Raw genomic sequence first — 72,089 nt, forward strand, 5'->3', positions numbered from 1 at the left:
GCTCCTCCGCCGACTCCACCGTTGACCAGCGCGCGTATTACCCGGTGGGCGGGGCTTCCTGACCCGCCGGAGCGACGCGGCTTGCTGTCCGCGGCCATGGCTGCTGCCTGTCGTCTGAAAGAATCTAACCAATAGCCATCTCTGAGCAGGCATACGCAGTAGCATATGCATGCTATGAGTGAGCATGGAAAAGTCGCCGGAAAGGGCTTGCTAACTTTCAGCGCGATGGTGGGTTCTCTGATTCGTGTGGAAGTGTAGTAAAATCTTATTTAGATCAGCGAAATTAACTTGTTGAAGTTAATGGCATCTGCTCCCAGTTTAAGCAAGTGAAAGTTGGAGTTCCGCAGGGAAGCATACTGGGACCCCTTCTTTTTAACGTCTAAGTAAACGACCTTGTTCTTGTGGATTGTGAACCAAAATATACATGGGCGTCCGGAGGGGGGGGGGGGGGGGGGGCAAGGGGGGGCGGCTGCACCCCCCTGGAAAATCACTCCCTCGAACCGTGAGTGATGGCCGCACGCCAGGGGCCGTGGTGGGCTCAGCCAAAAGGGTAAAAGCAGCTCCGCTTCGACGCTTTGGGTCACATCTGCGAAATGCCGCGTCCGGGCACGCGTCTTTATGCCGTTTTCAAACCACGCCATCGTTAGCTCTGTTGAAGGCCGACCTGTTGCAGACATACAGCGGCACCGGCGAGCATGTGTTTCAAGCCGTCTTGAAATGGGTGCCTGTTTCTTTGATCTCTAGACAGATAGCGACACGGAGGCAGACAGTGCACAGTGCATCTTGTTTTCGCCTTCGTTATGCCGGCCACCGATGAATTCTTCAGGAGGGAAAGACAAATCAGCCGTGTCCACCCCCGCTTTGTCGGGCTGCTCATGGGCAAGCGGGCGATCAGTTGGCGCCGCCGCCGCTCGCTGTGCCTCCGATCCACGGGAGAGCGCAGTGCGGTAGAAGCGCCGCTATCAGAATCTTCGGCAAAGGAGATTAGCATCTTTTGTTCACGGCGACGCAGTCTCCAGAGGCGCCCCCACACCAGCGTCCCTTGCGTCTTCTCCGAAAACCAGCGCCTTTGGTCAACGCAGCCCGATGGCGCCTGCCTGGCTCGCCTGTCACCTCTGGCTGGGCCTCAAATGACAACAGCGCCCGTGTACTGTGCGAGGTCAGTGCCCGGTAAAGAGACCCAGGTGGTCGACATTATCCGGAGCTCTGTACTACTCCGTTCCTCATAACCTGAGTCGTTTTGGGGCTCTGAACCCCATAAAAACACACAAAATAAATTTTCCTACCGGAGTGGCGAGTGTCCCTTCCCCTTGGAAGTCGCACGGAAGTAAGCCCTTGCACGTGTGCGCGCCTCTGTATTTGTGCTTCGGTGTTTTTAGTGGCCGTTTGTCAACGAAGCTGAGAACAACCAAGACAGTGGACGAGAAAACTACGAGCGGCGAGCAGTGTGCGTGCGGTTGCTCGACTGTGCGGATGCGCGAGCAAGATGGAGCGAGGTGTATGAAGCTGCGAGCGTGCATTTATCTTGTAAATAAGTTTTCGTTGTATGTATAGACATCTTTTGTTTTCAACGTGCGCGTTCAACCGTTTTTCCAATCAATGTGTGTGACGAGTGTGCACCGAGAGCGTGTAATGAAGCACAGAAATGAATTTATCACCCGTGTAATCACGCAATTCGCCCAGAAAAATCCGTGGAGTCTACAGTTGCTGTTCAAGGAAGACTGACTGAGTGACTGTAGTTGCGTGTTTGTGACCATATTGTGCTGTGTGCTGGTCATCAATCCGGGTGAGTCGAGAACCCGTATGCAGCAATACTGAGCACTCTTCTCCACGAAGTGACAGTATATTTTTGGATTTTTTATTAATTTTAATTGTTTCTTCGTTGATAAACTGCAATGTATCTCTCCTAGCCACACTTTAATTGCTGTTTGTAATTTTTATTTCATGTGTGTATTTCACTTATTTTTTATTTATATATAAATAAATAAATTCATACCGCAAATAGTGCCTTTTTGCTACGAACATGCCCCCCCCCCCTCCGGCGCCAACAACCAATGGGGCCCCCCCCTGCAAAAAATTCTGCGGACGCCCTTGAAAATATATAATCTACGCCGATGACACCACAGTGCTTTTTTCGCGAAACAATGCTGCAAGCTTAGTGTCAACCTCAAATTCTGTTATTGCTAAAATACACATATGGCCACTAGATAATGGCTTAGAAATTAACACCGCCAAAACCAAAGCTATTTTATTCCAAGCAAAAAACAAAGCCACGAGAGCGACATTTCAACAGGTCTTCAAATATTGAGCTTGTCCGTTCCGCGAAAACGTTGGGTGTGTTTTTCTACAGCCATGTCATGGGCCGATCACACAGACTTTCTTGCAGGAAAACCTGCGCAAGTCGCTGGAATGCTGTTCAGTTTAAGACCGCTTCCACTTAAGGTCAAACTTCTTTTATGCAATGCCCTCTTCCTGAGTCATGTACACTACTGTTGTCTCGTGTGGAGTACCCCTGCTACCAACATAAATCGATTATTCCCACTTCAAAAAAAGGTGATTCGGTCTATTTGTAATACACCACCAGATGCACCGCACTTCTTTTCAAACGCCTCAGTTTACCAACGCTGTACCGTCAGTTCGGCATCCGGCTCTGCTAGTCTACCGTAAAGACCAAAAACAAGACCTGTCATACATTACAACTTTGGCCCAGCTGATAAAAAAAAAAAAACAGACCTGAATACAATACACGATCGCCTGAACACTGGCACGTGCCACATCCTCGCACTAACTACGCTTTTCAAATGTTACACTGCCGCCTACCACACCTGCTAAACAACCTCACGCGCAATAACATAGATGTGTCGTCTTGTTCCGTTTCACGAATGTGCCAATATTTCTGTGATATTTCAATATGACCTAAGTTGTTGTTTCATTTTTTTTGTATCATTGTGACCGCTTTCGAGGCAGACTCCTATAGATAAATGATATTTCTATTGGATATTCGCCTCTGTAAATTGTGTAATCATTTATCCTTTATTCCTCAGGGTGTACCTCGTAAATGTTTCTATTGCTGTTCTTGTTGCCCATGTGTAAACTGTATTTTCTAGTTTTTGTGCTTTTTCTTCCACTGAATTTCTGTTTGAAGGTTTAAGTTTGAGCCAACTTGATGTTTTCTTTATGTATTAATGCTGTGCCTGCCGCTGCTGCCCCCAGACAGGGTTTAAGGCCCGTCAAGTTGCTCTGAGCAACTTTTTCCATAAATCTCCCATAAATTGTATATTTATAGAAATAAAGGCAATTCAATTCAAATTCAATTATTATTTGGTTCAGGTGCTCATGATAACACAATGCAGTAACTGAGCAAGTTGATATGCTCTCCTCAGGACTGTTTCAGAGCCCCTTTAAGTTACCCCGTCGTCGCACGCCGTTAGATGCCCCCGCCAACCTCGCGCTACGAGCCGCCTGCACCAGCCACTCGTGTTTCACCTTCCCGACCGAAGGTCGTGCAGCGACCTGGTCCTTGGCGGACTGACGTCTAGCGAACCGCCGACCACCGGCCATTGTGCTACCAATGCGGCGAAGCTGGGCGCATCTGTCGGCGCTGCCCATACAAGGAATTGGGATTACGAGGGTACCCTTTCGATGCCCGCCGCAGGCTGCCTGGTCAGCGGCCACGGGAGAACGCGGATTACATTGCACATGCAGACCCAGGCCTACGCCGCTTCTACCGATCCCCCTTGCCTCTCCGGTACAGCTCTCCTGGACCGCGAGACCAATCCCCAAGTCCCCGTATGGGAAACTAGACGCAGCAGCCTCTGGAGGCGCGGCTGCTCTACGACGAAAAGCACAAGATCCTCCAACACCGCAGGGCACTTATACGCCACTACCGTACAACACGAATATCAGCAACTAGTTGACCAGTTGCCAAGACAGCGACTCGAAGATCCCCGCCGTCACACCGACGCCAATCGCCGCCGCACCCCTTCTTCGATGCACCAAAGCTGAGACCGAACACACACGACATTAAAGAGATTTAGCATACAAGAGGCGTATTCTGGCTTACAGGACGCCGGCTGCGCACGCGCAGTGGCCCCGCCTGGCCGCTCCCATGCCACTGCGCGTGCATAGCTGGCGTCCGGTAGACCGGTATACGTCTCCGGTATGCTAAATCTCTGAGCACGACACCACCCACTGCCGACCTACACATCTCAGCCGACAGCACCACCGTAACCGCACCAGTGGATATTGGCGCCGATTATTCCGTGCTGAGTGGGCAGTTTGCCGCAGCGCTCAAAAAGGTTACAACTTCGGACGGCCCACAGATATGTACCGTGGGAGGTCATTTGATTTAGCCCCAGGAGTGTGCACATTGAGAGTCTCGGTGCAAGGGGAAACATTTCTGGAAACGTTCGTCGTGTAAGCCAAGTGCTCCCGTGATGAATGAATGAATGAATGAATGAATGAATGAATGAATGAATGAATGAATGAATGAATTAATGAATGAATGATGTCATCCTCGATATGGACTTCCAAACGCAACACGGCGCAGTCATCGATCTGCAGACGAAGTTGGTAAAGTTTTCTACTGAGAATGCCAGCCGAATGAACAGCATTATACCAGCTGCAGTCCACATTCTTGACGAAGACGTGAGCATGCCGCCGCGTTCAACTCTTGTGGTGACCGTCAAGGGCGTCCGCAGAATTTTTTGCAGGGGGGGCCCCATTGGTTGTTGGGGCCGGAGGGGGGGGGGGGTATATTCGTAGCAGAAAGGCACTATTTGCGGAGTAAATTTATTTATGTGTATATAAATAAAAAATAAGTAAAATACACACATGAAAGAAAAATTACAAACAGCAAATCAAAGCGCGGCTAGGAGAGATAAATTGGAGTTTATCAACGAAGAAACCATTAAAACTAATAAAAAATGCAAAAAGATACTATCACTTCGTGGAGAAGAGTGCTCAGTCTTGCTGCATACGGGTTCTCGACTCACCCGGATTGATGACCAGCACACAGCACAATATGTTCACAAACACGCAACTACAGTCACTCACTCACTCAGTTAGTCTTCCTTGAACAGCAACTGTAGGCGCCTCGGATTTTTCTGGGCGAATTGCGTAATTACACGGGTGATAAATTCATTTCAGTGCTTCATTACACGCTCTCGGTGCACACTCATCATACATATTGATTGTAAAAACGGTTGAACGCGTACGTCGAAAACAAAAGATGACCATATATACAACGAAAACTTATTTACAAGATAAATGCACGCTCGCAGCTTCATACACCTCGCTCCATCTTGCTCGCGCATCCGCACAGTCGAGCAACCGCACACACACTGCTCGCCGCTCGTCGTTTTCTCGTCCGCTGTCTTGGTTGTTCTCAGCTTCGTTGACAACCGGCCGCTAAAAACACCGAAGCACAAACACAGAGGCGCGCACACGTGCAAGGGCTTACTTGCCGCAGTATCCCCGAATGCGCACTTTGGGGGTGAAAGGAACGCCGCGAGACTTCCGAGGGGAAGGGACACTCGCCACTCCGGTCGGAAAATTTGTTTTCGTGTTTTTATGGGGTTCAGAGCCCCAAAACGACTCAGGTTATGAGGGACGGAGTAGTACAGAGTTCCGGATAATGTCGACCACCTGGGTCTGTTTACCATGCACTGACATCGCACAGTACATGGGCGCTGTTGTGATTTGAGGCCCAGCCAGAGGGGAAAGGCGAGCCAGGCCAACACCCTCTAGACTAGCTAAGGCCTCTCCATATCCTCCTCTCTTGTGTGGCTACGTCATCACACTACGACGGACCAGCTCTCGGTGCTTTCGAGGGGAGGCCGTCGTGCCCCCACTTTCTCCAACCGGTCTCGGTGATCTTGGTGCAACAACACGTGCGCGGAGCAGTACCAGCCGAAGTATCGAATTGAAGAAAACATTTTGATGCTTTTATTACTGCTGTGCTCCAGAAATAAAAATATTATTTTGTAAAAAATTTATACTTTTTGTTGAACCGCTTATTTTGGAAGGTAATATTGCTTTTTTTTTACGTGGTTTTGTTATACTTTTTCGTATTCGTGCGGAGTGCTCGACTGGAAAATGCGTTCACACTGCGGTAAACATCAGTGGTTCCTTCATTTCGTGAACGTTGTTGCACGTGTTCGAGTTTCTGCGTTTCTTTTTTTTTCCGTGCAGCTTGTGTCACGAAACTCAACGCTGTTTCAGAGTTACCACATGTACGGTAACGACGAGGAAGTACATCGGTGCCAGGAGGTGTGTGTCTAGTGTGCAGGCTGTGATAATGCCTGGGCATTGTTGCGTACCGCGGTGCCGCGGGAACTATGATGGTGGTGAGCGTGTGCGAGTTTTCACCTTCCCTTCGGACCAAGCAAGAAGAGCTCAATGGATTAAAGCTATCCACCGTGTGGACTTCACTCCAGGAAAGCGGTCGGTGGTAAGGAAACATTCCTTTGACTGTCGTGGTTACGTCTCCCTCCGTTGCATTGAAAGCGCTGCGGGCAGCGTGTTGCGAGATAATTCCGTAGTGCTGCCTCTTTTGGACCCGGTAAATCTGTAAAGTCATAGCGAAATAGTATTGCTGACATTCAGTTCACACGACATTTATAGAAATTTCTCTCGCACTGTCATGCACCTGTCTTCAACTTCAGGTTGTAGAGCTTTTACTGTCTTTGCTTTTTTCTTATCCCAGGTCTGCGAGCGCCACTTTAAACCGTCCGACATAGTAAATAGAACAAGCTACACGGATGCAAAGACCGGAAAAGTAATTGAAGTGGCGCTGAAGCTCGTACGGTTACGACCTGATGCTGTTCCAAGCATACTTCCCGACTGCCCGGCATATCTTTCTGCCCCAAATGCAAGCACGTCTCGAGAGGCCCCAGATGAAAAGAGGACGCGCCGAGAGGCAACTGCGTTACAAGATGCCATCAACTTGTCTATTGAAGCACACCAGGCGGAAGAGGACAGAAACAAAATTGACAACTTTCAGGCGCTGTTGAAATGCATACCGTGTATCAAGGTCTCTAAATTCTGGACGGTTGTTTACCAGCATGACTTTATACTCTTCCTCAATCTGACTGTCGATGGTGCCCCAGCAATCAAAAAGTCAGTTAAAGTCACTGAGGACCTCTCTCTAAAGCTGTATTTTCATGATGTCGAGGTCACCAAACTTGATGGCGTGGAGATAATTCCAAAAACTGTGAATGATATTCGGTGCTTAACAGGTCTGCTGGATGCTGTTGAGAGCTCTGATAAGAATCCTGCCTTCCGCAAACCTGAAGACAGGACTGGTTGCATATTGAAGCTCGTGCTATCTCTTCTTGAAGATGCAACAAATCAAGAAATGCAAGACGAAGATCGGCAAGATGCTTTGTCATTTTTAAAGGAACAAGTCTTTCTCCTTTTAAGCAAGTCACCCCGCTACTCTTCAGAGCTGTTGGTATTTTCCAGCCTTCTATTTACTATCTCTCCTCATGCTTATAGGTACTTGCGTAACTACGGAGGTCTCACATTGCCGCATGAGTCCACGATTAGGCGTGTATGCAATGCATATGTTATAAATCCAGCAGCTGAGCAGCAGGATGTTTCTTTCCTGCTTTATGCAAGAAAGCTCGCGAGTGCAATGAAGGATCATGAGAAGTCAGTGGTTCTCATGATGGATGAGATCCATCTACAGGCATATTTTGATTATAAGGGTGGCACGATTGTCGGCACTGCCAGCAACACTACAAATGCAGCAAAGACAGCTCATGTCTTTATGATTCAAAGCCTCCTGTCATCGCAAAAAAGTGTTGTTCACATTTTGCCAGTTGAACAAATCAATGCTCAACAGCTGAACACTGTTCTTCGCAGAATCATAAATGAGCTTGAAAAGGTTGGGCTTCGCATCATTGCAGTCATCACAGATAACAACTCTATCAATCGCAAAACAATGTCTCTCTTTGGATTGTCATCAAAAGTCAGCAGCTCCTATCCTCACCCATCAGATCCCACTCGTCCTCTTTTTTTTGTTATTGACCCTGTTCACTTGTTGAAATGTATTCGGAACAACTGGATCAACCAAAAGAACCATGGAACCTGCATGTTTTTTCCTTCACTTATGAATTTGAACTCCAACCCAAAAATTATCACTGCTTCGTTCAAGACCCTCCGTGATCTCCACCTAAAAGAACGAGACCACCTTATCAAGGCTGCTCCAACACTGTCGGTAAAGGCCCTCAATCCATCTAATATGGAAAGGCAAAATGTGAAGCTTGCACTGAAAGTGTTCAACGTATCAACCATAGCTGCTCTAGAAACATGCGGGCAACGCTATGCACTGCAGCATGCAGCTGGAACAGCGGAATATTTGAAGGTTGTCGAAACCTGGTGGCGGATTGTTAATGTGAAGTCGCCCAGCAAAGGACGCCGGCTTCGTGATGACCTGCAGACTCCTATTGCAGAAAAGCTGTGTCCACAAGTTGAATTCCTTCAAACCATCATGCAATGGCTTGACCTCTGGGAGAGTTTGAAGTTTGACAATGGAATTCTCACTCGGGAGACCCACAGTGCCTTGCGTCTCACTACGGAAGCCCTGGTCAAGATAATAAACTATTGCCTTGAAGACCTGGGATTTGACTACGTGCTTCTGGGGAAGTTCCAGACAGATTGCTTGGAGGAAAGATTTGGCAAGTATAGGCAGCTTTCCGGGTCGCAATACCACGTGTCCATCAGACAAGTGTTCGAATCCGAACGCAAGCTCCGCCTACAAGGAGCCCTGGCGCTTCCAGACATGGATTCAGGGGCACCTGCTGTCAGCTTTGATGAGGCGATTCTACAGAGGTTCAGCATTGAAGTAAATGACAAGGACTTCGAAATGAAGGCAGAAAATCTTCCAGCCATAACATACGTGGCCGGATACTGCGCCCATGCAGCACTCAAAAAACTTGCATGCACTGCTTGCCGAGCAAATTTGGTCGAAGATGAGGACATTATAATTGAAAATGCAGAAATTATAGCGAACATGAATCGCGGGGGGCTCAAGTTCCCCCAACCTGGAGTTGTGAATGCCGTAATGACTGCTGAAATTGTCCTGGACAAGCTGCGAAGTGAAAAGTATGCTGTGCACTTCCATTCTCTAGCGAACCAAAGGCAAGTCCTTTTCACACTGGCTACCAACCTGATAAAAGACTGTGACAGTTTCGACGAATGTGAAAAAGGTCATAGTCCTCAGTTGGTCATGCATCACATTCTCACCGCTGCAACAAACATTCTGCTGAAAAACTATTGTAAAAATAGGAACGACAGTCTTGTGCAAGCAAAAGTTGCTCAAAAACGGAAGCTTAACACTTTGAAATCTTGACTGTTCTAACTTCTTGTGTTACACACCTCTGAAAACTTTTTGAATACTTGTACTCTGTAATAAAGATATCTGGGAAACGCATTCAAGGAAGAGCGTTTATATAGCCTCTACCCTTATCCAACTGCGATTAAGAGCATGGATAAGGGAAGAGGCTATATATAAACGCTCTTCCTTGCATAAATACAGTTGAAAGTGCAGCCCTCGTCCTGTTCCGTTACTCGTCCGTGCTGCCATTTGGCGCTCTCATCTCTTTCTTTCACTAATACGCACCAACAAGCCCAGCTGCAAGTAATTCTTAATAAATATATCCTTCGTATGTAACACAGCTTGCTTCAATATTATAAAATAGAAAGGCATCTGCTCAGTCGATCAGTTCAGATGCCATGCATGGAGCTGTAAGCTGTTCTGAGAGCCATAACTTATGGCAAAGTTTTTTTGTGCGTGTTTGTGGAGGGAGGGTGAGTGTTGGTTTGAAAGAAAAGGTTACAAACAGGAGTCAGATTCCTGGCAAACAGTCGGCTCTAGGTGATATACCACACGGTTCAATTTTTGCCCGAAAATAATTTCTAAGTCCGCGTCATGCAACGAGCTATTAACAAAAATAAAGATATATGTGAACGCTCAGCGGAATATCAATCCCCCCAGAAAAAAAAGTGTGCAGACTTTCAGGCAATATTAGGCGTTAGTAAACGATAATGAATAGCCAATTCATAATACGGAAACCGCTAACTTTCAATTTTTAAACCTATTCACCGCGGACTGTGAACCGGAAATGACATCATACATATACGCCAGCATTAAATCATGGGACCAAAATCTTCATAGGAAGATTTCACGTAGCGCTGCAGTTACACAAGAACGAACGAGCGCGCCGCAGCGTCCCTTCATGAACACGAACTCCGGCGGCCGTCGTAGTGTGATGACGTCACGGAGGAGCAGAGAGGCCTTAGCTAGTCTAGAGGGTGTTGGCCAGGCAGGCGCCATCGGGCTGCGTTGACCAAAGGCGCTGGTTTTCGAAGACGTAAGGAACGCTGGTGTGGGGCGCCTCTGGACACTGCGTCGCCGTGAACAAAAGCAGCTAATCCCCTTTGCCGAAGATTCTGAAAGCGGCGCTTCTACCAAACTGCGCTCTCCCGAGGATCGGAGGAGACAGCGAGCGGCGGCGTCGCCGTCTGATCGCCCGCTTGCCCCTGAGCACCCCGACAAAGTGGGGGTGGACACGGCTGATTTGCCCTTCCCTCCTGAAGAATTCATCGGTGGCCGGCGTACGAACGTATCCTGATTATAGCGAGCGACGAAGGCGAAAACAAGATGCCCTGTGCACTGTCTGCCTCCGTGTCGCTTTCTCTCTAGAGGTCGAAGAAACAGACACCCATCTCAAGGCGGCTCGAAACACATGCTCGCCGGTGCCGCTGTATGTGTGCAACAGGTCGCCGTTTAGTAGAGCTAACGATGGCGTGGTTTGAAAACGGCGGGACGACGCGCGCCCGGACGCGGCATTTCGCAGATGTGACCCAAAGCGTGGAAGCGGGGCTGCTTTCACCCTTTTGGCTGAGCACACCACCGACCCTGGTGTGCGGCCATCACTCACGGTTCGAGTGAGTGATTTTCCAGGGGGGTGCAGCCGCCCCCCCTTGCCCCCCCCCTCCGGACGCCCATGGTGACCGTCGGTGCAATGGTGCAATACATTCCTAAAGCACATTTCCCGCCGCGGTGTCAGCAACAAAAAATGTGCCTACTTGCACTCTGCTCCAATTTACATGCCCGCCTTTTCACCACGTGTCAAGCGCGATTCTGTTGGCCGGAAGAGTACGAATTCACAGACAACTTTCTACTCGGCCACTGACATTGCTGGCGCCATCTTCCAGCGACTCCGACAATGCGGCGCCATGCGCGTCGGAGACCACGCGACGACTCCTGCACGGAGTATGCAGTGCACTGCAATAGGCGGCGCCTCAACTCCAGATAGGTTCTGCTACGCTACCCAGAAGGCACGGAAAGCGATTGATTGATTGATTGTAAAACATTTTATTTGCCGGAAAGAGCTTGGTAAGAGGTCGCGTTTAGTGGTCGAGAGTACATAGCCCTCGACGACTTTGTCAGCCCACTCCACCGCCAAAACTTGCGTTCTGGGGTCAGAGCTAGCCAGCACGGTCTCCCACCGCTCGAGAGAAGGAGCTGTAACTAGATCACCCGGAGGCGGCTCTATTTTGCAATCCCACAGGATGTGATCGTAGGTGGCACGTTGGCCACAGTGTTTACAATTTGGGTTGTAAAGATCTGGATACATGTGCGCGAGGAGGGGGGGGGGGGGGGGGGGGGGGGGTGCGTATCGATACATTAATGGCGGAGCTTTTTAAAAGCTCCCACTGAAAACAATGCAACGTTGTCAACGTTAATTAGTGCGCTAACACACAACACGTATTGTCCTAATACATAAATATAGAAGTGGCCATAATTTGCACTGGTAGGAATGTAACTCCAGACTGACTGGTACCAGTGTGGATAGCATAGCCGAAGAGACCTGCAACTTCAGTCTGCAGTGAAGCTCCGCCCACAATCAAGACCTCCGCGTGGAATACCGCCACGACAAAACAGCAGATCGCTATTAAAACTTGTTACCCAAAACAAGAATCTAACCACCGGATAAAATTAAAAGCTCAAGAATTTTGATGCCTCTGGCATTTTAACACAATCAAAACATTAAACGTGATTCCGTTTACTGTTAGGATTAGACAGGTGAGTAACACACGCCGCGGACCATGGCCCATGGTTACCAAATGCAGTTTTTTTTTTTTAAGTTGCATCCTACTGTAGGAATATCTTCATTTTGGGTGGAAAAACAGCGCGAAAGGGACGGAAGACAAAGATGAAGGAAGCCACACGGACGAGCGCTGACTCACAACTATCTTTTATTCAGAAAAAAAACCAGACATTTATAGTTAAACCAAATGTTTAGGGGAATCCCCCAAGGTGGAGTAGATTTGTAATAAGGGAGTAATTACTCATTGGCGTCCACCCGAGCGCAGCCATACGGCTACAAAGGAAAGCTATACAGCTTTCTCAGAAACTTCGTAGTTAAAGAAAAATTTCGTCCTGGTCTCCGGAGAAAGCTGTATAGCTTTCCTTTGTAGCCGTATGGCTGCGCTCGGGTGGACGTCAATGAGTAATTACTCCCTTATTATTTATAGTTAAAAAAAGTCACATGAACTGACGTCGCCCGCGCACATGCCCAGAGTACAAGTCTAAGAACTATATCATGAGTCAATAATAAAACCTTACAACACGATTTCAGAACACCGTGACTAACCGAAAAACCACGAGACAGCCAGAAACAAAAAAAGCTCTAAAAAAACAACATCACGTGTTCACAACACAAAAATCACGTGTTGTCAAGAAACGAGACCTCTTTATCTACCATCAATAAGGAAGCCTGACTGACGCATTCATCCCGTCTTTTCCGAATATGATATGCCTCAAAGAGCTCCCTTGTCGCCTCATCTTTATGGCGAAATAAAATGCGTGTGTGCGCGACTAAAGGTCCGCATACTTCCTTATTTTCATTCTTGCAAGCTTTGCAGTGCTATTTTAGATGTGAATAGTTTGAATCCGAAAGTGAACGAAGATATGCTCCCTAAGTCGAATATTGATACATCTTCCGGTCTGTCCTATATATACTTTTTTTACATGAAAGAGGAATATACAACTGAACATGCGCACTCTACACACGTTAATCTATGTGAAACCAAACAACGAAATGGTCTGATTCTTGATATGTTGTCATGGCGGTTTGCCGCATGATAGGGAACCGCCGACCGGGGCGGAAAGCGGCGCGGCGAGGCCGATCGGTCCAGACCGATTTCCGCCGCCGGAAAAATTTCGCGGCGACAAACATGGCGGCGCCCTTCGAAGCCGGACCCCTCGCTTCGGACTGAATTCTCGTTGTTGCTGCCTTTTTCAATGCGTTCACTGGCCATAAATGGGGCACCGGTCTTTCGCTTCCTCCCACATGGCCTAAAGGAAACGTACAAGCGATAAATTTGCTTTTTTTATATATATAGTGATTCTGCTGCTTCTAGGCTTAAAGGGACAGTGAGGAGAGCTCTATTAATATTTTTTAAAGCAAAATTCGATAGTTCGGCATTTCATGGCTTTGTTGCCACTTGGCCGGCAGCGAAAGATGCATTTATTTCTAAGAAATTTGGATTCGAAGTTGAAAAAGTTTTTCCCGCCGCTCTGATTCAAACTTGGGATTCTCTTATTACGACACAGGACTAAGTGACGTGAAACATGACGTGCACATGACATAACGCAGACTCCGTGATTTCTGACGGCCAGCAGTGCGCCCTAGCAGCAGCCGAAAAGAAAGCTACCGCCGGCCACACGTTGAAGGCATCTATCGGCTATTGCGGCCGTCATACCGTCGCTTCGTTTACGTTTGCACCGGCGTTTTGCCAGCGTTACGATGGATCCCGCTCTCGAAGTCGTCAACGAAGTTCCCGCAAATAGACACCTTTAGCATACCGTGTACTTACCTTGTTACCGTTAGCGGAATACCGGGAGCCCGCCTACTGCCGGTGAGCAGGCGCTGATTGGTCCCGATGCGGCAGGCGCGCGCGTAGCAGCCGGGCACGTGGCGCCATCTGGCGACGTCAAGGAGATTTGCGCATGCATTGGCTGCGCCTCAGTGAATTGTGGCTTCTCGTGTCCTAGTGTTACCAGAACGATTGTTTCTAGCAACACTGTTTTGTCCTATGGCGTCATCACGCTTGTATTTGCGAGTTTGGCCTGTGGCGGCGATACCTGTATTTTGGTTCTTGCTCTTTTCTGCGTTACAAGAGCTTTGTTGTCAGTATGAGTGGCATTTTTGTAATCAGGAGCTGGTATTCTGTCGATACAAGCCAACTTCAATTTCTCCTCAGTGTCCCTTTAAGAGGAGAGTCGTTTTGCTGACAGTAATGGTTCCGTCCTGACAATACGCTGAACTAAGAGCGGGAATGCGCTTACGTTTAGCGTACGTGAGATGCATACGCTTATTGTACGTAGACAGCGTAAATTTATGCTCTTTTCTCACTATATCTGTGTACGCCGCGAGCGGCGACGTGGTGTGGAAAAGCGAGAAACAGCTGAGGCGCGGCGGTTCCACCTCGCCTGGGCGTCAGAAGATGAGAGCAGGTCCCAGTTTTTGCGGCGAGTCCGCTTCGCTCGCCGGCTTTTTGGACAAGTGTGAACGCGCCCTTGGATCAAGAAAAAGGAGCTTGAAGAATGGACAGGAGTACGCCGACATGAAAGACACGGCAAGGAACGCACTGGTCTCGGAGCGAAGAGAGACGGCAAACAGTCGTTTTGCTTGTTTGATCATTTGATTAAGCAATGTTATCGTACTCTCTTTCTTTCTACAAATAGGCGTCTATCTGCGCTCTCTTCTTTGAACCTCTTGTAAATAGATAAATAAAAGTTTCCTGTTCTTCACCCTATAAGAGGAGGCTTTGGAGCGTTCCGTCCATGGCAGGCCTCAACGCCTCGGGAACCTCAACTAGAGCCGCATCACCGTGGAATGAGAGTATGGCGTGAGTGGTAGAACGTGTAACCGGTAACCACCTGGAGTGACCGTGTAGGTAGGAGGGTATGGAGGCAGTGGAAGAGTGTGTAAGCAGCAATCAACCACCAGGAGTTACCATGGAAAGAGGAGGGTATGGCGAGAGCGGAGGAATACGCAGCCGTAGGCTGGCTGCCAGGGAAAGAACGCCAGAACCCGGAGTGCTTACCGTGAAAGGAGTGTGAGTATGACCGAGCTCCCAGGGAGGAATGTGGTGCAGTTCGTCTGAGGTGACTGCTGCGAAGCGCGCCGCCAGAGAAGGGGCTCAGCTGTGGTGGCGCCGCGCGCCTGCAGCGGCGTAGGGTGCCTCGATACAGCGTTCACCCTACAGCAGCAGCGGACTGGATTGGAGTCCTAGTCGAAGAACGACGATGTGTGGGCTATGTGTGGAAAACTGAAAGGAGTGTATGCATATGCATGCTTGTCGCTCTCAAATTCTTTACCTCAATATATCGCAAAATGAAAATACCTCAACATCTGCTCCTGAATCTCGCATTACGCAATGGTAACTGTCCTGCGAGTTTCTTAGATGTTTTAAAGGGAGACTGAAGCACTTTTTTTGAAAATCCGGCTGTCAGCGGCGTCCTATAGTTTTTCATGCTGTATGCTCGAATATCGCATCCAAATAAGGCAGAAACAAGCGCGAATTGCCTTTTTTAGCAGAAATATGCTGCCTGTGCCGCGGGGCACGCCGCGCGGCGCGCCGCCGCCCGTGATTGGTCAAGAGAGGTCATGACGTCACTTTGAGGACTGGAGAAGCTGCCGATGCAGATCCGGCGCTGCGCTGAGTGCAGATCGCAGCTTTCCGTGGCGTTGTAAAAGAGAATATGGCGACTATTTTTTTACTGTCCTCCAAAGAAAAGGATACTACAGTTTGTTCATTCCACGTATCACCTGAAAGCAAAAAAGACACGAGCAAAAAATTCTACGCCTAGCACAAGCATACGCTAGCGTGAAAGACACCTACGCAGATCATACGTAAAAGGTGCCAGCACAACCTCGGTTGGTATTCTCGGAAAGGAAGGGGTGCGAACAATACTCAAGTCAATTACCACCACCGGACGCCTCCTGTCTCGCCCGAAAGAGCGTCATCCTAAAGAAAAGGCCCAAAGCGCTGTGTACAAAAAATCCTATTCTCACTACCCGGCGTAAGTTGGGGCAAGGAAGTATTTCAAGGAAACGATGAAGCAGCACAAAGCTGATGTCAAAATTAGCGAAGCGCAGTGGCCAAGCACTGCGAGGCATGTGACCACAGGGTATTGAAGGAATCATTGTGCGCTGAAAACTAAGCTAAATACGCGCACAAGGCTGCTGCTTCACTCGTGGCGTGTTCAGCAGATGCCAGAAAATATTAATCGCTGCCTCGGAAACGTTCGCCCTTCCTAGATTTGCAGTTTAGGTTCAGTGAAGTAGTGGCCAACTATATGTGTGTTTAAAAGCCAAGCTAGCTGCAACTCGTTCGCTGCCACAACTTGAAGAAGAAACCGACTAAGGTTGCGAGACATGATGTTTTTTTTTTTTGCAAAAAACTTGGTTGGTATTCATTTCTCTGTTAAATTTGCATCCGAAATCAGAACGTCGAACGCTTTCATTTTAATCGTTTGGATACGATTAAACGAGATGCCGCATATGAAAAGCTTCAATGCTTGCTTGCTTTGCTTTATTGTGTATTGCTTTGCTTGCTTGCTTGGACACGTCGAACCGAGTATAAAATCACTAACCGAGCCTTGCTGAGCACGCCTCAGGTGGTCTGCAACACAAGCTTGAGCCTCTATTAGGTTTCTGCAGGAGCATGTTTCTGGTGAGCATGTTTCTGCTTTTAGAAAAGGTGCTTCTTCGAAATGGTGACACGCCTCTCATGCGCGAGGAAATGAAAGGAACTGCGTCATGGTTCAGCCGCGACCGAAATCTCCAGAGATCACATTAGGGACAAGCTCTGCATGTAGCCGGTCTCACGAAAGTGCTTCGAGCAGAGTACGCTTGCTTTGGTCTGCTTGAATTCTTCGTCAAAGCAGCGAGCGCTTGCGCTGCGAGCGTATGATCTTGCGGAAAACAGTGGAAGACGACACAGTCGCGGGCGTAGTTGTTCGTGGACACGAAAACAGAGTAGTACCTCGTGTTGAATCTGATTCTCAAGGTCGGCTGACACGCTTTGTATGTCACAACGCACGCAGTACGAGGAACAACGCATGCAGCACGAGAAACAACGCGCGCTGAAAGCTCTCTCGGGTGCGCCGAAGTATCCCCGGCTCCTCAACGTGACGTCACGTTGGCCGACATGGACGAGGTTTCCCTCTCCGCTGTTCTCCTCTCCTGCGGTCGCGCGCGGCGCGGGAGATTTAAACATCGCGTATTTAATTGGTGATTGCGCCACTGTTTTGGCCAAAATCGAAAAAATAATTTCACAGACGTGATCAGCAATGACACTACTTCAAAACCCTAAAAAATTAGCTGATTCGAAAACCGCCCCCGTCTCCCTTTAATGTGATAGCATTAAGGGGGCCATGAAGGCGAGAACTGTCCGGCGGCGTTAGCGGCGTCTGTGTGAAGCCTCCACCTGCTAGGTGGCGTTTAGGGAAATTTGCCTCTGTCCACCTGTCAACCACCCCCATGACCTCTTGGCCCTCTCCCCTACCCCATATCCACCTGTCGGGATGAAGAGAAAGACGTCTGTCGCACGAAGAACGACTCAGCAAAAAATAAAATGTTTAAGAAAATTACTCGCACAACAACCGGCCTGCGTGCAAAAATGCTTTCGGGAGCTACTCCATCTAGCATACTCAGGAAGAGCAACCTATGTCTCACAAGACCAACCGATGGCCGTGTTTGAAACAGACACCTGCCAGTGCAGTGGTGCATTGCTGAATCGCTATGCCACTACGCTGGTTTAGCGGTATAAGGCCTCGCCACAATCTATGAATGTGAAACATTTTGCCTATAGTTGCGCAGTCGAAATTCGAAGAGAATCGGTATTCGAATATATTGGGAATGAAAGACGAACTCAGAATTGGGATAGCATCAGAACTGGACTAACTGCCTAGCAAAAGCATGCTATCGCATTTCCTTCCAATCAAACTGATCGCCCTGATATGTTTCTTTTCACCCACTGCGGTAGCTCGGTAGCTTTGGCTTACGGCTGCTGATCCCAAGGTCGCAGTTTCTATCCCTGCCGCGGTGGCTGTTATTTCGATGGAGGCTAAACAAAAAAATTGGCTGTGGCTTAGCTAAGGTTAAGCCTGGATAAGCGAAAAGCTCTCGCTGCTTTTCAGCAAATTCCCAAGCTACCACTTCTGGATCGGTGTTTCTCCGCCGTCCGACTGTTGCTTCGTCTTCTCCTTCCATGGCGAGTGTCTGCGCCTGTTCTATGGGAAAGCGCGGCTTATATACCCCTCCTTTCAAATATGCACTGCGCACGGCTGCGGCGAAAGGTCAAACGGTAGCGAGGATGGCCGCCACTTCTATGGCTGCCGCCGCCGTTCACGCGTTCTCGCAACGCCTTGCGAAAGAACCTTCTCCTCTTGGGACGGCGGCGGCGACCGCGCGACAGCGGTTGTTGTTGTTGTTGTTGAAAACATTTATTGAGAAAAGTAAAAGAAAGTAAGAAAATGAAAGGTTACAGAACGGGTGGTGTCCTCATTTCAGGACCCCAATGGCTATCGCTGCCGCCCGGGCTTGTTTGATCAGCTGTTGCTGAACGGCAAGGTCCGAGCTGAGCAGAGTGGCCTCCCACTGCTCCATTGTTCTAGGGAATTTTAGTTCCAATGGTTTTGGCCCAACGCACCCACTTGTAATGTGGTATGTTGTGGGATGTTCTTCGCACCACGGGCAGGAGCCTTCGTAACGGCCCGGGAAAATAATGTGGTACTTATATGGATTAGGAAAGGTGTCGGTCTGGAGTTGCCTCCATTCGCGCGCCTCCTGAGCATTTAGCTTTTTATGCGGTGGGGGGTATTGCTGGCGAAGCGTTCTAAAGTATTGGAGCCGTGCACTGTAGGCAGTGGGGATTTCGGGGGTGGTGGTGTCCTGGTCGGGGGTGTCTGTCGCTCGGTTGGTGTGCCCTCGAGCTGACAGGTCCGCGGCCTCGTTTCCCTCGAGCCCCGGAGCCCATGTGATTTCGTGTCGGAGTTCGGAATTGTGTACAGGGGAAGTCGTTGCAAATATGGCGGCAGCGGCGAAGGGTAAAACGGTGGCGAGGAGAAGCGGCGACGCTCAGACGGAGTCAGCGCGCGGAGGCGACGACGGCTGCGGCAGCAGCGGCCACCTGCGCTCCGCGTGACGTCACTCGGTTTCGCGCATGCGCAGCTGTGGCTATAATTGATCACGGCGCACGCCAGACCCGGTGTTGACGAGCCTAGTGAAGCTTTTCGCTTCAAAAAACGCCCGTAAGCTGTGCGATGCAGCGCACGGTAAATAACGAGTGATCTAAATTATACTGGAGCCCTCCACTACAGAGTCCCTCATAGACTATGTGTCATTTCGGGATATTAAACTCCACAATCAACTTTTTTTTTCTTTTGAGCTGCAGTGTCACTCCAGGAATCCAGTGGTTTTTAGTTTTCCTTTCAACAATAACTGGCACGCACTATCCTACACATTCATGCACCATGGCTTAAGCCGGCCTCAAGATTTGTGAATATTGCCAGTGTTACTAAAAGAGAGTGTCGACAACAGAAATGTCACCTACACAAGAAAGGTTACAAAAACGCGGCTGCTATTTCTATCAACGGACATGCCGGAAAGTGTCAAGAAAAACTGGAGGGTACACTTATGGGTATGACGCAATAACAAGAATGGGGTAAGGCCCATGTACGCGGAATTGGTCATTCTCTACATTCGCCGATCCCCGAGTGTCCTCATACCACTTCTTGTGTAGTGGTGCAGTGGTTAGGCACGTGTGCGTGTGAGCATGTGTGTGTGTGCATGTGTGCGCGTGCAAGCGCATGTGCATGCGTGCGTGTGAATGTTTGCAGCCTCAACCCTTGACGCACACTTCAGTGTGTGCATCCAGGCACTCACTGGTAATAATGCACGTTCACTCACCTTTACCCCCCCCCCCCCCCCAACTCACTTGCAGCTGATGTAGCTGAGGCGGATTGCTGTGAATGCTTCGCCCAAGCGTTCTTTCAGAGAATGCCAACAAGCTCAGGCACCAAAAACCCGAAGTGCAACAGCGAAAGGCAGATATAAGCCGCCCAACACAGAATTCAAGATCCAGCAGTCCGAGAACAGTGAGACGAAGCCGCCTGCAAGCGATTGAGGTACAACACGAAACCATTTTATCGCAGTTGCATTCCATTGCAACACCATCTTTCTGGGCATAATCATTATCGCATGCCAGCAAGCACATGCACTTCTGCATTGCCCCTTGTGTAATCGCTATATGATTTTTTTGACATCTTAAATATATGTATACCGCTGGCACCAGCCCACCTTTCCTTGCTTACTTCCATCGCGTGCAACAAAGAATGCTAAGATTCTAGAAAAAAAAAGAAACAGCAATTTATACATTATTTATACACAATTTATACATTACAGTTGCAATAATTGCGGTTAAACATGTCTAAGTGACACAGGAACTCTAAGGGACGCAGTAGTGGAAGCCTCCAGATTAACCTAGACCAGCTGGAGTTCTTCAACCTGCACTAACATCACACAGTACACGCAAATTTTTGCATTTCACTCCAATCAAAATTCGGTCCCCGTGGCCAGGATCGAACCCACGACCTTGGGTTCAGCAGCCGAGCGCTACAGTCACTGTGCCATTGTGAGGGGTCTTAGTGCCTGCTGTACGAGACACAAAGAAAAGGAAACTACTCGCACTCAGTGCTTGATGAGTTAGCGCAGTGCTAACAATTCGAATAAAGCCATATACAAGCATGTGAAAGGAGACTATAATAAACAGAAGATTTCACATCAATCTGGCATACAATGCTTTAGAATTGCCAAAAGCACTTCACAGAAGCGCCAATTAGGTTTTCTTGCTAGATGCCAGACTTCCTGCAATTTTGTTATAGACTGAGATCCATTCTGTACTGCCTAGCACAGACAGCCTTCGGTGGGTAAACGTACACACTAGCACATTTAAAATCACATTCTGCCTGAAAGAAAAAAAAAAAGGAACATATGCCAGGTTGCAAAAAAAAAAAAAGGATGGGGGGGGGGGGGGGGGGGGCAAACCGAGTCCTGAACCGGTTCGGAACGGTTCCCTTTAATCATTACGGTTTGGGTTCAGTTCCAAGATGGCGACAAAAATATGGGTGCGGCTTGGTTCCAGTTCTAAGCAAAAATATAGGCTCAGTTCCGGTTTCGGTTCAAAATCCTGCTCTTAGGTTGCACCTCTGGGGATTTTTCGTGGATTTTTCGCTCATGGTCAACAACGCTGACACCGGCTTTTCAGCGACACGGGCTCCTCAACGCTATCGCATTAAAACGGTCTGGTGTGCAGAGATTTGTTCCAGAAACTAAACAAGTGGATAATATTGACTTTGAAATGCTAAACTGCACATGAGAGTGTTCTATGGTCTGCACTGTCAAATGTGAAAACTGTATCAAGCACTGCCTCCCCAGATTCATCACTGCTGCTTTTAGTGAGAAAGTTGACTGGTGTATATTCAGTAAAGTCACCGGTTAAAGTAATGCAATCACTAAGCTTAACAAATGTCATACATTTCTCCCTCATCCAAGGTAGTGATGGGTGATCCAGGTGGCTAATTAAAGCTCTTACGATACATCAGACACTTTCATGGTACGCCTTGCAGAAAATTCAGTGAATATTAGGTACTTCAGGCATGCTAAGTGTGTTTAACGATTTTTTAACAGTTCAGCAAATCCTCCACCTTTGCCACCACAGTCTTGCCAGAGTATACCCCAATCGGCTGGTGAAAATCACTTATCACAAATGGTATCATTTAACCAAGTCTATTTTAACAGGAAAGGCTCTGGATCTTCGCAAAATAAAATTCCTTCTCGCTACCTTTGTGTTCTTTTAGAATTTAGATTTAGTATTTAGCGAGTTATTAGTGACTTAGGATTAAGTTTTTACTGTCAATTATTTTTATTGCTGTTTAAAGCAGGCACCTTGGACTTCATCCCATTTATACATGATCCCGTCAACAGGCAATTTATCATGCATCAGTTTCACATTAGCTCCTTTTTCTCTTTCTTGTGCAGGGTACGTCAATATATCAAATGTACTGGTGGAAAAGTCATACAACAATAGTTGTGTTCCCTTTAGCTTGTAGCACGCCTTTACTGCAGACACCTTTTCACAGCAATAAAAATTTTACTATCACAGGACACTTCCCGTTTTACAACTTTGCAACCAAATATCTGATATTTCTCAATCCCACTGACAGGCAATGGTAATTTGTCCTGAAAGGCCCAAGTCATTTCTTAGCTTTGCAAGCTCTCCTGTTATCTCATTAGACTCAGCTAGCTCGTATATAACTACTATATCTTTTCTGTAGCTCATATTTTCCCATTTTTTAAGTAGTCAACTTCGCAAATGAGCATAGGCAACAGTGTACCGACCTTTACATCCTTGTCCATTGTTTTCACACGGCTGTTCAAGGCATTCAAACTAACTAGCTGCCGTACATGACCTTCTATTCCCTTGGTCACAGCCAAAATGTTCGCATTTTTTCTTGCACAGTCTGTAAAGAAACCACAACCAAGTTTAACTTTTCTTTGGCCGGCTAGCATTTGTTTTTCTATAGGGTCCAGATATGCCTTCATATCACTCCAGCAGCATTTAGCAGGCAAGTAACGAGCGAACTGTTGTTATTCAGCCCCCCCCCCCCCCCCCCCCCAAAAAAAAAAGTTCCATAATAGAGTGCCTGGCCATGAAAAAGTAAACCATAAAAGAATCACTAGGTATAAGCACAAAGTTTGTGCGCACTACAGCCAATGCCATATGTTTACTTCCTTGTGACAATGCATCCACAAGTAGCCTTATCCCCTCCAGAAATAGCCTTTTCAAGACAAACTTCCCGTTCCAGTAGACTTCACACACACGTCAACAAAATACTTCTGCTTTCCAACTAAGCTTTAATGCAACGCTGCAGCCACGAAAAGCAGCAATTTCTCTAAGATATTCTGCTAGATTCAGATTATCCAAACATTGGTTACGAAAGCTTTTTTTTTTATTAATGGCATTTCACCTCACATCATCATTTTTATTACACTTACCGTTGCAACCAACAGACAGCAAAATTACTCTATTTCCCAAGGAAGATGACAAAGCCTTTCTTCACGAGTTAAGCAATGCTGTGAGTATCGTCATAGAAGCATATGATTCAGAGGATATGAGGTTTTCTGTTCTTTGTTATGCATGAGAAGCATCTCGTGCACTCAGATAAATGCAAGAAGAAATGAAGTCTTTTTCAAAGCGTATATTCTGATCTTTAATGCAAGCAAAAGCGCAGCGTTTTCTTACACACTCAGCTGAAATAGTTGTCCCATGGCAATCACACCTGCAAAAGAAAGATGTCAGACTCAACAGTACCAATGTAAAAAGAGCCCAGTAATGAAAAAAAAAAAAAACCTTCCTCTGCCACAAATGTAGCATATCAATACGCCGTACTTACTCGCGTAATTTGCACTTTTTTTCCTAAAATTAAGGTTCCAAAAAGGGGGTGTGCAAATAACACAGATTTCGCGGCCACACGCCCCAGATCCACATCGTGTAGTTCCCCTCATGACAGCGTGTGCACACCTCAAAGCAATAAACGCGGAACAATACAATCACAAAGCCAGCATTCAGAGGCAAATGGAGGTACAGGGTGATAAAAAAACTTAGAGGAGACGCTTAAGCTCTGCCTTAAGAGTGAAACGCGATGGCGTTAATGGACTTCGTTGTGGCTTTCTCGTGGTTGTCGTTCGCTACCACCTGTTTGTCATGCGATTGACTGAGACAACAACTTGCTTCGGTTTGTACATTCTTTGTTCTCTTTTTCTTTATTTTCACAACAATATTATTTGCTTCTAATGGTAACACCAATTTGTTCTCACTTTCATTTTTCCCATTCCGACACGTGTTTACATAGACGTGTCTCACGCAATCATTCCTTATTATTCTACACATTGTTGTTCTTCACTTGCATACTTGTTGATTGTTGCACAATGCATCGCAGCCTCGACATGCAAGGTTCATATATGATGCTATACATTTCATATCACACACTACACTATATGCACACACAATGCCTCCACAGACTACAAGTCTGTTGTTGCTTGGTTGCTCTTTCTCTCACACACAAATAAACAAACACACACACACATCTTGCGAGTCTCCGCTTACATGTCTGCTTGGGCAGTCCCACACGCACAAACAATTGTTCACTCCTTGAGCACACACTGCACAGCTTCATCGGGCACACTAGTCAATATCACTTTCATATTCACCACACGGCTCTTCGTCTATACCACAGAGTTGCCCCCTCTTCAAAGGCACTCTCATCGATTTCCAGCCCTGCACACCTTTCAATCGGCTGCCAATATGAGGGTACGTACTCATTGTCACAAATTGGTAACACGTCCCCGACTGCCGAAGAGGACGCGTTCTTCGTTGCTGTTGCCTCACACACACCATTCGCATGTGCACACGCGCAACGCTGTCCGTCCATCCGTCCATGCTTGTGCTGGATGCGTTTCGTTGCCATTTGGCTGACTCAGTGAAGAGGCTTCTACGTGACTGCGGCACTGAACTCGTTGTGATTCCGGGTGGGATGACGTCACAACTACAGCCCCTTGATGTTTGTGTAAACAAACCCTTCAAGGACGCAGTCAAGTGGGGCTACGCAGAGTGGATACGCTCAGGTGAGCTTGCAGTGATGCCAACCAGGCGGCTGAAGCGGGCTTCACCAGCCATGCTGCGCAAATGGATCGTGGATGCGTGGGTGGCCATCCCAGAAGATCTTGTGCGTCGTTCTTTTAAGAAGTGCGGCATCTCGAACGCCCTCAAAGGCGCAGAAGATGAGTACATGTGGGATGATTTGTCGGACAAGGGAATGTCGAAAGAAAGCGCTGCTGAAGAAGAAAGTGATTGCAGTGAAGTGCGGGATGCGATTTGAATAAATGTCTTTTCTAAGCTTTCGTCACTCGTATTATACACGAGTAAAACTTTTTTTTTCCATTTCGCATCTCTAAAAATTTACCTCGTTTTATATTCATATATTTGTATTCGTATTATATATTATATTATATTATATTGCCACCTAGTCTACCTATATTGCCACCGTCAGCAAGTACGTTACAATATTATATTATATTATATTATATTCGTATTATATTGACACATGCCTTCCTTAGAAGATGACGAAGAACGCCACGGGCGATTGGAAGAAGACGAAGTGAAACTGCTCCGTCTCGTGCTGACCTGACTGGCTGCTGGTGTTCCTCGGTGCAAGAGTGACTTCTTTGCAACGTTATGTTACAATATTATATTATATTACCGTATTTACTCGCATAATAGGCGCACTTTTTTTCCAGAAAATCCGGCTCAAAGTTCGGGGTGCGCCTATTACGCGGGGTAAAATTTCCGGAAATTTTTCGACTCGCAAAATTGAACACACCGCGTAAACGCACTCGTGTACGGGCCGCACCCTGTTTTCGCGAAGAAAATGTTAAAAAAAAAAAAGGTCCGTGTAAGGGCCGCACCGAAACTTTCGGAATGCACGCGCTGAGGCCTCCGCGATCGGCTCCGGCTGCGTGTTCGCCAAATGCAGCCGGTACAGCCAGCGATGACAGCGCCGCCCACCGGCAGGTAGCAGCCACATTAAGGCTGGTTATAAATATTCATTCAGAACGACGGCTTGACATCGCCGCTATGGCGCAGTGGATTAGAGGCACGTGTTGCGTATGGAAGGTCGGCCGTTCGACTCCGCTATCGGTACTGTAATTTTATTGTTTTTTAATTTCATTTTTTTCCATTTTTTCCCTTTTAGGTCGCAAATCGTGATGCTTAGTGGCATATAACGCTGTTTAAGAGGATTTATTATCCCTTTTAGGTAAGCCGTTGTGACAATCTTCAGTCACCGTGATCAATTCACCGTGGTTTCAAGCCTTGTGGCTGTACAGGCTGCAGTTGGCGAATACGCGCTCCGGCTGCGCGCAACAGGCGCTTGATCGTGGAGGCCACACACGCGCACAGGAGCTTCCAGACGCCGCCCACGGAGGGCGCCCAAGGCCAAGCTCATCATCATCATCGTTTTCGTCCGCCACGAGCTTTCGCTATCTATATCGCCATCAGCATCTCCAGCTCGTTTTTTTTTTGTTGTTGTTGTTGCTGTCAAGTGCCGGGATTTGCGGTAGCGCGATAGTTATCGTGGTTTATGGCTTTGCCGCGGAGCATTGATGTTTTAGCTCGATGGGCAAGCACCTTAACAGCTACACGGCTGGGAGTTTGCTCTCGAACGCGGCAAGCGTGCGACAGGTCGGAAAATACGATGTGGCCGAGAAGTGCGGCAGTTGCGACTGCGGCGTCCCTAAATTTTCGTACGCGACTCCAAGCGCCGAGGTTTTCGCGGGCCTAAGTCGGGAACGTTTCCGGCTGGAGATGAAGCTTATTTTGCAAACAGACGTTTAAAGTGAGCATCCCTGAAAACTGTGTGCGGCTGTTCTACGCGATGTCGTTGTACGTACTGTGGGTCCGCAGCAGCACTATAGTAGGGACTAGTAGTCAGTTCAGCAAAAACTTTGTTAAAATAAAGATTGGGAAGCAGGGGGTGGCGAGGCGTCAGCTTGCAATCGTGTAAATACAGTATTGATCACAGTGCCAAGTTCGGGGTGCGCCTATTATGCGCGGAAATAAAAAAATCTGATTTTTCGCGCCCTAACTAGGGGTGCGCTATTATGCGAGTGCGCCTATTACGCGAGTAAATACGGTATATCGTATTATATTCGTATTATTATTACATATTCGGTATTATATTCGTATTATTATTACATATTCGGTATTATATTCGTATTATTCGTATTATATTATATACACAAGTTCCCCATTTGCTGAAGATAGATGCCAGGACTGCTGAACCGGGACTTCACAGACAAGATGGCTTCTAGATCGTTGTTATAAATCTCAACGAAAGCATCACAATCCAGGTTATCCACTTCTTTTCTGAATGGGTGGAAGAGGAGCACGCTCTCGCGTTTGAAGTTGAGCACGTCGGACACAGGGTAAGTGTGGTATAGAAGTACGGCGGGTTGTGCTCTCGGTCAACCGGTGTCACCAAACGACATCAGGTGTTCGCTGTACGAGAGCACTTCCTGTTCCTGTGGATGGTCTTCATACTTTTCAGAGGAGGTCTTGCACCACACGTCCGTGCTGCTCTCATCCAACCCGTTTCACTTCAATTAACGCCCGACTCTTTCGGATCCAAACTCTCTGCTCTGGCCACGATTTATTAGCCATGACCCCGACGAAAGTGGTATGCGACATACCGAAGCCAAACAGATACTAAGCTGCCCCCTGAGCAGATATCTCTGCTACCTTTAGCATTCTGATGCTCAGTTGTCAGAGGCCTTGCGGGTAAGTCATGCTTGAGTCAGGAGATTCATCAATGACCGTGCACAACTCCTTGTGAAGGTTCAACATGCTTCGGTTTGCCTTATTCACGTACTCGACCACGTATGCTGCACACGCATACACATCGAGCACGATCTGCCGATCCATGTTCGAGTTGAGAAATGAAGAGATCCACGGGCTGAAGTAGTTATACTTCACTGATTGCATTCCCGCTTCAGGATTAGAGTTTGGCGCAATATGCCAACCAAGCAATGTCAACGTACTCTGGCATTGGCTATGCTGTTGTGCCGCCAGAACTCCTCGATAGACTCATACATGGTGGTCTCTAGAGCCACGTGAACGTTGTTGTATCGGTCTCTCAGCTTTTGCTGAGATCTCTTCTCCTCTTCGGTGTAAGGAGGCAGCAGCAGAATGATGACTCGACTAACTTTCATGAACCAGGATGGATGAATGGATGGATAGAGGCGCCCCCTTTGAAACAGGGCGGTGGCAATTGCCACCATGCTCAGCTGTTTTTTTCTTTCTTTATTTGTTTTTGCTTTATAGGACCGCACATTAAAGCGCTACCTAGCACTGCCATTCTTAAAGCACGTGCGAGTGTGCTGGTGCGTCTGACAGCAGGGCTTCTTAAGGCCTTTGGCATCGACACAGATTAGACGTTCTGCCATGCATATCATGTGCGGCATTTCTGGGCTGACCTCCTCGTTACGTGCATCTTCAAGCTGGAGCAGCAAATGCGCATGAGCACTACCCCGATGCTGAAACTCAATGCACTTGAAGTATTCCTTGATCCCATTGGGGCGAAACGGGGATATGTTCTTGTGTTGCAGAATCTGCATCATCACCCACACTATGTGATCAAAGTACACTGGGCACACCACTAGGTCATCGCTCACAAGCATCGACTACTCACAGAGATGAAGCTCTTCGAGGGGGACTTGCAAGTGGTCCGGATCAGCGTGCAAACGTTGCAGCAGCTTCATCAATCCGTCCCAGTGAATTTCGAAAGCAGACGAAGTAAGGAATGCAGTCGGCTTACCAAGCTGGCGAATCATGGCAAACACATCTTGCTTTCTCCGGTGCCAGTATTGGACGGTGTTTGGCCCCCTGTTCATGAATTTCATAATCAGTTGAGAATGATTTGACAAAAAGTTAATCAACAGCCCTTTTTCCGCTCGGTACTGAGACAAGCAAATATGGGCTAGTTTGAATGAAAGTTTTATTAGAAACTGCAGCTCATTTTGATTTATCAGCTCTGTGGTAATACCAAGCCCCATGCCTGTTCCCAAAGGAGCTTCAGAGCATTAATGGCACTGCAGTAATAGCTCCCCTCCCATTAAAATGTAGACAATCACCCAGGTATCTAACGATGGTTTTAACTTTCAAGTCTAATGAGTATAGAAGTTTCCATCAGCTAGGCTGATGAAAAAATCCTTAAGTACTAGTGCAGCTTACAAACATGTGCACACACCTACCCTTTTTACATACACCTGCACTCCCAAACTAAGAAGCACACACCAGATAGTACAAGAAAAGCAATTCTAAGACAAATTCAATAGTAAAGCACAGAAACAGAATACACTGAAGGTCAAATGAAAAGCTTTTCCTCAACACTCAAGGCACTCTACCCTCATCCTCGGAGCCGCCCTGACAATTGAATTGTTGAAATTACTTTTGCTCTATCTACGGCCCACATTTCTCAATATAAGAGAGCAAACATAAGTAGAAAGGGTAGGCACCTCACAACCATTTCTCTAACACCGGTTAACCGAAATCATAACAGATTTTTATGTGCCAAATTTGTATTGTGGGCTATGAAGCCCACTATAGTGGAAGACTCTAGGCAAACTTGTCCTACATAGAGGTCTTAAACATGCACTAAAATGTCGGTACATGAACCCTTTTAGCAGTTTGGCTCCATGGAAATGTGGCCACTGCGGCTAGGTGGCTACTGCAGCGAGGTGGCCTTTGAACTGTGGCCTTTTCTCATGTGATTTAAGTGATCATCTACCAGTGCTTTTTTTGCCCCTTTGGTACAAGGTAACAGAAAATGGAATGAGTCAGATCATGTCAGAAAAAAAATTACTGATAACCCAAGATAAAAATTCTACTCATTAGTAGAAGTGGTTGATTGGAAAAGCATATATCTTCAAAATGATACAGACGCAGCTTAAAATGTATTTCTTAATATACTGCACCACCATTATGACACTGCAACTCCCATTAAAAACCTCCTCATCACCATCAGCCTGACTACGCCCACTGCAGGGCAAAGGCCTCTCCCATGCCTCTCCAATTAACCCTGTCCTTTGCCAGTTGCAGCCACCGTATCCCCGCAAACTTCTTAATCTCATCCACCCACCTAACTTTCTGCCACCCCCTGCTACGCTTGCCTTCTCTTGGAATAACACATTGCAAAAGAAAAAGATACTGAAAACCATGGATGAACATGGAGCTTTACAAATTAATTGCAATTAAGAACAAACTACATCACAAGTATCACAAGAAAGTAAACAGTTCCAAAATACTTTGACGGCATACTTAAAGACAGCAAAGAACGAATATTATTAGAACAAATTTCAAAACATTTCCAATAACCCATGAAAACTATGGGAGATGGTCAACAGACTAACAGGCAGAACAAAAACTCGCTCTAAAAAAACGAAAATTACTGTATGTGGCAAAGTGATCAGTCGCGAAATACTGACTGATACCATGAACACCCACATTATAAATGCAGGCTCATGTGCGGCAACGAACAAAAAATGGCCGATGTGAATCTAAGTCAAATATTCCATCTTTAAGGGAATCCAAATACTAGAGTCCAAAGAGTTCCAGCGAAACTGAGAAACTAATATAAAAGATGGAAACATTGCTCTTGGACTCGATGAAATTAGTTCTTCACAGTTAAAAAGCACAGATTATTTAAAACCTGACAATACTGCTTATACTGTAATATTTCATTCAGTACTGGAACATTTCTCCCAAAATTAAAAATTGCAAGAGTGACTCAGATCTATAAAGGAGGTGGCACCAATAGTCTTTCAAACTATCAAACTATATCGCAAAGCTTTGAAGGTGTTATACCCATCGAATGGGAAGTTTCAATGCCCACTGAGTCAACAGACATCGAACTCAGCTGGGATCGACCAGTGCCACACGGTGATTTTCAAAGACCGTTGAACTCGATCAGTGGCTAGAATGGGGAAGTGTGATGGCCTCACCTACTCACGCGTGGCGCTTTGGGAGGAAACTGCCAGGTGGCGCTGCCACACACTTCACTCAAATGTGATGGTAACCATCCAGATGTTGATGCAGGCACAGTCACTCTTCCTGAAGATCTAGGGTTTAGAGATAACAATGGTCATGTTAATAAACCTGCGGTGGAAGTCAGCAAAAAGCGATTGTAAGATTAGTGGTTGAAAAGCAGAGAGGTGACATAAGATTAGAAGTGTAGGGAACCGTAGTGAAAGAAAATGGCAAATTTTAATGACAATTTACAACAATTAAGATAAACAAAAATTAAGCAAAAAAGGCCAAGCATGGTGGCAATTGCCACCACCCCATTTCAAAGGGGACACTCCCATCTTCCATCCATGCATCCATCCATGTCAGCCGCGAAGGCAGTTAGCAGCTACAGCGCAGGTACAGTGGCATGGAGTGCGATCATCCGCACGCAGTAACAAAAAAAAAAGCTTCATAATATATATTCTTGATCGTGTACGGCAGCAAATGGCGATAGAGTAGCTATGCTAGCCCTTTAGGAATTAAAAGGCAAGAAATTTCACAGTTGTAACTCTGAAGCAAACATTTTATTTTCGACACACTCCTTAAAAAAAACAAATCATTTTTTAAGAGTGGCTCACAATCCATTCAAAACAAACCATGCATAGATATCAATCAAGTTCTGCTAAGTGACGCGACTGAGCTTCGGGCGCTTCTTTCATGGGAAGACACTCTCTCTTCGTTGAGTGCCTTCGTGCAGAAGTGAAAACGGGTGACGAAAAAGAATTTTGTAATCTGGTTGCTGAGGCTCTCTAATGACAAAGGGGATAACAACAGCAATGTTATTAAAGCAGTGGAGATGCTCCAATTTTTCGTAGTGTTTTTGCTTTGGAATAATGCTGTGACCTCAGTAAACATGGATAACCAAGTAGAATTTACCAACACTCAATAAATAATTTGCAACTGAATTCCTTTTCCCCTCTAGTTTCAGTTTCAGAAGTCGAACAATGAAGTTGGTTTGAAATCACAAGTGGGGCACACAAAAGCAGCAATATAATCGCACCTTTGTCGTTTTGATTTACTTCAACTCTTACACTAAACTGCTCCATTACACGTAATGACAGGAAGTGAACAAACAGCTATTTTTTTTGCACTCTTTGTGTGCTTCACGGGATAACACAGTAGAATGTTGGTGATACGAATATCAAGGAGAGGTGAAAATATTCGTATCACCCGAAGTTTTGTACCACCAAAGAACTAGCGAAATCCATTCCCAAACCATGAGACATGCAAAAAATATTTATTTACGAGGAAAGAAGTCACATATGTCCTTCTGGGTCTTTTTTTCCGCGAGGTCGGCCAGCAGAGAATTTCCAAAGCTGAAGAATTGGGTTGTCATGTTCTCACGCACAGTCTCAGATGTCACGGCACACCGCAGAATATCAAAGGTGTGCACAGTTTCGGCTGCCGTCGTTAGTTGGTCATCACAACTTTGGTACTCATCTCCTTCTTCGTCACTGGTTGAAATTCTGGGCTGCGACAATACTTCTTTCACAATGTCTTCCACTGTGCAGACCACAGGTGGCAAAATCATCAACACTACTGTCAACACCAAGCTGTTTCCAAACATAAACAGGAATCGGATCTGACACTTGCGAGGTGGTGGCCACTGTGGATTTAAAAATCCCACACTTTTCGAAACAATTGGCGATGGTTGCAGGGGAGACGCAATCCCAGGCCATTGCAATAAAAATTAAAATGCATAGCATTCAAAAGACTGATCTGCAGATTAGAGTCCTTCCAGTGAATATTCGCAAGGAGGCAGCACACCACCAAACCTTTGAAATGGTGCTTGGCGTTTCTTATTATGACACATCCAGTGGCAGCAAATGACTTGTAGCATTCGGGGGCAGAAACACCATTCTGACACTCTGTAGCGTCATCTGTTTTGGGTGGGTCGCACACTGGTCCAACAGCAAAACAATCTTTCTATTCTTGCATGACATCCTATGGTTCAAATACGTGATGAACTCCACGAACAGAGCCGACACATCAACCACGCCTTTTTATTAGCCCTATAGATGCAGGGCGACCGACCGGCTGTCTTAAAGCATCGGGGCTTTTGGTACTTGCCAGTGACAGTCAGTTTCATCTTTTCTGACCGTTGCAGCAAAAGAAAACCATAACATGCTGCTTGCTTTTTTGTCCGCCCTGAGAGGCTTCGCCCTTGAAGCACAGACTCGTTTCGGGCTGAAGGTTGTAGAATAGCCCTGCCTCGTGCAGGGCTTGCACGAGGCAGCAAGCGTCACATTGCAAGCAACATTGCAAGCGTCATATCCAACGATGAAAGACGGCAGCATGGTTGCCATCCAATCTGCAACGGTGGAGGCGTCAACCTTTTTTCCTTCACCACAAATGGTTTTGTAGGAGAGGTCATGCTGTGCCTTGAAACAGTGAATCCAGCTACTAGGGGCCTGAAAATCTTCCGATTCCCAGTGTGAGTGCGATGTCCGCAGCCTTCTCACGAAGAACTTTTCCGTCAACATTGAAGCCGCCATGTTAGGAGAGCTTCTTACTTCACACGATGGGCAGCCTTCACTTCTTTAGAGTTTACACCAAAGCGCTGCACATTCTTCATAATTTGGTCACGCTGACTGACGATCGTAGACAGCATAGAAAGCAGCAGGTTTAAAGGGCTACTGACCACAATCTTGTCGAAAATATTTTCTACCTCTCTGGTAGCAAGGCATCGTCCCCAGAAGGCGTGGCCGCAAATATTTTCTGAAAAGACTCATTAATAGCATCGTTACACCCATCGCAATCAAGCTACTTCGCCATGCTCCTCTCCTTCTGTCCTCGCCTCGAGAGTTTTCTCTCTCGCGCCTCATTGAGTAGGTTCCCCAAAGGAAATTTGCCTTTCCTTCTCTGATGTTAGCGGGAGGTGCGGTGTCTGGTGGAGTACGTCATCTCTACGTCACGGCCCCACCTTGAAAAGAATTCTTTTCTTGCTTTTTGCTACCCGGCATATTTCGGGCCTCCCAATACTTTGGTCCCAATATTTTGGTCCTTGGGTCTCCTCGCGGTGTTTCGTCGCGCTTTTCTTTCTTTATCCTTCCTCGCCCCAGTTGTCATTCCCGAACTCCAGCTTCACTGAAGGAGCCTGTTCATTGCCTGAAGTAGCCTTCGATCGTAGACGTAGTCATCCGGAGTGAAGTGTCTTCCACAAGCCACCATATTCTTGACCGTTCTGTCTGGAAGGCCGATGCGTTGAAGCCAGACACGACTCAAGGTATAATCTTCTGGCAATCTGTGCCGGATCGGTCGCTGTGTGCGCATCCAAGGCAAAACAGCTTTGTTGCATTTTCTCCGCGCAACGAATGATCGAGAGACGCAATCGACTCAACATGTTAGCGAGCGCATCTTTTCATATTATCTGTTTGTTTTTGTCTGTGACATCCCCAGTTAGCGAGCCTCCTTTTCAGGCATGTTTTTTTTTCCCGCAAGGCCTCGCCGCGTTTTACGACTGGAGGGGCGGGAGTCTCTTTTGTTCGAAACAGCGGCCCCGGGAACTGTCCGGCATTTCTTGGAAATGCATGTTTGTGCTTCTCCATGCGTGTTTATAGGTCTTATTCTGAAGTAAAAGCGCAGAACAAAGACGAGGACACAAGACAAGAAGACGAAACAACGAGCGCTCAATGTGTCGCCTTCTCATCTCTTGTACCCATCTCCGTTCTGAGCTGTTACTTCAGGATGGAAAACCAACAATCCCAAGCTGCTGTTATAAACTTATTATTGTCCCTAATGACATACACACAACCTGAGAGCCAGAGCCGCGGTGCCGACCTCCTGAGCCTGTGCCGCCGCGGTGGATCAGTGGTTATGGCGCTCGGCTGCTGATCCGAAACACGTGGGTTTGATCCCGACCGCGGCGGTCGAATTTTGATGGAGGCGACATTCTAGAGAGCCGCGTACTGTGCGATGTCAGAGCACATTAAAGAACATCAGGCGGTCGAAATTTCCGGAGCCCTTCACTATGGCATCCCTCATAGCTTGAGTCGCTTTGGGACGTTAAACCCCCCTAAACCATAAACCAAACAACCTGAGAGCAGTTTTTCAGCGCACTGATACACAATAAAAACAATATTATAGAATTTTCAGCTGACGAGGGAGGTGCTACTGTCAAAATAAGCACTACAGCAATGGCACTGTCTCAGATACAACGAACAACCAAGACAGCACAGCTCGGTTAGAGTGAACAAAAAGAAGCCATAAATTCAGCCCCGCAGTTGAAAAGCAAGCGCTTCCCACCAGCGTGGAGATCGAAAAGCGCTTAGCTTCCGTGGAACCCATCCTCCATAACAATGCGGCGACCCCAAAAAAGCAATAAAAATCGGCATTGAAACCACCACCAAGCACGCATCGACTGGCTGCAGTGTCAATCCACGCGTGCACATGTGCCGGGTGCTCTAAAGTAGAAGCACAAGCACGGTGCACGCGAAAGAGGGGCAGCGTTGAAAGTGAAACAACTGTATGAGGTCAGCGATCAACCAACAGCAGCTATCTGAAAACTTTGACTGCCAGTCATACGGCACGCCTCGTTGGCCCGGTGAATCACGTCATGTGCGTTCTCCAATCGGTTCGCCAACTTCTGCGCTGCTGCCGGGTGGAATCACCACGCATACAACAGGTAGTGCAGTCGATATGTCTGCACACACGTGCCCTGCACTAGCTTTATCACTGCATTCAAACAACTTTGTGGAGCATCGGAGATGCGGAGGCAGACCTACCACTAACTTCCATGAATGCTTAGAGCGTAATTAGTAATATCACGTCTCTAAAGGAGCTCTTCGGCAGAAATTATTTTGGCGAGAAGAACTTGACCATTCTGGAGAGATTGGGAAGTGCTGTTATAGGGCCAGCATGAAGAAGCAGATGTGCATAATGAACCTTTTCAAGAAACAAATGCCACTTTTTGCCTGACTTTGCATTTTTCACCATAGTAAAGGAAGTCCACTTAATAAGAATCTTGGATACAACAAACACGATCCTCATGACCGTCAAGTTCGTTATAAGAGAACTCGACTGCATACAGATCAGTGAGCATTAAGTACCAAACTCGGGTAGTACATGCTAATCTCTGCTGTAACAACATGGGCCCATTCTACCAGTGATAAAACACTAGATCATGATGAGTCATAAGCCTAGGTACAAGAACTGCAATATGAACCTTGAGAACAAACTTTCGCAACCATGTGTCCAACCAACAAAATTACTACCACAGTGACTTACCATTTCAACAGCCCTCCTCCCTTGCTTCCTCATCAGCATCAGCCACAGCCTCTGTCCTTTTTGCTGCGCAACCTTGGCTAGGCCAATTTTCCAGCACCTCATGAACTGTCCACAAACCAGATAGTGGACTCCTGTTTGAGAAGAACGTTAGGAAGACAACTGTTCTTAGCACTATATCTGGCTTATTCTTACTTGATTTTACCAGCACAGAAATGCAGTAAAACTTTAAAAATTAAATCTCAGTTAATTCAAAATCCCAGATAATTAATAAAATTTCTGTGGTCCCATAATTTGTAATCTAAATTTTACCTAATAATTCAAGAGGTCAGCTTACAACGGATCATTTAATTCAAAGACCTGGGATGGAATGCGTGCATGGCCAAGTTCGCTGGAAATTAAGGAGCACAGTACAGTAGCATCGCACCGTTTATAGTAAGCACACGAGCCTGCATTAAAGAGCACGAGGATTAATTGGACTCCTCAATGCTTCATACACCATCACACAGAAAGTGGAGGTACTCTGACTTAGTGCACGGCACGGTGACATTACGTCACCAAAAGCGACCCTCTGCAGTTCACCAGCAACTGACCTCCATTCGGCAGAATTAGACGGCATCAGAATACGCCAACGCCAAAACAAAGCATACTTTTTATTTCACGCACATCACGCACACCATGCCAAACCCATCTATAGAAAATACATCATGCCAAGCCTTGTTTGGCCGGATGGACTGCGTGTGCACTCATCTCTCAAGCTTCTGACGTAAATTTTATGCATTTTAGAACACACACTTTCTTAAAATGAAACTGCACCCTCTTGAGACATCATGTTTTTCTCATTTTCTCAGTTCATGTTTTCAATGAAACTGCCCATCTAGAAAGACTATCATTCTGAAATAGGTCACCAAACATACAGTCGCCAACCGATTTTTGGACTCGGTGGGGCCCGAAAAATGGTCCGAATAATCGAACAGTCCGAAAATTGCATGAACTTAAAAAAAAATAACTTTTCTGTGAAAAACCGGCTTTCAAAATTGTGAAAATCGGCGCTCCCCATGCGCCTACAAGCGATAATATTAGCCTCTATCTGAGTCACAGCCATGCTTTCGTTATGTCCGCACCCTATCACATCATACCAGACAGTGCGACGCGGCCGTAGTCATGCCGCGAATGAATGCACTCACTGCACGAAGCGAGAATAGTCAGTTTGCATGGGGCAATGACGCTTGCGAAGACGAGAGGTAACCCATGGGAAGACGCGAGAGGAAGCGAGCGCCTCCGAATGCAGTCCCCCCTCCCCACCTCTACCGCGTTTGCTGCCCCGCACCGCGGGGGCATCATCCAAGCCGCGGTGGGCACTGCAGCAGTCCCGTTTTCAATGCGATCGCGCACTCTTTGTAGGCCATCTCGATGGCAGCAGAGCGCATCCCCTTATCTCGAATGGCAACGATGGAGAACAAATAGCCAAGCCTATCCAAGCCGGTCTGATTGCGCTCGCCCATTCTGTTTAAATCCAAGATGGCGCCTTTCCCGGCAGCAGGGAATGGTTGGTTGCGACAGCGATGCCTGCTTGTGTCTATATTAGGCCGAAATAACGAACTTTCGGTTGAAAAACGACCTTTACAATGTTGTTGGCATCTATTTTAGTCCAAAAATTCGAACTTTTAAACTCCACAAAGTCCGAAATATCGGTCGTGAAAATGTACATGTTCCTACGAGGTGTGCGACGGTTCCTCAGTCCAAAAAATCACGCAAGTCCAAATTATTGGAGTCCAAAAAATCGGTTGGCTACTGTATCTGACTGCACTTCCTGGGCAGCATTTCTGCGAGCATTTCTAACTTACATTAAAACCATGCGAGAAAAACAAAACTTTGCATTAGTGCACACAGCAGAAATTTACATATAAGTGCCAGCAGCTGCTGATGCCACGCTGAAAAAATACCCCATCAGCAGCCGTTGGCACTTATCTCAAAACCGGTGTCATGAGTAGCACAGAAGGCACAAAGCTCTGGCAGCGCTTTACCAAGTCGCAGACGCGAACGCTACAATCACGGTGCATTTGGGCACACAGAGCACACTGTCACATGGTATTTTAAAAACTTCGCAGGCTTATATTTTCGCTGAAAAAAAGGACTATGCTAAGGCTACCCGTCGAAGCGCCTTGGTTAGACCATTTTCATGGCGCTTGATAACTTCCTGATTCACAATTAAACATTGAAAGCCATACTTAAAAAGTAAATTAGTTGATGTCAGCTAATTATTGAAGTAAGCGGAACGAAAAAGATACAAGCCAGTACTTTACATAACTTCTAATACTCCTGTCACAGGGCAAATTTAGTGACACTTTCACAAAGTGCACTTCCCTTGAACGAAAAACTTTCAGAGCACGCTGTCACACGGCTAAAAAGAGGAGTCATTTGGAAATGACGGCAGTGGCGATGGATGTTGCAGCACCTTGAGGAAATTCATTCGTTTTAGCGTAAACATAAACTGCGAAAATACAACTTTATCCCAAATCTAACTACTCCAAGTTAATTTTGAGAGCTTTATTTCCACATCTGAATACAGGTTGTTAACTACAAAAAGTATCACGATCCGAGACAAGCAATACCCCTGCAATGCAGGCGTTTCGAATGCCTTCCAACTGCCGCCCTGTGCCGCTGCACGAATTTTTGAATGGCATTCAGATCAGATACACTCGAGTCAATGGAGCTCCACAAAGGCATTCGAGATTTTGGAAAGCCTTCGAAACACAAACACAGCCCGCACTAACCAACTGCCATCGCCACTGCTTCGCTCTGCCCACAGCAACGCCGGATGACTGCTTCATTTCTGTGGATGTTGATTTTCATACATGTTGCTCGCTTTTTTTCTGCTGCGTCTTTAATAAATATTTCGTGTACTCACTAAATGAGGGCTTGAAGATCATAGTACACCACTGAGCATCTACTAAGGAAGCACGTCACTTGGCAGAGTGAGAGTAGCCATTCAAGTGCGCGCATTATTTTTAGTTGTTGATGACTTAAAACAAGTTCTCATTAAATAGCACAATCAAGAAAATAAGGCGGAGATTTTAACACCTTTTAATTCTCAAAATTTTTTTTATGCCGAGCGCTGCTATTGATACTGCGCACTTGTCTTGCCAGATCAAGTGGAGTGAGTTTGCTGAACTCACTACGGGGCAAGTGCATTCCGCAGCGAGTGACACTAAAGCTCATTGTGTAACACTGCGCGAATTACATTTGAGACGAATGTCACTCGCTGAAAGTGACACTAAACACGCCCATGTGACAAGGGTATAATATTCACTTAATTTCAATTTGGAAGAACATTGCGGTTCTTTTTAAACCTTGATCCATTTTAGCTGAAACAACCTGCATACATTAGTCCTGAAAACTTTATTCAAATATTCACTTCTTAGCATTGAATCTCCCCCTTGAACCACCAGCGTGTTACAGTAGCATTTATTTTCCAAGCTTTCCCGTTCAACACTAACAGAACACAATTTGCTGCAAACAATATAATTTTTCCTAATGCACACTCCATCTGGGGCAATATGAACATCCATTTCAACCAAAAACACACCAAAACACATGCAGATTTAATACTGAACTAGAAAACTTTCTTTTGATGTTATAAAATGCAAAGAGGCCTATTTATTGCTCAAATGCTACTGCTTTCCACGCATCGAATTTTGCAAATTTGTATGTACATAATTTTGTGGTGATAGCCAGTAGCAACTTCAGCTGGAGCAGCAAAAGTGAGCCGTTGTGGCCTGAAGCCTGCACAGGCACGGGGCACAGGCTGATGCACTGTAGTAACAATAAAAAAACAGTGCAAGAGCTCAACCAACCAAAGCAAAACCTGTTACCATCGAAGGATGGAAAGAAGGCTCTCGCCATACTCTTCTTTCATGGTAACCCTCTTCCTACCAAAGTAACCACCCTCTGGGTCATTCCTGCAGTAACCACCTTCCGGTTATGCACTCCGTTGTTGCCATACCCTCCTTCCACAGTAACCGATTTCCTCCAGCAACCCCTCTCCAGCTGCGCATTCCTAACTAGTCATGCCCTCCTCCTTCCACAGTAGGATAGGATAGGAAAACTTTTAATGTCCGCCAGAAAGAGGGTAGCTAGAGGGTTACCAGCCTAGATGACAGCTGAAAGGTCTTGGTTCTCAGCAGCGGCTTCAGCCAGTCAGACGAGTCGTAGTTGAGCATCCAGGTCGGAGCTCAGTAGTAAGGCCGCCCATTGGTCTTTAGACTTTGTGTCGTCCCTTCCCGGGTGGGGGGGCATGAGGACACTCCCATATGTGGTCCAAGGTGGCCCTAAGTTTGCAGTTTGCACATTTTGTTGAAAACTGCCCTGGGTACATAAGACTCCAGAGGGCCGGGTTTGGAAATGTGTAAGCTTGTAACCGGCGCCAGCTGATGGCTTGGTATCTGGTTAAGGATCTATCTGCTGGAGAAAGTCTAGCTTTTTGAAAACGATAGTGCTGTGTAATTTCTCTGTATCCCACCATGTAATCCCTGTCTGTGAAGACCACCTCGCTCGGGTCAGCCCGGAAGGAAAAGCCTCGAGCGAACTCGTGGGCCGTGTCATTATCAGGCAGGGATGCATGTGCTGGCGTCCAGACTAGCGTAATTTTTCGGTCTATTACATGATGGCTTAAAACTGTATTCGTCAGAGGAGAGACCCGACCCCTGCTGAAATTTAGGATGGCGATTTTGGAGTCACTGATGATATACTTCGCTTTTGTGCCTACAGAAGCCAGTGCTATGGTAGCTTCCTCTGCAGTCTCTGGGTTACCCGACAGTATAGAGGCACTTATTTTTAGGAGTTGTTTATTATTGACGACCGCAAGGGTCATCGTGTTCTTACCAAATTCAGCGGCATCCAGGTAGACCACGTCCTCGTCTTTGTAGGAGCGGAAGCGTTCCTCAAGCGCTTCTGCCCGTTTGGCCCGGCACACAGAGTGATGAATAGGATGCATATTCCTGGGTAGTGGTGGTACAATTACATTCACGTCACCAAAGCTTTCGATAATGTAAAACACGAGGCAATACTATAAAACCTGGCACTCTTAAACGTCGGGGAACGCACATACAACTACACTGCAAATTTCCTCTCGGGCAGGATAGCGCGCATCCAGTTTGGTAAAAGTCAGTCTCAAGACATACACTTGGGCAGCATAGGCACCCCGCAGGGTTCGGTACCTTCCACAGTAACCACCCTCCAGCTGCACATTGCTAACTCGTCATGCCCTCCTCCTTCCTCAATAATCACCGTCCAGATAGTCCCAGTGGTAACCGCCCTCTGGTTATGCATTCCTCCTCTCTCAAGTCAGTGGTTATGGTGCTCAGCTGCCGGCCCGAAAGACACCAGTTCAATCCCAGCTGGTCATGAAATGCTATATGCCCACGTGCCGTGCAATGTAGAGAATCCCAGGTGGTCAAAATCATCCGGAGCCTTCCACTATGGCGCCCCTCATAGCCTGAGTCGCTTTGGGATGTTAAACCCCATAAACCAAACCAAACCATTACTCCCCTCTCGGCATACCCTCCTCCTTCCTTCCACGGTAAACAACCTCCGGTAGACTCCGGTGGCAACCATCCTCTGGTTGCACATTCCGACGCTCTCGTCATGCCCTCCCTCCTCCTTCCATGGTAACCACCCTCCCACTGGTTCCCATGGCAACCGCCCACCAGCTAGTCCAACTACTACTACTACTACTAATACTACTAGTACTACTACTGCTACTATCACCACACCATCTACACGAAACCCAAGAACAGGTGCTTAACAGCTGTCACTGTAAAATGTGAAGGTGTCGATGAACGGAACACAGTGCTCAAAGCGCATGAAATGTATCTAGCGCTATGCGACATGTGCTGAGAGTATTTTCACTCAATATTTTTGGCCATCTGCCAAAGCAATTACACTTTTTAAACACAGAATAACAGTGGTGGTCCCGGGTTCGAACCCCGGACCAGGACGAATTTTTCTTTAACTACGAAGTTTCTGAGAAAGCTGTATAGCTTTCCTTTGTAGCCGTACGGCTGCGCTCGGGTGGACGTCAATGAGTAATTACTCCCTTATTACAGAATAACATACCGAAGACCAAGCAGCTGCATTATCGCATTTCATCAGTTTTCAACTGCGCATAGTATGTAGTGTATCTCTAGAACAAATGCATCGCGTCGTATGCAGAAGCGGTTGATTCGGTCATAATTTTTCAGAAAAACTACACATTCCAAAAGTGAAGTTCGGCAAATTCTACTTATTAAGCAGTATATATGATCGACCGGTCACTGCACACTGCTGTGGCTGGCAGCATAATAGTTCGCATCAGCTCAAGGCGTAACATTACCAGCCATGGCGGCCGTGTTTCGATGGAGGTGAAACCAACAAAACGGAGCAGTAGCTTGCAACCAACGTTTCATCACAATTTGGGCACAAATGTAGGCGGAACAACTGGAGCCACATGGAGGTCAGCCAGCATGGGGGGTACATAAGACAAATGTCATGTATATGACTGTCTGGAAGGACAGTGCTCGGCTTGCTGTGTGCGTCATGTGACCACTGGATGTCATCGACGAATTTATCTATCCTGCCATCACTGGGAGTTTCTGTGCCGTTGGTGAGTACACACACATGGCGCCAACTTTTCTTGTAATGGGACTAGTAGGGCTCTCGCATTAACACACAAACTAATTAATGCAATTGCACCGTTTCTGTACCATAGAGAAGTTTAAAAAAGTACGAAAAAATAAAGTGTAATACACACATCGTGTGCATCATGCAGGAGGCAAAAAAATCTCATTGATGCACATGGCCTCTGTGTCTTACAAACGGCAAGAATAAAGCAGATCGATACACATGGCCTCTGCGGCTTGCAGGAGGGGGAAAAAAAAAGAGCTACACATGGCCTCTGCGTCTTGCAGGAGGAAAAAAAAAAATACTACATATGGCCTCTGCGTCTTGCATGAGGAAAAAAAGAAATGTAAACACAAAAAAAAACGCCTTACAAAAAAAAAAATAACCGAACAAGTTACTGTGGCGGCTGCACTTGATTGCGTAGGAAAAGCAAAATAACTGATACCGCCAAAACAACTTGTTCAATCAGGCGTAAGGTGTCTGCCTGCGCCACCTGCAGTGCTGCTGCCACCTCGGCTCCACTGGTATGCACAGCAGTAGTCAGGTCATGCACTGCCGCGGTGAGGCTGCGCCCGCAGTCAATAGTCTCGCGTTGTTGCTGCACATAAAAGGAGCTTCAATTACACACTTAACGGTCACAGAGTGCTCGTTTCACATTAAGGATGCCCTACTGAAATAGGGACCATGTCTCTCAACAGGCGGTCATACAAAGGTCAAGCAGAGGTTTTGAACAGTGACTGTAGCTACAATATGCTGCATGCAGCTGCTTCTCTTTTACGAAATGTACAGAGCGCTTGCTGTCTGCACATACCTCCACGCGGCGCTCCTGATATTGTCCTTGCTGCCTGGTGTGGCCCTCGAGAAGGTCCCCAGTGCGCTTGGTCTCGTACAGCAGCTGGCGCACCTCCTCCGCCCGCGTTAGGCTGCGCCGCGTGGGGTGGCCCGGTGCTGTTGCTGGCTGCTGCTGCATAGCTGTCAGGGGGAAAAGTGACTGAATATACACTTGCTATAAAATACAGCAGGATGCGCAATAAGCTGACTGTTTGGTGCAATGTCTGAGCAGACTATTGGCATGCATGCTGGGGATAAAAGTTGTCATAATCAGCGGTACGACAAAGCAGCATTGTCTCATTGTACTCAATGTGCACATTCGCCTAACCATCACAGGCATCACAGTGCCCTCTGTGAGGGGAAAAAAACTTGCACAGCGTACCAATGGTGAATATGAAAGAGACTTGTGTGGCTATTGTAAAACGACACTGATAGTGTGCTCCTGCAAATGGTATTATTTTCAAGCAGCTTGCAAAATGGATAATGTGGCGCCTGATATTGGCAGACCAACTCACAGGCTGTGGCACGAGGCTGCTGCTGCTGCTCCTCCTCCTCAGGTGACGCTTCCTCCTCCTCCATTGTCACCTCCAGCAGCTCCTCCAGCTCCTCCTCATCTGGGGGGGGGGGGGGGGGGGGGCTGTCTGTGCAAAGTCATTCCACAAGACACCATTGCTTAGTGGACAGTTTCAGCACACTGTGTATTGTATTGGGGTAAAGTGCACAGTTACTCAGTACTGAGTCACAAGACAAAAAAAAACAGCACTAGCAAAAGGACAAGAAAATACAAGGTACGTAACTTGAGGTTGCATTTGCTACCTCCAGCAGTTTAGGCATTCATATCAAATGGTTAAAAATTCACCTACCAGCTGGTGAGCGTGCCTCTGCCTGCTGCAGGCCGCTCGTTCCAGCCACCTCCCCGACAGGCACGCGGGGCTGGTACTGCAAGAGGCACAGCGCCGCACGTTCATGCACGAGTGTCTCGAAGTTCATTCTGTGGGCGCATTGCTCACAGTACACGGCTCTGAGGTTCACACAAGAACCCTTCATTATCAGCAAACACGAAACTGTCTGTAACGCCACCGCAGCTTATCACATACCTGGGAGGTTGTGAACATGGGCGGCGCCACACCTTGCGCGCTCACCGGCGACCGCAGCTTTAAAACCCGGCCTGACATCCCCAGCAGCCTGCCGCCTCCAGTGCCCCTGCGATAGGATGTGGAGAGGCATGTTCAAGGACCATTTGACAGACCGATGTTGACACGCTCACCTTCCCGCGGCCAAAAACTCTGCCTCCTCCTTCTTGCAGCGGCTGGCCCACATCTGCCAAGTGTGGCGCCAGAGGGGCACAGTCTTAACGGCCGGGCCCATCTCGTTTAGGCGGTCTGCAAGCTCGCGCCACAACTCGCGCTTGCGAGCCGCCGTGTAAATTGCGGAAAGGGGTGACGCCGGATGTGCCAGAGCCGGGTGCTCCTCCAAGAACTCCAGCATGAAGAGGTACTGTGCGCGGGACACCCGGACTGACTTAGCCGACGCCGTTCCGAATGCTAACTGTTGATCATGCTAATTCCCTGTGTCTCTTTGTTTCGATGTCGCTCAGGGAATGAAATAGGGAAATAATGGGGAATGTACAACTTGGGTTAACAGAGCATAGACGTGCGCTATCGATGACTTGGGTTCACACAGGAGACGATCATACGGCCATACAACATTATTTTGCCCCACACTTCACGCTGCACGGTCGTCTTGTACTTCCCAAACAAAAAAAGCACAACCACAGATCACACACGTCTCCCTAAGAGCATCTTTGGGCCATTTTTGCCATCGATAATAAGCACCGAAAAAGAACACACTTACCATTGTCTTCACCGATTTTCGAACCCACCGCTGCTGGTTACTTCATCTCTGCGTACTCATATCATTCTCTGTCTTCAATCAGATTTTTCTGCGCACTACAAACATCCGCAAAGTGTTTTCATTTTAAACTACACGCAAAAAAACTGGAACTACTCCTCCGTGTACTCGAGCAATCAGCTGTTTCTAGCAGGCCACCATGTTCACGCTTTTCCGCCGTCAGCGCACCCTCGCGGCAGCAAAAGTGACTGAAGAGCAAACTTAATTGCAAAATTGAGGACGCTTCTTCTTTTGCTTCATGTCGTTGAGTTTGAAACATAGTTTGTTAGCGAAATAAAACATTCTTCAAATAATTAACTGCGTGTTTACAGCAAAACTTTAGTATACGGTCCCTTATTGCGCAACTAAATGCTTCCTGGGTGGAACCCTACTATTAGACACCACAACCTCGCTGCTGATTGGTTGATTCCGCGGTCAACGACTCGCGGTGTCGTCATTTTGACGTCAGAGTCTCAAAATTGAGACAAAAACTCGTAATCGCACCCCTGTTTATAAAACGCATATTAAATATTTTTAAGTCACGAGGTACTGTGAGGTATAGCATTGGTTTTTGTGTCAAAAAAAAAAAGTCTCCAAAGAAAGGTTGGCAATAAAAAAAAAAGAAGAAGAAACACTCCACAGTTATAGAGCGCATGACCCTTGCTCACCTTTCACCTTTAGTAGCCATAACATTACTACATAGATCATGGTTCCTATGCCCCCATAAACTAACTTTTAAGACACAACATAATAAATTTGAATACAAAAAGGATCACCCAGATTTGAGAACATGAGAAAACAGCGAAATGACATGTAAAACAAGAATAGGTGACACAATGCAAGGGTCCCATGTCTCAGAGTTGCAAGCACAGAGAAATAATAACAGTAAAGGAAAAGGCACTTTATGAAGTGCTGTAGTCAGATTAACATAGCATGTTACATTACTTCCAGGTTTACAGTCTACAAACCTAACACAAAATTTTATATCAAGCAAAACACCAGCAGAGTTTCTGACACTGCAAGCCTGATTTTTTGTAATGCCAGCATCAAATCTTCACAGCGGCAAACATGCATAGCCAGCAAAGTGACAGATGTCTAAGCAAATTGTTAATAAACATCTGGAGGTTAAAGTCCAGAGCTGCACATTGCTAATCTCAAAGTCCAAGCCTTACTTTGAGATGTGGCAATAAAAAAATTTTTAAGTTCAGTTTGTATCATACAGTGACAAGCATCACAGTGACAATAAAGCAGGTAATCATCACACAGCAATGTCAGGAGGATCATGAGGCAGTTAATGATCTGCCAGAGTAAGCTAGCACAGCTAAGAAGGCAATATGCAAGCACACTTTCCTATGTACTTTCCATTTCACTTCTTACCAATGTAGCCCACATGCTTCCACCAAGTGAAAAGAAGCTATCATGCTATTATGAAAAAAAAATTAACATTTAAATGTATGCCACCTTTTCCATCTTACATCATTCCTCAAAACACATACACCTCTAAGCCTCAAGCCACAGAAAGAAATCATTGCCAAATCAAGTTTCGCCCCAGTTATACCTAGAGTTACAAACAATCAAAGGATACAGTAGCAAATTTCCCACAAAGATAACTGGTATTCATTTACCAGCCAATGAAACAGCCACACCCTGAAGAGCTTCTTCTCAAGGTGCCAGCGCCCGGCCATAAGTGACCTCTTTGCCCTGGGACCTCCGTGAACATCTTTCTGTTGCTGCAATTGACTTTAAATTTAGGTGTCTGAAAATTAAAGCGTTCAGGAATAAATTAGACAACATCATACTAATAGCACACAGGCTAACTTTATCAGCCATTTGAAAATTACAGTGCAACAGTAAAAGAAACAAAAAAACAAACAAGAACAGGAGGCACCGCAGCCGGATGAACCACACAAACCAGAAAATACAAACTTTTAAGCCGATTCCCATCATTGCAAGTTTAAAGACCTAAAGATGCTTCATGCCCCAGTTTCATAAAAAACTGTGCTGTGATGTGCTCTTTCACATCCTGCTTGCCCCTATAAATTTCAGAATATTTTTACATCATCACAGCGCAAAACAGAAGGACAAAGAAAAATGCTGCCAATGTTAGCATTGGAAAAGTGTGACTGCAGAATAATCAGCACCTGGATACATCCTACAAGTGCTTTTAGTGTTGTAGCAAACAAAGTCAACAATTTTACTTCCCACACTTCCCTCTCAATTATTCAGTCTTCCACACTAGACCAAGGGCACGTCTTGTTTTTTAGTGATCAAATATCTGAATATTGTAAGCTTTAACACTGAATTACTAATAGTGAAGAAGTTTATTAGTGGTCCAATGAAGTTCTGTGCTCCGTAACTAACGAGAGATGGCTCATTTTACATATAACGACAACTCACACTGAGAACAATTTATGCACAATATTTTACAGCCCCCTAGGCTACACTTCCAAACGAAAAACTTCCGCTGCCCCAATTCATGCAACTACATCTCAGATTCCAACATCTCCTCAATGCTCTATTCATTCACAGAGTAAGGCTGTTATTCTTAACAGTATGTGTCAGGGACTGGAAAATATGATAAGGAACTACATGTAGATGGGTTGCATGTAATGTTGCAGGCACTATCATGGAGCATGGTGCATAGTTACCATAGTGATGGCTGAGTAAGTGGTGATAAGCAGATGAGAAAAACAGGCAGGTTAGAAAAACATGCACATCAAACACAGCGACCACTGAGATGTCAGAGCAAGCTATGTATAATGCGGAGGAGGGGTTGTGATGGCACCAGCAGCAGATTTATAAGAGGGGGGTGCAGGGAGGTGGCTGCCCCCCCCCCCACATGCAAGAAATTTTTTATGGGTAAACCACGCGAAACCTCTTTTTTTTTTACCACTGCGAGACCCATAAATGCATTGTGCAAAAAGTAGGCCCACCCACTCCCATCCCTCCCATGATGGCACAGCTGGATTTTATTTTGGTTTTATGGGGTTTAACGTCCCAAAGCGACTCAGACTATGAGGGATGCTGTAGTGAAGGGCTCCGGAAATGTCGACCACCTGGAGTTCTTTAACATGCACCGACATTGCACAGTACGTGGGCTTCTAGCATTTCACCTCCATCAAAATGCTACCGCTACGGTCGGGATCGAACCCGCGTCTTCCGGGTCAGCAGCCGAGCACCATAGCCACTGAGCCACCGCAGCGGCTAGGCACAGCTGGATGCAGATGAAGTAACATAATCCAAGTGCCTAATGGCCTTGCTTTATGTATGCACAAAAGAAACATTCATGAAGGTCACATCATTTCATTACAATTAACTAACTGATTGACAGCATGGTTGTGCTTGGGCTGTCTATCTGCACTTACATTTAGTCCGTTTCAATAAGCCATCTCAAATGATGCCTCCATGAACAATGTGCATTTACATACAAAAAACCAGAACAAAGAATTTACAACCACTGGCAGTATATCTTATTTCTAGCCTCATGTCATATGAACCCAGATTACATGAACAGGGTCAGTGTCCGGATGCAAACTCAATAAATATACACACTAATTACTGAAGTTATTTTTCTGTAATAATCCATTCATACTTCTGGTTTTGCCAGCCCACAGTGTAAACCGAGATGAGCCCGGTTCCAGTTTTGCTTCGTTGACAATGATTATGCATAAAAAGAAAACTCCAAATGAAGCGGCGAAATAAATAACACAAACTTTGTTGAATAACAGCAAAATGCTGCACAATGCAAATTATTCCTTACGTTCTAGCTCTTACGCTGCCACACAGTGCACCCATGTTCAGTTTTCAGAACCTTTCAGACAACTCGGCGCAGGTTAGGCAAACTCTGCACTTAAATGCTGATTTGTGTGCAATGTCGAATGCCAGGAAACGGCACTCGCCTGCTAGGTTTTAAAAAATTGACTCATTTCGCATATATTGCTGCAGTTAGCGTACTCAGCGGATAATGGCGCTTACCTACTGTGGAGGACTGGACAAGACGGGCCCCCTCGTCTTCCATATTCTTGTCTTGCCGGCTGCACATAACTATCAAGGTCGCTAATGAGTACAGTCGTCAACAGATGAAACGCGGTGCTTCAAACACACGGCCTGGGATGCATTTTTGCGCCGTTTAATGGGGAGCAAGAACACTTTTCACTCAACAATGGTTTCGTATGTAATGTCTGATAATGCGCGAGCTACATGCACGCTCTGCTTCACCACGGCGCAGAAGGCACTGTAAGCCAAGCGCTCGCAATACCCCGTTTCACCCATTGACAACTGGACCTTATGGTACCCTAGGTGCACCCTTTGTCAAAAGTTTAAAGCCCAGGGGGTTTGCTTCCGAGCCACACCGTGTGGCATGTAATGCACCCTTAGTGATCAAAATCTCCTGAAGGTTAGATGTTTAAACTTTTGACAAAGGCCGCACTTTCTCTGATAGTACTTACAGTTCCTTAATATTTACAGTTGATGCCAAAGCCAAACCCCAAACGTCGCCCAACGCCAGCTAACGAGTCGCAAGCGTGCGCTTGTTTACCTACGCGCACGTTACAACTGTTTTGAACTTTGTAGCTGTAGCGGCTGTTGATGATAACGATGATAATGATTGATGATAATCCTGCCAGTGGTAACCAACCTTGGCCCTACCTTTTGTATCATTTTGAAGCAATGAAACAAAAGGCATAACCTAATTGATTTAAGCTTCCAGAAGCACAATTCATAAAGAGACAAACAATTTTTTTTTGCAAGTCTACTGATCAGTGGTGAAAACCATAATCAAAAATAACTCTTCTCCCCCTTATGTTCAACGTTTTATTAATGTAACTTATTTATGTATTTCGTTTTGTCTTATTTTTAAGGAGCTGCGATTGTTTTCAAGGAGTGTTTCACGAGCTGGAAACTAGGTCTTGCTGGGTACACTGGGCGCAGCAAGTCCGTTCTTGTGTGGCGCGCGCAGTGACGCATTTGATGGGTGTTCAAACGCTTCTTCGGTGTGTTGTTTACCTCTTTTCTGTGACGGCAGCGGATATTTAAGTGCCGCTTGTCGAACTGTACTCGACAGCGTGCTCTTCAAATTGCTCGAAACTTCACTATGGATGCCAGTGGTGCAGCCAATGCTTGGGATGACCCGGAGGGTGACGATCTGATAGCGAAACTTCACTTTGACGGCATTACCGATTCAAGGCCTCCCCTCCAGAAGTATCGTAATGGCCGTGTTTACGTGTCGGACTTGTCAAGTCAAGTGTACTGCGAACAGAAGCTTCTCTACACGCTCATTGGAGTGCCCCGCCTCAAGGAAATGGGGTTCGACGTTGAAGAGGGAGAGAGCCCACAGGTCGCCCGTGGCTCGGATATCCACATGGCGAGGCAACTCGAAGTTCAAGATGTGGTTGACGTTGACACAGAGACACGCGAAGACAACATAGCGGTGCTTTTTCTGAACCTACTGCAGGCCGTTCGTTCCCTGCTGTGCGGTGCACCCATTGCGAGGGAAGTGCCAGTGTTTGGAAGAGTCTTTGACGGCGACATTTTTGTGAATGGAGTCGTTGATGAAATGCGCTGCGATGTGGAAACGCTTCAAATTGATGTTGTGGAACTGAAAACGACAATGGGCACGAGACTGCCGAACGCATCAGTGCGCCGCTCACACCGGTTGCAAGTCATGCTGTATCATCATCTGCTCACTAATCTGATTCTGGGCAAAGTTGACGTAAAGGACATCGAAAAGGGCTTCCGTGTAAATCTCGATGTGCAGTTGAGCTCTGTGGTGCTTGAATTATTGCCGCCAAAAGAACGACATATGAACAGCCTTGGTCGACTGGCGCCGTTTGTCCTGGCTGCCATTCAAGCATTGCCTATTCCCAGTCAGCTGATTGTGGAGTACTTCAGCCAAAAGACAAATACGACACTGTGTTTTGAAGGTGTTGATTATGATGAAAGTTGGTTGGTGGACACTCTTCAGCAGTTGTTTCCATTTTGGACCGGTGAGAGACCTGCCAGAGGAGTTCAGGACATCGAAGATGCATGGAAATGTAATTGTTGCCCTTTCCAGAATATGTGTGAATGGCGCCTTGCCAAAGAAGCCGAGTGTATTAAGCGTAACTCAAGGTGTTTCAAACAAAATTAGTGAATCATGGGACAGATTTTTTTATGTAATATACATGAATGTCAAGGTTTTGACCACATTAGCTTTTCATATTTTTCTTGAATTCCATTTGTCATGGTGTGTATCAAAACATTGCGAACTTGTGATTTTTATCAGGCATACTGTAGCAATATGTGTTCTGAGCAAGGTAGTGACAGCGGTTGTTGCAATTGTACATTACAAACAATTTTTTGACAATGTGTATGTAGCCCATATGAACCATCTCAACGAGCACTTACTCCGAGGCAAAAGTTTGTGTCTGCCTGCAGTGTTCTTTCATTGTTCCTTATGTTCCAAAGACACCTACCGAGTCTATATTGGCGCAAGGTGACCTTAATTGTTTATGCACCATGAAACAAAACACATCTCTCACCAATTGTGAGCGCTAGTTATTCGTATGTGCTTTGAACCAAACTCCTCTTTAAAAAAAATAAAAAGCTTAGCAAAGCTGTGCGTGTAAAGCTGCCTCAAAAGGACATCATGTACCGCCGTCAGCAAACTTGAATGCTGCAGCGCATGGCTCGAACGTCAGTACCATAAAGCATAGGCCGCCTGGTCCGAGACCGTGCTGCCAGATTACTGGTGCTGGTGGCAAAACATTATTGTCATCAAGACAAGGAGGGTGAGGGGTTAGGGGTCATCTTGAAATAAATTGTGTGGCCCTGGCGCCCTCGGACGGTGCGGGTGTTGGGAAGTCTGTGCATCCAGGCGACCTCTAGGGACCAGCTCACTTCCCGGAGCTGTGTCTCCAGATCCGAGCTGAGCAACACAGTCTCCCACTCATTTGGAGTTCCTGAGGGGGTAAGCCCTTAGGACACTTGTATAGCATATGATTTAGATTAGCTTTAGAATGATTGCATGAAGTGCAGTGGGATTGATATACTGCGGCGTACATGAGGGAATACATATAGGGGTACGGGAAAGTATTGGTTTGTAAGACCTTAAGTACAAAGTCCTGCAATACTTTTACTGCACATGAAGCTTCACTGTCACGCTATGGGAGAGCTTTGTGCACTGCCAGGTGCGATGCACCACGGCGCTGGATGTCATTTATGAATATGCGATAGAAGTTAGCAAAAAGCGAGTGAAATATTAGTGGCTCAAGAGCAGAAAGGTGACGTAAGGTTAGAAGTGCATAAAGTTAAAGCATATCGTTACCGTGTTTACAGTACCGCTCACAGTGCTACCGGACGCTGGGCTTTCTGGTTAGGGCTGCGCATCCCAGAAGACGTTTTAACATGCCGTCTCTCCCATAACAAGTTACCGTAAGGTGAAAACAAATGATGATGGCAGATGCCCCAGAATTTATGACAAACAAAAATACGCATGCACTGCAAGCATTTCTCTTCAGTGAGATGCTACATGCACTTTAATCGTCGTTTTCTCTGCATATAAAGACATGTACACTACTTTTATGCTAATGGTCAGCTCAGCAGCTTTTAAAATACGCTGGCCAGTGGATGATTTTACTGCACAGAACACGGTAAGCTTGTGTATGCTGCGCTCACTGCATTGGGAACGCTGGAAAAAATGCAGCTGCGACACCTTCAGTTTGCCGTGTGCAGCGTCGCTCCTTTGGATGTTTGCATGCATGGTATGGATATGAGCACAGTGGCGCCAGCGAGTGACAGTAAATCAAAGCGCCTCAACTCTGGGCTGGAGAAACTGTTTTTTTTCCTGCATTTAGTGTTGAATATGTCGAAAGCACTGCCAGTGTATTTTGAAGCGCAGCTCTTTGGCGCCCGTTTTTGCGTTTCACAGCGTCTCCGTTGTCTGTTGTAACCAGCAGTGGACACATTAATCGTGCTTTAAAGGGCCACTGACCAGGGTCCGGACATTTTTGAAAAACAAGCCCACTGCATAGATGAGGCATCGAAGATAACCTCTGCAAAATACTAGAGCCATGCGCGCCCCGAAAAGCTGCCAAAATTCAAATCAAAGCCCGCTCGTTCTTTCCTTCAACAAAAACGGCCCGCCCCACTACTCTGAACCCCGTTGACGTCATGGGGGGTTACTTTCGCTAAAGGCACTCCACTGGTGCATCGTTCTGACTGACGGGAGAAGGTTGGGCGTAGCCTTGGCGTCGCGTCGTCTGCCCAACGCTTTCCGCAGCGCCTTCTGTTCTGGCTCATGCCTACAAACCCGCATGAAGGAACAAAAAAAAAAAAACTGCGGAGGAAGCGTGCGGCGACAGCCTTGAACCCTAGCCATAAAAAGTAAAAAATAGCAAAACTGAGGGAGTTGGTTCGCTCGTGAAGCGGTGGGGAGGCCTAAAAAAAATGAAAAGGTGGCTCGCTAACTGGGAATGACAAACAGATGTATGAAAGGATGCGCTCGCTAACAAGTCTAGGTGGTTGAGCCGATCGCGCCTCTCGATCGTTCAGTGTGCGCGCTCGCAGCGCCCCCCCCCCCCCCTCCCCTCGAACAGACCCAGCAGCAAAAACCAAGAATTCTATTGAAGGCGGGGCCATGACGTAGCCCTGTGACGCACTCCACAGACACCACGCCTCCGGCTTACATCGGAGAAGGAAGGGGTGATCTTGCCTTGCCGAGCCTACTCGACGAGGAGCGGGAGAGAAAAATTTCGAGGAGGGAACGGAAGGAGAGGAGGCTCGCCCAAAGAGAGGTAGAGAGTGTTTGCTACCCGGGGGTGGGCAGGGGCCCTATATGCTGCGAAACAAATGGAGCGAGAGCTTGAAAAGCAAAGGAAAGGCGCATAACTGCCTTTTTTTTTGGCACAGTGGACACCTCAATCATGCTTTGAGCTACGTGGCGGTAGTGACAGATGTGTGCTGCATGCATTGGAATTGACAACGTTGTGCCATTTTAAGCAAAAGAAGTGCGCATAACTGGCTCCCTGGGCCAGTTGATGGCAGAATTGCGCTTATAGGTACGTGGAGTGATGAGAGATGTGGGCTGCAGGCATTGAGAATGTTGTGCCAGAAACGCGGTGTAGAAGCCATAGACCGTCGGCGTTCATTGTGTTTGTTGGCGTTGACAACGTTTTACACTGATCATTTTAAGGAAAGGAAGTGCGCATAACTGGCTCCCTGGGCCTGCGGATGCTTGAATCGCGCCTATAGGTACGTGGGGTGATGAGAGAGAGATGTGGGCTACATGCATTAGCGCTGACAACGGCGAGCGAACTCTCGTGATCAACCATTAACTGCCACCTGCAAGGGTGGCAGGGTTCATTTCATTTCATTTATTTGTCCCTTAAAGACCCGGAGGCATTACATAAGGGGGGGCGTACATATAGTTTGGAGGGTAGTGGGGACTATAATGTAGATACAAAGACAAACAGGAATTTCTCACCGTTTATGCGGGAGAACATCCCGTTCCTCTCGCTCGTAATGCCTTCCACGGCTGCCTCACGAAATACTTGCATAGACTTAACCTTTGAGAACGAGGCTTTGGCATTGGTGCAGCAAGTCAAGCATATATACATCTATTTCTCCGACCACAAAGCTTCCTTCATGACAATCAAGAACTGTTAGTGGAGTGTTTCTTGAAGAAGGAAAATGTGTGAAAAATAGCTAGTTGTCTTTAATTGTACATACTCGTCTTGCTCGAATTCTTTGCCTCAATCTATCGAAAAGCTGAAACAGCTGATGAACTGCGCTCAAATTTCGCATTAGGAAGTAACCTAATCATCGGCAATTTTTTTGTCTCTTTTCAAGGAAGAAAACTATGAAAATAAAGGAAAACGTTAAGGCTGGCACAAAGCTGAAGAACCGCAGTGTTGTTGCTATTTTGGCTATGTACACGGCACATAGTTTGGCTTAACTGCTCGAGAATTGCTGAATCATCTCAAAAACATGGGCTAGTTGTCACTTAAACATAGACATATGAGTGAGAGTATGCGAATGAAGAGCAAGTGCCTTCATTTTGAGCGGGAAATGGCGGCGATGCTGTATTTGGACCGAAGCGGCCGTGCAGGGCGCCGCCGTATTTGTTGTGAGTGAACACTATAGTCGGATACATATTAAGTATGCAGTGAAGCTCCACCCAGATTCAGCCTCCACGCATAGAATTTCTCCACGACGAAAAAGTAGCCCGCTGCTTAAACATTTCTTGTTACCTAAACAAGAAGCTTAACACAAAAAAAATTATGAGCTCTAGAATTTTGATTCGTGGATTGTTTGATATAGTCAAACATTAAAAAGCTGGTTTCATTTACTGCTGCGATTGGGCAGCGGAGTAATATAAGACGCCGCGAACTGCGGCCCAGTGTTAGCAACTGCTGTTTTTTTTTAGTTGTATCCTACTATAACTGTCCGCAATGCTAAAAGAGATTCCGTAAAGCGCTAGCGGCCCAGTAATGACTGCGCATGCGCAGATGTCGCTAGCCGAGCCAGGTAACGTAAACACGATAATGATATACTATAACTCTGTAATGTATTTAAAGAAAACAGCGAGTTTATAGAGATTTATTGCACCGTTGGTTTGGTTTATTGGGTTTAACATCCCAAAGTGACTAAGGCTATGAGGGACGCTGTAGTGAAGGGCTCCGGAGATTTCGACCACCTGGGGTTCATCGCACAGTACACGGGCCTCTAGAATTTCGCCTCCATCAAAATTCGACCGCCGCAGCTGGGATCGAACCCGCGTCTTTCGGGTCAGCAGCCGAGTGCCCCCCCCCCCCCCCCCCCCCCCACTTGGCGCTGTGCACTGCGGAGAAGCCTGAAGGGCGTCCGGGTTTTAATCGACGATTACTTCACTAGCTATTTCAAGTGCTAGCCCAAAAAGACTTTGCATGCTTTACCTGCAAGTTTCACACATTCGACCCTCTAAAGCTATGCAGTTTCCCTTTAGGCGCCCGCTATAGGCTTGCTCGTCGTCGCCGGCGTAACCGATAGAGCTGTGACAAAACGAAAAGGATCGTGAAGGATGAAAGTAGGACGCTAATGAAAGTTCGGAGAAGGGTGTAGCGATGGAAGAGAGAAAGGAGGGAGCATAAGGTAGAAAGTGGAGGATGAGGGTACGGCGGGGGCAGGAGAGAGGGGTCGCGCTCAGTTTGCGCCTGCTGTAGCGTAATGACTTCCTAAAGCTGTCATGTTTAGAACGTGCACCGCAAGCACCTGCTCAAAAGCGACACCGGTGGATGCGGAAGCAGGTAAGTGAGTCGATTTTTTACGCACAGATTGGGGGCCTCTTAATTGCAAGCATTTCCGACGAAATGCTTACTCCATATTCTTGAGAGTACTGAAGGCTGCCACTCTGTGATACGAATAAGCGACCCTGTTTGCCACAGGCCGAAGATAATTAAACGAGCCACGACAAGAAGAAACGAGGATATATTACGACAGTAATTGTTTCCCACCAAAAATCCCTACAACATGTAACAATAATGCACCCGTTTGCAGTTCTTTTAAGACGGCATCAAACATACGCGATGAAAGAAATTGCAGATAAATAAAACGCACTTCTGGCGGCGAACGAGTTGAATCTAACGTAGGTGCTGGTGCTGCTGCCACTCAAGGAAACCATTGGAACCAATTGGGCATTAAAACTGGAGCCAATAGGACATTTCCATTGGTTCCAATTGGATTTTCAAACTGAAACTAATTGGTTCCAGTGTGTTTTTAGCCACCTGACCAATTGAACCCAACTGGATCCAACTGGTCTAAGCAACTGGACCTACTAGGCCAGGCAGTTATTTCACCCAGAAAATGTTCACAAAATATAACTCACAATTAAGTTTTGAAAAATATGCAGTCTGATAAATATTTCTACAACTTAACATATTATAATGTGCAAAAGGAAAGCTGATTTGTGAGGACTGCAGGGAGACACGTGTCTGGCACCAATCAACATTTTTCTGCGGAATTATAATTAACAGTTTTTATGGTAATCAAAGCCAACAGACACACATACATCACACACAAGAAACACTACACAGACACTGGTAGCATATATTAGCTCAATATTTACATCCAGAGAACACACTTCTGCTCCAACATGTATACCCCATTTATGAGGCTCTCAGGCTGGGGCCAGTGGCGCTTGCCCACTGAGCGCAGTTATTTAATTTAATTTCAACCGCAGTGGTGGTGTAGATGAAGAATACAATTTAGTAGGTTAAGCTGCTGATAGCTCTACTATAAGAACCATATTAGTTCTACCTTGTCTATCAAATATGCAAACATTCATAGGATACATTGCGTGCAGTTGGGCAGACCAATTGGATGCAATGGGTAAGACCAATTGAGCTCTACCAATTGTAAACCCAGCTGGCCCGATTGGATTGTCCATTTGGACCATGCAGTTGGAACACCGTTACAATTAGAACCAGTTGGAACCTGTTGGAAATCTAATTGGTTCCAATGGTTTCTTTTTTTTTACTGGGCCTTCAATGTCTAGTCGGGAAGCTGTAAAACTTGGTCCCAAGTGAATTTTGATAAGTGGTGTTCAACAACACAATAATTTCTTGCTATCTTTACTGGGATCATTGGTGCCGGAAATAACGTCTGCAGCGTACCGCAAAATGCTGCCTATATATAGTGTAGCGCCACTCTGGCGAGTTCGCACCGCCTTCTCACTCGCAAAGTTGAAGCTGCGCTCAAATTTCGCATTAGGGAATAGCGTAATTGTTGAAATTTTTGAACCTTGGATGAAGTTGGCAGGGACATCCGTATATAAACTGGGGCACATACTGGGTCACTTACCAAGTGCTTCTCGCGCCTTTTCGTCTGGGTAGCCATGTTGCTCGCGATCGAGGCCGCCCATGGCTTGCTTGTGTCGATTCAAGATCGCCTTTGTGGCTGAAAATTCGTCGCAAAGGTCTTTAAGTTGTACCAGCCGTTCAGACATCGCTCAAGCCGACATCCAGCGTGTCGGCCAATCCAAAGTTTGTTTATTTAGATTAACCTTGCGAAGGAGGAGGTGCAATGCCCCCGCAGACGCCGTGTCACCACAGTGCAGACATCACGCTGGAATGCGAACGTGTGTTCTCGGTTCGTACTACAATGTATTAGCGTCCTTTTAACACTTTCTAGCCGATGAAAAGCGAAAGGAACTGGTAATTTTCGAGGCAGTGCGTTCGGAAGTGGCGATGTTAGATGAACATTTTGGTTCATATACCATGGCCCAGTTGTGCCAGTCGGTTCGGAGGTTCAGAGCAAAAACAACGACGGACTTTTCATATCACTATAAGTGCTTAACATGAATGACCTGGGCCAGCGCTGAAAGTAGCGCTGCGCCGCTAAGTATTGCGAAGATATAAGTCGATGACCCGTCCGCGACTCGTCTCGTGACGACTGATACAGAAAGAAAACTGGCATTGGTGTATTAAGGTTAAAGCCTTCAATGGCTCACACTGTCGTCCGTTAACAAAGCGTGTCACACGCGTTTAACTCTGGAACTAAAAAAGGTAGAAGAAACCCAATGGTTGCTTCAGATAGAGGAGGAAAAAAATGAACCTAGAAGCCAAGTGTGATGACTGTAGAATAATTAGTTAATTAAATACAGGCAAAAATGTCGAAATTGCGTCGAAATAGCGTGGACGTCGATATAGCCATGAGAACGGTGTGACGTCACATCCACCAAAAGTCGTCACGGCATAGTGTCCTCGGCCTTCGCCTCTCAACAGTTTAGTTGCCAAAGTGTCCTCGCAATTTTTTGTTTTTGACGTGAATATCTCCGTTGCCCACAATAACGCATAACGCATCTCCGGATTATTACAAAAACTGCTTCGATTTGAGCAGCTTTTACATCGTAGCTGGAGTCTGAGACGAGTGCATATTTCGTCGCTAAATGCGGCCAGTGCGTTTTGACCGTTACACGCATGTTTACATATGTGTGTTACATAACACACAGAAAAGACAGCTGTTCTCACCTGGTGCTTTAGTTGCAGCAAAATTTTCTGCGGATAGCTGTAAGGGGTAGGCTGTAATAAAGACAATACTCTTTAAAAAAAAGGTAGTAAAAGGGTAGTAAGCGCAGCAGTTGCCAACTCAGACTGCGTTTTCCTACTTTTTTACCATTTACTACCTTCTTAAAGGTAGTTAGTAAAAGTAAGCGCTTCCTACTTTTTACTACCTATGGGCGCTAGTTAGCACCTGATTAGTAACCGTTCCTTTAACCCTAAAATAAAACTTGTGTAAATTAATTGACGCGGGCTGTTGTGTGAATAAAATGGTTCTGTAATTAAACGTTTCTGCAGCGGCGTTCGGTTAGATAGACTAACCTGTTTCTACAATCACGACTTCATAGTTAACGCTGGTACCTTATAGCTCAACGGGTAAGAGTCATACTTAAGGAGTATATAAAACAGAAAGTTTTACCTCTTCACGCTCAGTGCGCGTGTCACACTTGTGTGACGATTTCTGATTTGTGCTTGTCTTGCATTCTGAACCTTTGTTTGTGCACGGGATGGTTGTTTTTGTACATATAAAGAGAATATTTCTGAGCCTAAGTCTGTTACTGCCAGCACACTCTGGTATATAGCTCTAACTGATGTTGGGAATTAGTCAAACTGAACATAGAGCTTTTTTTTTTATTTTTCCAGCGTGCACAAATTTAACACGCAAAGAGAGAGAGAGAGAAACACTGTAATGAAACACAGAGAATTTAGCCGGCGTTTAAAAAACACTGGCATGCTACTCTGCATGGGGAAGGGAATTGGGAGACAAAGACGGAAGGAAAGCGGTGCAGAAAAGGTAAAATAAAAGAAATAAAGCGGAGAGAAAATCAAATGCGGCCACTAAGCGCGTATTAAGGCGCATCGGCGAGTAACGATGTGACGTATGAAAGGATGAAGTGCATAGTCCGACAAATGGGCTAACAACTGTCACTGCATGAAGAATGCGTGAAGGTAGCATGCAAGGTGAAATTAAAGCTTGACAGGATGTCCATTATCATTTAAATATGCGAACAAAAAGTTCATTGCATGTCTCTGTTGCCTAAGGCAGGCTAAGGGACCCAAAACACTGTTCATTGTTAGATGCACTGGGGAGAGCTTCTCCATGCAATGTCCATAGTACGCGCGCTCGTCCGCATACGCAGGGCACTCAAGCAGGATATGCTCCACAGTTTCGATTGAGCCGCAGTTATCACAAAGCGGACAGTTCATTTGACCGAAACGGTACCGCAAGCCGTTTGTAAATGCAGCGTTCAGGCGAAGTCGGTGATAAAGTGTTTGCAGATGGCGAAGAATTCTGGTTGGGACTCTTGATCTGAGATGTGGGTCGATTGAGCAAAGAAACCGGTAGTGATGTATCGGAAGCTCCAGAGCCGATACGTTTTTTCGGAAGCAAATCTTTTAGCCATTTGAGATGCACCAAATTTCGTTAAGGAAGTCCGAATGTATCTACGATGTTGGTGGACTTTACGGGCCGCTTCATTTGCTTTTTCGTTGGCCATAATGCCACAGTATGTTGGTATTCACTGAAATGTTATGCAGTGGCCTGCGGCAATAGCCAAATGATGTATATACCCTTTGTCAAGGGAAACCGGCCGATGATTCGTTTTCTTCAGCAGGTTGGGCAGGATCTGCTGCGATACTTTGGAGTCGATAAAGGTGACCCATCTGCCGGGAGTTCGGTGCAGCATATAGAAAACAGTTTCTTTAATGGCGTGATGCTCAGCTGTCGTAGAGGATGTCTTCCGCTGCAGCCGGTAAGAAAGGACATGGTTTGTTGAGGGCACATAAAAGTCACAAGCAACGCCAGCACACAGTACGAAGCACCAAGCAAATATGCGAAAGCTGTTTCTACTCATTTTATTAGTTCATACTACTAGCATATGACAGGTTCTCTCAGATCATGAATGGCAGTTTACCAATATTCCTCTAGAGAAAAGTACACAGCAACTGTATATCTTACCGGTACTCACCTATGGGGCAGATACGTGGAGGCTAACGAGGAGGGTTCTGCTTAAAGTTAAGGACAACGCAGCGAGCTATAGAAAGAAAAATGATAGGTGTAATGTTAAGAGATCGGAAGCGGGCGGAGTGGGTGAGGGAACAAACGCGGGTAATGATATCCTTGTCGAAATCAAGGTGAAGAAATGGGCTTGAGCAGGGCATATGTAATGCGAAGGCAAGATAGCCGCTGGTCCTTAAGGGTAACGGAGTGGATTCGAAGAGAAGGCAGACGTAGCAGGGGGCGGCAGAAAGTTAGGTGGGCGGGTGAGATTAAGGATTTTGCAGGGATACGGGATGATAACGGTGGCTACTAGCCTTTTGTTTGTGACTTTAGGACTCTTCACTAGCTTCTTTAGGTAGTAACTTTCGCTAGTTCTACTTTTACCTCCAGTTACCGAGAAGGTAGTGATCTGTGTGACAAGTAAACGGTTAGTAGTCTCCCCGGTGTATTAAGTGTTTTCAGATTGCCGAATGCGCATTCCGGGTGCGCTAAGCTTTTTTCTTAAGGCCAGTCTAATTTTGTTTTCTTGCTGGTTAGGCCAACAATAGCAGGAGGCCTCACAGTTTGCTTAAAGTATCCCTTCAAGAAAATTGTGGGGCTTTACCCAACAATGCCCCGAATCGGCTACTTAGGGGTCAGGGAGGTTCGGGTTCAGTTTGGTTTATTTGGTTTATTAGGGTTTAACGTCCCAAAGTGACTCAGGCTATGAGGGACGCCGTAGTTTCGACCACCTGGGGTTCTTTAACGTGCACTGAGCAGGTTCGGGTTCAGTTCCCAAGGCTAGAAAAGTATTACGTGTTCGGTTCCGCTCTAGCTAAATATACGGGTTTGGCTCACTCCCAATTTTTTACAATGCACGAATATTTATTTATTTATTTATTTATTTATTTATTTATTTATTTATTTATTTATTTATTTATTTATTTATACTTCAAATGCCCCCCTTGGGGTATTGCATAAAGGGTGGGTCGTTACAGCATGTCGATGATTTTTTCAATGAACGCCTTGAAGAGAGCTGCATTAGTGTGGTGGACTGGACGCAGTTCACGAATTAGTGTGGTGAACTGCGTCCAGTCCTTGGCTGTCGGCTTAAGATGCCCAGTAATATGTGCGGATGGTGGGTAAACGGCTTTGTCGTGATTATTGCCATCAGAAACGCGGTGAGTTGGTGTGGTAACTGAACTTCTCAGCGGTGAGCGATAAAATTTATGAAAGAGACAGTCCGGAAATTTTACGGCGTGAAACAAGGAATGGAAGATTAGATTCTGATTTCAGCGTGTTTCACCTAATACTTGACACGTTTTTTTTTTTAAATAGGCTTTTTGAGTTTGAAGAGGGCTTTTTTCGGCATAGCATTGTCAGCGCAGCAGTACATAGCATACGGTAAGACGTGCTATCTAACAGGCTATTACACTAATAATGAATAGTACACTTCTTAACTATTGCTGTTAGGCTCCTTAATTATTGAGAGGCGTGTAGCCCACTGTAATTAATATCCATATCAGTTTTTAGAATTTCGAAAACGTGGTTACTCTCGGCGCTGTGGCCCAACAAATTTCGGCTACATCGCGCCAAAAACATGCGATTTCGAGAAGCTTGCAGGCAAAGCAACCTCACCAGTGCATGTAACTCGTCGAAATAGCCAGAATTTGTTGGGCCACAGCGCCGAGGGTAACCGCGTTTCGAAAGCCTAACAACTGATATGAATATAATTACGGTGGGCTACATGCCTCTCGATAATTAAGGAGCCTACGAGTAAGAGGTAAAATTTAACTATTCAATAATAGTCAACCAGCCTGCTAATTAGCACATCTTAGCTGCATTCCGATGTACTACACCACTGACAATGCTATGCTGAAAATAACACTCTTCTAACTAAAAATGCCTATTTTTTAAAAAATTGTGCGAAGTCTTAGGTGAAACGCCCTGTTATATGTATATTTGTACATTGTACAAAAAGGATGAGAAAAGCATATTTTAAGTCGCAAATATCCAAGTGTAACACATTTTTTGAAAGCTAAAGAATGTTCTATCAGAATGTAGCCAAATGTAAAAATGTATTTTTTTTTTACAAACAATGTGGGCTGAGAAAAAAAGGAAATGAATCATTTTAGAACTCCCACGTTTCCGCTCGATGGCACAAGGCAAATTAGTCAAAAAGCATTTTTGAAGTCGCGAATAAACAAGTTTAATACATTTTCTGAAAGCTAAAGGATTCGTGTATCGAAGATGGCAAAATTTAAAAAATCTGTAATTTTTACAAAACGAAGTATCGCCTGGATCAATACCAGCCTCGTTTGTTTCTTGAACAACCACGCTCGTGTCGAAAATGCCCTCCGATTGTGTATTTGACAAACAGTTTGGTTTGGTGAACAATTTGGACTGCTAATCATTTCATGCATATCCAACACGTACCGATAATCTTAAAAATTCACTTTTCGCGGAAATTTAGCTGTTAAAGCTCTCTTTCGACACGAAGCTAATTGAACTATAAATTGAAATAGTGAGAAATGCTGTGCGCTTGACCTAAGTGTAGATATACAAAAAAAAGGTTACTCGAAATTATGCGCGCAAAAAGCATGCTGGGACAACCTTAAACAGAAGCAAATCCTAGACAAATTGTGCCACTCATCGTCTCAGACGGTCGCCAATAGTAATTGGAAACAGTTATGTCGTATCATGTGGTGGCAGTGAGAAGATGTCCAGAATTTCTGGAACGGTTTGCGAAATGCGTTACGCGCCTCCTCAGCTTGCGTTCCTGTTTACATGCTCCTTTGAATGAATGAATGAATGAATGAATGAATGAATGAATGAATGAATGAATGAATGAATGAATGAATGAATGATCTATAGCTGTGGGTTAAAACTAATTTCTCTTTTCATTGCTTTCATTTGCTACAATGTCGCTCACTTATAACTGCCGCGGTAGAAACATGGAACACCAAGCTTTGCGGGCACGAGAGCCCCTTTGGAATATATCTGATGTACACGGATTTTCGCGCCGGGTTTCTCCGCTGGCCCTCTTGTACAGCGAGGGATCCATCTCAATTTTGCACGGGCGCTGCGGCTTGGCAGCCGCGCCCTCTCAGCCGCGGCCTCAGGAGCAGGCGCACTGCCCCAAATGTGGGTATTAAGCAAAGCCGCACTCCGCCGAAACAGGCGGCGAAATGAAGAAAAATAAGCGACGCAATGAGGAGTTCTTATTTTAACGCTGATTGAATGATCGCGGTACGATCGAACCGGATCCCGCTCGCTCGTTCGGAGCAGGCGCAACACGATTCCTGCCGTCGGCCCGAGCCTCTCTCCGCTCCCTCTCTACCGAGCCGCAGACACGCCACCGCTCCCCTTTCCTCCTCCGGGCCACTGCTGCTGCCATCGCCTCGCTCACCGTGGCCTAGCTCGACGCCCGGCTATTTGCCACCGCCGCGCAGTGGCGACACCTCGTTGCGACCACCGCCGCTCGGTCTCGGCCCGGCGCTTCTCTCGTTGCTCTTACTTTCTCGCTCTGGCCGTCTCGACAGCAGAGCCGCGCAACCGTTGCTTGCCCCCGTCCCCCTCCCCTTACTAGGCTGCACTGCTCCGAAATCTTCGGCCTCGGTGCGCGACGTCAGATGCTGCGTTGCCGGTGATTTGGACTGATCTGGGAGATAGCCCATTCTTTGACCCCCCCCCCCCCCGCTCCCAATCCCTTGCACAACGACAGCTTCGCTCGGGGCAGTTCCAATTGCGCCACAATGGGTGACAGACAGAACACGCTGTCCGCCGCCCTCGGTGTCGACGGGGAAATGCTGAGAGACGGCCCCTTCGTGTTCCCGCCCTTTCGGCTGAAAGGAGGACTACGCTGTGCTGTGTATATTTGGCCCCGTGGTCGTAGGTTCGGCCTCGGGCTAACAGGACGCGCAGCTTCAACTTTATGCGCAGTGTTGGCCCAACAAACGGAGGGAGAAGTATAACCCAGCGGTCGATTAGCGTGATTAAGGCACAATCGTGAGCAAAGTAAGAGACCTCCAGCAAGAACCGAACCATGCCGTATACTGCATGCGGGCCTGTCCTGACGAAGCACTGCTGGTGGCGTCGTGACCGGCACTCGAGGGGTGGGGTGCGGTCTCTAACTTTTGCTCATCATAATACGTAACTGACACAAAAATGTGCGCAAAACTAAAGGGAATAAGTTCTTTTTAATGCATTATCACCAGGCAAAATAATTATTTGCAGTGTGTGGAAGGCAATATCGGCAATTCATTCGGAGCAGTTGTCCTAAATGAGACAAAAGCGGTAACGTGCAACTAAAAAAGAAAGAAGAAATCATTTCATGCACGTAACCTATAAAACGCGCAAATGGCAGAAGTGCATCACGTCAGCGCACAGTTTCGTTCTAAAAAAAATCACGCGTGGAAAATTGACTCCTGTTGTGCCTGAAGTACTGAAGCATGAACTGAAGAAGAATGATACCATGGCTGCCCATCAAGACCAAGCCATCAGGCGTCTCGTTCTGGCTGCAGTGCGCCAATTTTTGAGGCTAACTAATTCTGTGCCATCTTTATATACTAAAAGAGCTTCACGTCCAGTACTCTTGGGCAGCTTCGATCTACTGCAATGCATTCTTTACACAGTGACAGGTGTTCGCCGCCGGCATCGGCATATACCCTATGCTCTACTTCTCTGTCGCCTAAGACGTACACTGCCCCATGCCAGCCGCGGCCACACTACCACCGCAGGTTTCATAAACCCATCGGCCCATCTGGTTCCTTGACACCCGGACTACCTTTACTCCGTAAGCAGTGCTCCTGTCGCTTCGCAAAAACGCCGGCCTGGGTGGCGGGATCCACCCTTCCACTTCCAACCTTGATCTACATCACCACCCCATCCCCGCCAAGTTTCAGCCGCCTTCCACCTCCAACCTATACCCAGCTTTACCTACTCCAGTAGCGCCACCCACCAACTCACCTGCCTCCGTTAAATAGAAGCCCACGCAGCTGCGTAACGAACAAGCAACGGCCCAGTCGAATTCAAAGACGTAGTTGAAAAGCCAGCTGCCCTTGAGAAGCAACCCCTCGCCCCTTTCCTTCCCATGCAGGAAATGCAACAAATGTAAGATCATGTAACTATTATCGAGCGATAAAAACCAGCAATTGTCAGGCAATGGGATGCGGCAAAAGAGAAAAGCATCATTTCAAAATCACATCTTGCTTATGCAGTTCTTGTCATCCGGCCATATTATCACTCGTAAGACTGTGCCTTTGAGCAAAGCCTCCTGCTTTCACAATGCCCTTGACCTCATCCTCGTTGCAATGGAAGCACTGCGGGCACCAAATCCACCTAACATTCTCAGTTAGGCGTGAAAAAGTATCTCCATATGAGAGGGGGGGGGGGGATTCAATGTAGCTCCCGTTCACGTCTTCTGGGCGGAAGCGAAGAGTATGGTACAAAATTTGCGCCCCCCTTCTCCATGTCTATTAGGGGAACCAATGCCCCAGTTGACCCCTCCCCCCCCCTCCCCCTTGCGCACGCCTATGTCCGCACTATAGGGAACTCCAACAGGAACTCCTGCTGGTTACTCCACTATGGTGTGCGGTACCGTGCGGTACCGTGCGGCCACTACTATACCCCCAGCTACGAGCCACAGTCTGGCCAGTGCCCGCCTGATGATCCGCTTTCACAAGGGAGCCATTGCGGACGCCTCGTTCACCGGCCATCCGCGATGTGGCGCGCTCCACTGGGACCTCCTAGAGCTCCTATCTAGGGTGCCTCGTTGCAGCTACGCTGGTGCTCCTCAGAGCACCACTCTGAGAACTACGCGCTACATCACTCGGCGTGGGGCCACCACCTTAGGCCAGGCTTGGCAGAAAATCTAGCGAGTGGTAGGAGAGCGGAGGTTTGGAGAGAGGGGCAGGAAAATGTATTCGCCACCTTCGAATGACATCCCAGGCATTCAAATTTCACAAGGCTTGCTTTGAGGGGACGCAATAATACAGAGGAAGGGCGGGAGTAGGGGCGGGGGGGGGGGGGGGGGGATCAATAGAGCAGATGACGGAGAGGAGCGGGCTGATTCGCACCATCTATCGCTGTCAGTTCTTCGCCACGCGGAGGGAAAAAGGTGCGAGAGCGTCTTCATAACTCTATCTGACAAAACAGAGGATGACCGAAACGTAATGTGCCTGGTTTACTACATGGTTGACCCCAAGGAGACACATGGTTGACACCTTGTGGGCTTACGCCTTTCCAGTTTTCTTCGATCCATTGCAGTGGTTTAGTGGCTCTGGCCTCTCAAGGTTGCGGGATCGAATTCCAGCCACAGTACAAGCATTTCGATGAAGGCGAGATGTAAAAACGTCCGTGCGCACTGCGATGTCAGCACACGTTAAAGGTGGTCGAAAGTAATCCGGAGCTCGCCACTGCGGAGTCTGTTGTGCAGCTTTGGGATATTTACCTGCACATGCAATACCGTTCTCTCCGAGAAAAGCTGCCTAAGAAGAAAACTGTGATCTGTTGGAAGAAAAAATCATTGGTCGCACTAAGCACACTCAAGCTATAACACGAGTGTAAGTACAGGGGCTCACAGGACGCTACAATGCTAGACATTACAAACGTACGCGCGCAGCTCGCAGAGACGCTGGAAATATTACAGGCGCAAATCGAGACGCCGCGCTGTCCACGCAAAGCTATGGGCCAGGAATTTTAGATAGGCACGAGTGGTTAGAACAGTGGCCTCGGTTTGTTCCCATTTAAGTTAACTGCAGCGAAGCGGTGACCGTGAGCCCGCGCATAAGCGATGGTACCTCGAATAATCTACGGTTGCCTTACCATCACTGCCTGCAAGCGACCAGGGCGAAGACTGCTGCACACGTGGCCGGCTTGCATGTCGCGCCACATTTCAACAAAGCTTACTGTAAGCAAACTTAGCTGCTATAAAGTGAATTTCACTGAATAACAAAACATTCAGCAAGCCTAGCGAATTCACTTGCTCGATGACGCAGAAGTTGCTGCATCCCATATTAACGAGAGAGAGAGAAAAGGTAGACTGGACTGCGCCCGGTAAGCTACTTTACTACGCTCAAACTGATCAGCTGTATTCCAAATACATTTGTAAAGCAATACTATTCCTCTTCATGGCAGGAAATAGTTTCTTGGTCGTCGAAACAGATCAACTGCTACTGCGCCTTCAAAAAAAAACAACCAAAAATGTCCTCCGAGTCAGCGGGTAGAGTCAAAATGCGTCGACTTTCAAATCATATTTCGCTGATGCACACAATGTTTTGACAGCGAATGACGCCTGATATGCTACACAGCACGTTGCTGCGCAGTGGTTCACTCTCCCGCCCGTAGAAATGCCTTGTTAATCGCAGTCAGAATTCTGGCGCAAATGCGGGAGGACTGCGGTGCTATTTTTGTCGACAGAACACTATCAACGAGTTCGGCAGTCCTATTTAAGCCACGAAGGAACGCGCGGTTAAATTCATTGAATAATATACCATTTCTACTGGTAGCGTGGACGTTACCATGCCAATGCTTAGCTGTGGTTTTGCTAACTTGCGTTAATTCTTCAGATTACATCAGAATATTAAATTTAGCAGTAGTTTGCCGATGACAAAGTCCTAATTATAGAGCCTCACGTTTGAGGCGACATTAATTCGTGATCTTTTTCACAATGTCCAGCCAGTGTTCCTCCCCCTGTTGCCATCCATGACTGGAAGTCGGAGACTTTGGTGGCGACTCTGGTGGCCGGGCTATGGATGACGATGGCAAGACGGACGAAGACTGCGCCTTGCACATGGGGACCACTGTGCAGCCGCTCCCACCCTTCATCCACTCGCAAGTTGCAGTCGTCTTGCACCCACAACGAAGATGTAGCAAACTCGTTGCCACCACGTCCTGCTGGCAGCCATCCTGCTGTAGCCTCCCTGTGACGCCAATCTCCCGCTGACCCGTAACTGTGGTGCCCCTGATGTTACCGTGCTGCGCGGCTTCGTGCGCGAGTTTCTCCGGCCCTTCCTGGAGCACACGGAAGCCAGATGAACAACGCGCAGCACGGGCACCACCAGCGGGATTCTATCAGAAGATCAGGGAGACCAGCGGCAGTCCAGCAGAGAGCCTGCAGCTGGTGCACAAGTTCTTCCTCGTCTTCTCTGACGTCGGGGAGGGCAGACGGCGCAAGGGCACCAGCCATGTCACCAGAGTCGCCGTGGGATGGAAGACTCCAGCAGCATCCTGAGCTAGATCTTGGGGCAGGATGGCGAGTGCTTCTGTGCCTTCGGTGGTGTGGAGGCCTGGTGGCGTAAGCGCTGCTGGTATGCGCACAACATGGACTGTCCAGTGCCAGATGACGTCAGTAGCATCCTGGTCGAGATCTTCCAGCAGGACCGCGAGTTGTTTCCAGTGTCTGATGTTAAAGCCAGATGACGCAAACACATCAGGTGCCTCAAGGCCGGGGCTTGTCATAATTCCGGGGAGTCGACTGACAGCACGGTCGAGAACCAGGAGCACGATGTGGCCACCCTCGAAGTGACGACGGTACAGGCCGCATCCTTCGGGTGCCGTTACGCGCCGGGTGTTCACAAAGACGACATGGTACCCTTCTTCGGCTCCAGTTTCGACCTGGTGTTCATGCTGACCAGTACGCTCTTCTATATCGTCAGGAAATGGCAATTCCGTTTGGTGGATCACGGCAGCGAGCCGGTTCTTCGGAGCACCGGACAGAAGAGGGAAGTCCATTACCTTTCCGGTGCATGTCCTGTCGTAGGCACCCAGCCGCTGGTCATTTGGCAGGCGTCCGCAGGACGCAAACAAGTATCTCCGGAGCCAGCACAGATGATGCCGCTCAAACCTGTAGGGGCGGGGCGCCCTCGAGTAGGGCGCACAACAGCTGACTCCGGCAGAGAAGGGACTCTCCGCCTGGCAACTCTATCCTGGGCCCCAGTGTGCCGCCAAGCTTCTGCAAGAAGGGCCCCGTGGCTGGGCTCAACGTCGAAGCAGCCCTCTCCGAAGGCCGCCAGCGCCGTCGGTTTCCGTTTGAGCGAGCGCTGAGGCGTCATCTGGTCACCCTAGGTTGGTAGGCAGCTCGGGGGTGTCTTCGGTCGCTGAGCGCAGCTGCGGCGTAATCCTAGTTGGTCAGAGGCAATTCTGAGCGGGCGTGGCACTTTCGTTCGGTGGCTTGCGGCGAAGGCGGCACGAGGAGACGTGCGCGAGAACTCTTCATCATTTTCTTCGCTCTTGAGAAGCTCAGATGGTAATCATATGCATTGCGTAAACTAGCCTTTATTGATCGATCGATTACTCTTTTCTTAACCTATATTTATGGTCTTTTCAACCTGCCCCCCCCCCCCCCGCATTTTTTAAAAAGAATCTGATGGGCATTTAATGATCTAATGATCTATTTGCGAACCATTGAATCACAGAGGCGTTGCATAACATCTATGTCACTTTTCTACCTCCAAAAAATGAAATTCTGAAAAGTCACTCTCTTATGTTTTTTTTTTTTTGTGAGAAAGTCAAACACGACCTTGCCAATTAACGAAGTGAAGTTTTTCACGAGAAAAGGAAATTTCGATGCTTAAGTGCTTCTGCACGGTAAATTGGACCGAAGTAATTGCAGTAGTAATGAGTAATTTTCCAATATTGTTACCGTGTCTGAGTAGTATACTGCATTATTAAACCATCCGCGCACAGACGTAATTCAATATTCCGCAGCATGCCAAGAATGTGAGCATTTTAATTGAACTGCATTATTGTTATTGCTGCCACGACTGCTAAGCCTTTGTCCTCTGACTACCTATTTTGGACTGTTTATGAAAGGTTCCCTGGTCTATCCTCTCCTTATGAGAGTTTACTGTTTACAACTCAGGCGTGCGGGGTATACGAACCTGCCAAGTTTTGCGATTTGCGACTGAGTGGATATATATGGCACTCTTCTGTGCGCGAGTTTGGGGGCTAGGATTCCGGCTGCGGCGGACGCATTCTGCTGTATGCAAAATATGGAAATTTAGAATACTGGGTATAGATTATCAACCCACGTATTAAAATTTGAATGCCTGTTGAAGCAGTGGCGGTCCTAGGGGGGGGGGGGGGGGGGGGGGGGGGGCGGTCGCCCCAACCAAAAGCCTTTGCACATTTTCCCGAACGTCCGTTTTCGGCCTCTCGCAGACCGAGATGTAATTTTTGACGAAGGACTGGAAAGCTTTTTCGTCTGTGATGCGTCAAGTAGCCCCCTACGTTGTACAGAGGGCAAAACACATGCCTAGAACAACCAAACTGTGTGTTCCGGAGCTCCCAAAGCCACTGCAACCAAGGAGGCAAAAAATGACGATGAAATTCTATGAGTTTAACTGCGCATGTTTACATCCACACCATTTTTAACCAAATCTTATCGCTAGTAATCGCGTGTTACGTGTGAAACACGCTGAGAGCGTGTTCTAGACATGCGTTTTGCCGACTGTACGTTCGCCGTGTTAGCGGCTGCCTTATTTCGCACAACTGCACGTTCTTCACGTTGGTAGTTATACGAGCACAATTCGTAGTGATTGTCGAGGTATCGTGGTCCTGCCGTGCCCCCACCGTTGTCTTGCCATGCCGCCGGCGCGGCGACGACGGCGGTGCCATTCACCTGCGGTTGCGGTGGCCAGCAACCTCGTCGGGCGGCAAAGAGCCACACATTCATGTATTTTATCCCACCATGGGACACAGCGACGTCAGAGGGGATCATCTCTTTTTGG

At 47.0% G+C, this 72,089-nt stretch overlaps 2 protein-coding genes across 5 annotated transcripts; one reads left to right on the forward strand and one right to left on the reverse strand.

Moving 5' to 3' along the window:
• Window positions 1-23,877: 23,877 nt before the first annotated feature.
• Window positions 23,878-49,941, reverse strand: LOC149350534 (uncharacterized). Of its 4 annotated transcripts, none has more exons than XM_089579577.1 (13): window positions 49,818-49,941; window positions 49,345-49,413; window positions 46,995-47,125; window positions 44,747-44,976; window positions 44,577-44,682; window positions 44,343-44,418; window positions 43,995-44,093; window positions 43,460-43,620; window positions 43,142-43,246; window positions 40,873-40,988; window positions 35,992-36,122; window positions 30,702-30,818; window positions 23,878-28,584 (listed from the first exon to the last, which is right to left on the reverse strand). In XM_089579577.1, the coding sequence occupies exons 3-10, from the start codon at window positions 47,052-47,054 to the stop codon at window positions 40,932-40,934; spliced, it is 894 nt and encodes a 297-aa protein (XP_089435703.1). In that variant the 5' UTR covers window positions 47,055-47,125; window positions 49,345-49,413; window positions 49,818-49,941; the 3' UTR covers window positions 23,878-28,584; window positions 30,702-30,818; window positions 35,992-36,122; window positions 40,873-40,931. The 4 variants fall into 4 exon arrangements, with proteins under 4 accessions (XP_089435703.1, XP_089435702.1, XP_089435705.1 ...); XM_089579576.1 differs by having other exon boundaries at window positions 43,094-43,246; XM_089579579.1 differs by lacking the exons at window positions 40,873-40,988; window positions 43,142-43,246 and having other exon boundaries at window positions 30,710-30,818.
• A 329-nt stretch (window positions 49,942-50,270) lies between these two features.
• On the forward strand, window positions 50,271-52,181 carry LOC149350535 (exonuclease V-like). Its single transcript, XM_089576896.1, has one exon. It carries the CDS (start codon window positions 50,462-50,464, stop codon window positions 51,494-51,496), a length of 1,035 nt encoding a protein of 344 aa, XP_089433022.1. The 5' UTR covers window positions 50,271-50,461; the 3' UTR covers window positions 51,497-52,181.
• The last annotated feature ends 19,908 nt before the right edge of the window (window positions 52,182-72,089 follow it).

This window comes from Amblyomma mixtum, chromosome 3 (assembly GCF_055824585.1).
Source record: "Amblyomma mixtum isolate Tamu chromosome 3, ASM5582458v1, whole genome shotgun sequence".
Taxonomy (NCBI): Eukaryota; Metazoa; Arthropoda; class Arachnida; order Ixodida; family Ixodidae; genus Amblyomma; species Amblyomma mixtum.

Coding starts and splice junctions, on each gene's coding strand:
- LOC149350534 (XM_089579576.1), bottom strand. CDS start 47,054: ATGGCCGGGCGCTGGCACCTTGAGAAGAAGCTCTTCAGGGTGTGGCTG. Junction 44,683..44,746: donor GAGTTTTTGGCCGCGGGAAG/GTGAGCGTGTCA, acceptor ATCCTATCGCAG/GGGCACTGGAGGCGGCAGGC. Junction 43,247..43,459: donor ATCAGGAGCGCCGCGTGGAG/GTATGTGCAGAC, acceptor TTTTATGTGCAG/CAACAACGCGAGACTATTGA.
- LOC149350535 (XM_089576896.1), top strand. CDS start 50,462: ATGGATGCCAGTGGTGCAGCCAATGCTTGGGATGACCCGGAGGGTGAC.